General features: G+C 36.0%; 6 protein-coding genes and 1 non-coding gene across 16 annotated transcripts; 5 read left to right on the forward strand and 2 right to left on the reverse strand.

The window, feature by feature from the left end:
• The first annotated feature begins 1,317 nt into the window (after positions 1–1,317).
• LOC106365928 (potassium transporter 9) lies at positions 1,318–6,235 on the forward strand. Of its 2 annotated transcripts, none has more exons than XM_013805447.3 (9): positions 1,318–2,630; positions 2,727–3,038; positions 3,123–3,351; positions 3,419–3,664; positions 3,745–3,795; positions 3,985–4,413; positions 4,493–4,747; positions 4,999–5,521; positions 5,591–6,235. In XM_013805447.3, the coding sequence occupies exons 2-9, from the start codon at positions 2,892–2,894 to the stop codon at positions 6,162–6,164; spliced, it is 2,454 nt and encodes an 817-aa protein (XP_013660901.1). In that variant the 5' UTR covers positions 1,318–2,630; positions 2,727–2,891; the 3' UTR covers positions 6,165–6,235. The 2 variants fall into 2 exon arrangements, with proteins under 2 accessions (XP_013660901.1, XP_048601484.1); XM_048745527.1 differs by having other exon boundaries at positions 2,803–3,038.
• A 6,976-nt stretch (positions 6,236–13,211) lies between these two features.
• Positions 13,212–13,318, forward strand: LOC125580995. The gene has a single exon (XR_007318706.1). It is a non-coding gene; the product is annotated as a small nucleolar RNA R71 (small nucleolar RNA).
• Positions 13,319–17,840: 4,522 nt separating this feature from the next.
• LOC106347286 (uncharacterized protein At4g15970-like) lies at positions 17,841–20,567 on the forward strand. The gene is made up of 4 exons (XM_013786800.3): positions 17,841–17,858; positions 17,937–18,209; positions 18,703–19,080; positions 19,767–20,567. The coding sequence occupies exons 1-4, from the start codon at positions 17,841–17,843 to the stop codon at positions 20,244–20,246; spliced, it is 1,149 nt and encodes a 382-aa protein (XP_013642254.2). The 3' UTR covers positions 20,247–20,567.
• A 12,268-nt stretch (positions 20,568–32,835) lies between these two features.
• On the reverse strand, positions 32,836–33,665 carry LOC106364049. Its single transcript, XM_013803693.3, has one exon. It carries the CDS (start codon positions 33,410–33,412, stop codon positions 33,032–33,034), a length of 381 nt encoding a protein of 126 aa, XP_013659147.1. The 5' UTR covers positions 33,413–33,665; the 3' UTR covers positions 32,836–33,031.
• Positions 33,666–38,835: 5,170 nt separating this feature from the next.
• BNACNNG53710D lies at positions 38,836–40,996 on the reverse strand. 9 transcript variants are annotated; one of them, XR_002655036.2, is made up of 5 exons: positions 40,805–40,996; positions 40,056–40,599; positions 39,864–39,932; positions 39,723–39,764; positions 38,836–39,229 (listed from the first exon to the last, which is right to left on the reverse strand). XR_002655036.2 is itself a non-coding variant. In XM_013805453.3 (5 exons), exons 2-5 carry the CDS (start codon positions 40,560–40,562, stop codon positions 39,148–39,150), a joined length of 690 nt encoding a protein of 229 aa, XP_013660907.1. In that variant the 5' UTR covers positions 40,563–40,599; positions 40,805–40,996; the 3' UTR covers positions 38,836–39,147. The 9 variants fall into 9 exon arrangements, 6 of the variants coding, with proteins under 6 accessions (XP_013660907.1, XP_013660904.1, XP_048601487.1 ...); XR_002655035.2 differs by having other exon boundaries at positions 39,723–39,779; XM_013805453.3 differs by having other exon boundaries at positions 39,864–39,922.
• Positions 40,997–41,021: 25 nt separating this feature from the next.
• Positions 41,022–44,371, forward strand: LOC106365930 (protein FAR1-RELATED SEQUENCE 1). The gene is made up of 6 exons (XM_013805454.3): positions 41,022–41,363; positions 41,607–43,538; positions 43,609–43,716; positions 43,806–43,874; positions 43,945–43,980; positions 44,084–44,371. The coding sequence occupies exons 2-6, from the start codon at positions 41,661–41,663 to the stop codon at positions 44,153–44,155; spliced, it is 2,163 nt and encodes a 720-aa protein (XP_013660908.1). The 5' UTR covers positions 41,022–41,363; positions 41,607–41,660; the 3' UTR covers positions 44,156–44,371.
• A 14,728-nt stretch (positions 44,372–59,099) lies between these two features.
• LOC106373427 lies at positions 59,100–60,273 on the forward strand. The gene has a single exon (XM_048745532.1). The coding sequence runs from the start codon at positions 59,498–59,500 to the stop codon at positions 60,128–60,130; it is 633 nt and encodes a 210-aa protein (XP_048601489.1). The 5' UTR covers positions 59,100–59,497; the 3' UTR covers positions 60,131–60,273.
• The last annotated feature ends 675 nt before the right edge of the window (positions 60,274–60,948 follow it).

A 60,948-nucleotide genomic window follows, 5' to 3' on the forward strand; every position in this document is an offset into this window, starting at 1 on the left:
ATCATCTCTTTCCGGAGACAAAAGCCGGCGAAGACAACGTTGAAAGAACCACCACTTCCCGAATGGGAGCTATAAACCGGAAGAGATCGGTGATCGAAACAAAAAAACTGCCGGCAAATTCTCCTTTTCTGAAAGATACGAAGGAGATAAGAAGAATAGAGTTCGAGAGAAAACTCTCTCTCTAACAAGAGAGAAGCCGACATTTCCAAATTCGGTTAAGACTATTATTTTCCCGTTAATAAAATTAATAATACCCAGAAGAAGAAAAAACTCTATCGGAGGAAATTATTTACCTTGCTTTCTTTCAATGCTAACATACAAAATTTGAGGCTCGCATATTTTAGTCACACGTACGTGCGTGCACAGAAGCTATATGTTTTGAAAATACATAGATATGTGTTTTTTTTTTGTAACATACATAGATATGTGTTCTTTTCAGAGTTTATATTAATATAGGATGCGCCATACATGAAAATGGTATACGTAAGCTTCACGATTGTTATACCAGATAGAATGATTTGATTTCACATTTTATCAGGTGCCGTCTTAACCAATATAATTTTTTTGGACGAAACACAGAATATGAATCATTTTAAAAATATTCTTTATATTTTTTTTTCACTGTATTTTTTTTAACTTGAACTCTAAAACCTGAAACAATTAGAAAAAAATATCCCAAAACTAGCGATGAGAGTACCAAATTCTTATTGTTTTGTCTTTTAATAAGTAAATTAGATTTACTTAATTGTGAATCTATTTTGATAATTAAATAGATTGAAATAGACCTTAAAAAAACACAAAATCATGGATCCATGGCAACACGGAGCCGGCACTGATTTTATCATACTAATTACAAAATCATGGATCCATGGCAACATGGAGCCGGCACTGATTTTATCATACCACTTAATTAGTACCCTGACATCTTTACATATTACTATTGATCTATGAAAACTGAAAAGCTATACATTTTCATATCAAAACCTTAAAATAAACTTACAATAATTGAGATGCTTCATACTTATAATATACTAATTTAATTATATTTAATTATAGATTTTTTTTTTGAAAACGAATATGTAGATTCGCTTTACAATATTCATTTTTATTAAATTCATAACATTGCACCAATAACTAATCTTTGGCCATCCACTAAGTACGTCACAATCCATGAACACTTGCTCAATCAATAGAAATAACTATTTTTTTATAAACAATAGAAATATATACTTGGTCTCTTCTCGATTATAATTGTGTCATATGAAGAGCAAGGAGATATTGTACGTACTACTGTTAATTTTATCAGTTTTTTTTTTTTTTTGATAACTCTGGTATCTGGGCAGCCACATTCCCAACTATCCTCCGTAAGGGGTCCAGCGCCCCGTCGGAAGGGATGTTTAATTTTATCAGTTTTTATAAAAGGAAGAGAAATTATTAGCAGATCCGATCAAGGTGACAGTTTCTTTAACGTGGGTCTTCGACAGACGGTTGCTAAATTAATACTAATACATACTACATATAAAATCCAAACTGATAAAATTAATCTTATTATATCTGCGAGTTTCACATAAAATATGATATATATATATATGTGCGTAATCTCATGCACGTTCTATCTTTGTGGAGAAATGCATATAGATCTAGGTATAATTTAACATATATTCACGTCTTCCATGATAAATATATAATCAATATAGGCTACATAACTATTATGAGTCTTTAGCCTTGCTCTTTTTTAAAACTTATGGTTAAACAAGTAACTAATTAAAACAAAAATCTACCATGGTCATACAATATATATATATCCACTGAATTAGGTAGGACGGAAAGTCAACTTTCAATAAACTAGTTTACTTGGTATTAATCAAAACACCTTACAACATTATTGAATAATTGTAGGTAGAGTGTGAAATGATTTTTTTTAAATCAAAATTATTGAATAGTCAGGTAACATGATATTCAGAATATATATATTTTACATCATTACATGGCATAATAAAGTAGAAAATATTTGTATTCCTAACAATTGTGAATCTGATCATGTAATATTTTTTTGGCATATATATTCTCACCAAAAGGGTTTCCTGGTATATGATTCAAAAAGTTGTGCGGGCCTGCCTTGAGAAAATGAAAGCAAGACAAAATTAAATAAAAACATATCCATCCGGTGTCAAATAAATTATGATTGTTTGACAATAAACATGAGAATAAAATTTTAATTTAATTTGTAGTCTCCTCTATATTTTCTTCCTTGTTTGTGTTTTATCAAAGTTGGATATATCACAAATTCACAATCAAAATCTGAAACTGAAGTATAGGCCAACAATTGAAAAGGAAAGAAAAAGTACATATACCAAAACAGAAAATAAACCAAAAAGAGAGAGAGAAAGAAAGAGAGTTTAACTGCCCGTGTCTCTCTCTGCCACAAGACTTGAGTTTTGTCAGCGTTTTCATAAACTTATAAAGTTTCATCATTCAATCTTTGTCTTCATCTCTCTCTTCTCCTCTTCTTTCTCTCTTTGGTCACTCTCTGTTAATATCCGAAACAAAGAAGAAAAAAAAAACATCTTTCTTTCAAACCGTGTTCTGTTCGCGTAATCATCATAGTTGTTAAAAAAGATTCCTCTTTGGTATATTTATTTTTTTCGTATTATCATATGATTGACTGATTCTGTTTTCTTATTTAATTACTCTGTAATAAACTCAAAGTCGCTTCTTATACTCAGAAAAAAGAAAAAACAGAACAAGAGGTTTCAACTTTGGTCTCATCTCAATTCCTCCGCATGATCATCGATTTTATAGGTCTCCGACCGGTTTGATCTGAAGAATCAGGGCTTGAATCAATTTAGGACAAGCTCTGTTGTTGTTTTCCATATCACCAAAAAAAAAATATGGCGGAAAGGGTAGAAACATCTGTTCCAGAAGGAGAGAACACGATAGAAGAAAGACATGTAGGAGCTATGTGGGAACTAGAGCAGAAGCTTGATCAACCCATGGATGAAGAAGCTACTAAGCTCAACACCACGCACAGAGATAAGGTCAATACTTTCACATATATAGACTTTGAGAAATGAAGAAAGTTTAGTTAAAGAAAAAAAAAACAAATTTGCGTTTTTTTATAGAACAAGTTGTCGATGTTGATGCTACTGAGACTATCATTCCAAAGTCTAGGCATAGTTTACGGAGATTTAGGGACTTCACCACTGTATGTGTTCTACAATACATTCCCTGATGGGATTGAAGATAGTGAAGATGTAATCGGAGCTCTTTCTTTGATCATTTACTCTCTTTTGCTTGTTCCTCTCATCAAGTATGTCTTCATTGTCTGCAAAGCTAATGACAATGGTCAAGGTAAAAGCTTAAACTAACCTTGTTTTAACCAAAACCGGTTTAGTTTATAGTTAATGTTTGTCTGCAGGTGGGACTTTAGCTATATACTCGTTACTTTGTAGACATGCTAAAGTGAGTCTAATCCCGAATCACCAGCGCAGCGATGAGAATCTCACTACTTATAGTCGAACTCTACTCCCTGAAGGGTCTTTCTCTGCTAAAACAAAGAAGTGGTTAGAGGGTAAACATTGGAGGAAGAGAGCTCTTCTTGTCATTGTTCTTCTCGGGACTTGTATGACCATTGGTGATGGTATCTTAACCCCTGCCATCTCCGGTAAAACCACCTTCTTCATCTTTCTTTCTTCAGCTTAACCGAAACTTTTTAACTTGCAAAACCTTTTTTTTTTATTACAGTTCTTTCAGCTACTGGTGGGATCAAAGTCAACAATCCAAAGATGAGCAGCGGTAAAATATCTTATATAAATATAAAATATATAAAATAAATCAATAATTCGTTTAACTCTTAGCCAATAATCCACCTAGTCGGTAATCCTCTGCAAATTATCGATTTTTTGCGCATTGCTTATGTCAACTCAAGTTTCAGACCGGTTTAGTCTTAACTCACTTGCTATGTTCCTTTTTTTTTTTTTGCAGACATCGTTGTCCTTGTGGCTATCGTCATCTTAATAGGACTATTCAGTATGCAACACTACGGTACACACAAAGTAGGCTGGCTCTTTGCACCTATCGTCTTCATTTGGTTCCTCTTCATCGGAGCCACTGGTATATACAACATATGCAAACACGACACAAGCGTTTTAAAAGCGTTTTCACCAACATACATCTACTTGTACTTCAAAAGACGAGGACGTGATGGTTGGATCTCTCTCGGTGGCATTCTCCTCAGCATTACAGGCACAGAGGCACTATACGCAGACATTGCTTTCTTCCCGTTACTAGCGATACAGCTCGCTTTCACATTTTTCGTCTTCCCTTGTCTTCTTCTAGCATACTGTGGACAAGCTGCATATCTTGTGAACAACAAAGATCATTACCAAGATGCTTTCTATGCATCTATCCCTGGTCTGTCCTTTGTGCATGATCTTTTTAGATTTTTTACAGAACACTCAAAAACTCTCTTTTGGTTTTGAAATGTCTACAGATACTGTGTATTGGCCTATGTTTATAGCGGCGACAGGAGCTGCAATCGTTGGGAGCCAAGCTACAATCTCAGGGACTTATTCTATAGTCAAGCAGGCTGTGTCTCATGGTTGTTTTCCACGTGTTAAGATTGTTCACACTTCTAAGAAGTTCTTTGGTCAGATCTATTGCCCCGATATTAACTGGATACTGATGATTGGCTGCATCGCCGTCACCGCTAGTTTCAAGAATCAGAGCCAAATCGGAAATGCATACGGTAAGGTTGTAGTGGTTAACATTTTACCAGAGGTCACTAACTCAACTGGAAAGGACTCTGAACATTGTGTCTGAGGTCTTCAGTTCGATTGACCGCTGAAACAAAACTAATATTACATTGGTTTCGGGCCTTGGGGGTTTACGGGCTTCGGCCCGAACTTCCTTGTATTAAAAAAAGAAAAAAGATGTTAACATTTTGGTAGCATTCCTAACAAAACTGAAACTGTATGTTCATCTGTTTGGTCTTATTAGGAACTGCTGTTGTGCTGGTGATGCTTATGACCACGTTGCTGATGGTGCTGATCATGCTCCTTGTGTGGAGGTGCCACTGGAGCCTTGTCCTTATATTCGCCGTCCTCTCACTGGTAGTGGAGCTTTCTTACTTCTCGGCAGTGATCTTTAAGTTTATTGAAGGAGGATGGGTTCCACTCATCATAGCAGCCATCTCTCTTCTTGTAATGTCTGTTTGGCATTATGCAACGGTCAAGAAGTATGAGTTTGAAGTTCACAGTAAAGTTTCAATGAGTTGGATACTTGGTCTTGGTCCTAGCCTCGGTCTTGTCCGTGTCCCTGGGATAGGATTAGTCTACACGGAGTTAGCTAGAGGTGTCCCTCACATCTTCTCTCATTTCATCACTAACTTGCCTGCGATTCACTCGGTTGTAGTCTTTGTCTGCGTCAAGTACCTTCCTGTTTACACCGTCCCTGAAGAAGAGAGGTTTCTTGTCAAGAGAATCGGACCAAAGACATTCAGAATGTTCCGTTGCGTAGCTAGGTACTATCCTAGTAGTCCTTTAATCTTCTCTGTTCTTTAGACAAGAGTTTTAATAAACTGTTTTAATAGGTATGGTTACAAAGATCTGCATAGGAAAGACGATGATTTCGAAACCAAACTGTTCAATAAGCTCTTATCATTCGTCCATATCGAAACAATGATGGAGCCAGGTGCAAACTCAAGCACGTACAGCAGCGCATACTCAGTCAACCAAACACAAGACGCCACAGATGCATTAGTCCATATCAACAACAACAACAACCACAACAGCAACAACAACAATGAGAACAATGAAAACAACAACATGGATATGTTCTCATCGATGGTGGACTACACGGTATCGACTTTAGACACCATAGTTCCCGTTGATTCGCCGCATAGCAGGATGAGTTTCAGGCATAGCAACACTATAGAAGAAGAAGAGGAGGATGAGTTGGAGTTTTTGAAGACTTGTAAAGAGTCAGGGGTTGTTCATATAATGGGAAACACTGTGGTGAAAGCAAGAAGTGGAGCAGGGCTTCCCAAAAAGATTGCGATTGATTATGTTTATGCGTTTCTTGCTAAGGTTTGTAGAGAGAATAGTGTTATCTTACATGTTCCTCATGAAACCCTTTTGAACGTTGGACAAGTCTTTTATGTTTAGTTTTGTTCTCTTATTTTTTTGTAAGACAGTTTCAGATAAAATGGAATCAAAGGATACCAATTTAAAGGTTATAGTTATACAACAGAATCTGTTATTACTGGCCTTGATCACATAAACTTTCTCTATCAATTTGAATCTGTTACATGTATTAAAAGTCTTGACGCAATGCCAAGAAACAACCATTATAAAGAGATCTGGTCATACTTGGTGTGAAATTCTATAAATGAGGCCATACTGATGTTGATGCAACCTTTTATATTCAATGAGAAAGAGTAACTTTATTGATACAAATTCTATGAAATATATATTAATATTTGATAAATTATAAATTTAAAAAATAGTTATTTAGAGAGCCGGAAACATAAAATATAAGGGGGTTTTAACGCGTGGATCCCACCCGAGAGGCAAAAATCGGTAACAAAAGATATGAAATAAGGATTGATAATCCGTGGGTTATTGATATTAGGAGTTTTCAAGGCTCGTAAGACAAATGTTGTAGTATAAATGATTGTCGAACCAGTTCTGAGGGATATCAAAGCACCGAGAATGCAAGTACACACTTAATCTAAGTGCAACCAATGATTTAGATGAGTTTTAAACTACTACTAATACTAGAAAGCAATTACAGAATGATACTTTCTTGACTAAGGGAAAAGAGAACTCATGGGCATAGGGATTAGACCTTGGGTGATCAAGTTTCGAACTAAGGATGACAAACGATCAATCAAACTATCAACCTTAAGCTTAGACACAATATTAAACAAACTCTATGTCTAGATGAATGTTCATTTACTAACATATCTCAAACATCAAATGTCTTTGGTTGAATAATATGAAAGCAATCATTACTAACAAGTCTATGGGCTATCTTAACACCTTTAACAACAAATGTCTTTGGTAAAGTATGTTAAAAGCTTAGGAGAGTTGTTCTCAGGCGTTTCATCAAACACCTTGTGGGTGGGAAATGCCTAAAGATCAACTTTTGAGTGGCCAACTCAGAAGATGCATTATGAATACTCTACTAGCAAGGAACAAGAATGATCTACACTAAAACATCCTAGAACTAACCTAATCACCCTTGATCTCCCTAACCCATGAATTCAAAAGTGATTACTCACTAATCTCCATGATTCCTCTTAAACCCATGGTGGATTTCAGATTAATCATGTAGAGAAATAGATAAGAAATCAACAAGAACACAAGACGAGAGCAATCAAATCTGAATCAAAAGAGGTTTTTTACTAATTGTTCTTCAGAAAAAGGACATTCTTTTCTGGTGGCTTCCAAAAGTACTTAAAACATAGGTTTTTGAAAAGTAAAAACGTGCATAATGAAATGACCAAAAGGCCCTTGAGAAAACATGAGTTCGGCCAAACAAATAGACGCAGAGCGACCTCGGCACGTCGCTGCGAGAGTTCGCTCCCGGGTCGTTTCTTCGCGAGCGACCTGGCTGTGTCGCTCCAAAGACGTCGCTCCCGGGTCGTTTCTTCGCGAGCGACCTGGCTGTGTCGCTCTGAAGACGTCGCTCCCGGCTTCGTTTTGTGTCGTCTCGCCATGGAGACGCGAGCGACCTCGGAGCGTCGCTCTGGCCAGGTCGCTCCGGGATGTGTGTCACAGCGACTTCACAGCGTCGCTCCGGTGAGGTCGCTCTGGTGCGCTGCTCGTCCGTTGATCGCTTTAAAAACTTCTTTTGAGCTCCAAATGCGTCCAAATGTCTCCAGGAACTCCATGTGGTACTTCAATACCTAATAGAGACATATGTATGCAAAATGCAACCTGGACATGGCTAAACCCTAATCTATACGATGAAAATGCACATGAATAAATGGATAAGACAATGTAAATATGCAAGATATCAACTCCCCCAAACTTATTCTTTTATTGTCCTCAAGTGAACTTTCTAGAACTCATAGGGAGAGAGGTTTGAAGGTGGGAGCTCATAGCCAAAAGAAACACACAAAGCACTCAAATCAACATCTAAATTCAGCATTAGTACACCCTCTCTTATTATACTCTAGCTTCTCTAGGCCTATCTCAACTCTTTTCATCCCTACACTCATCATCATGCATTCACACATGCAAATCAGCCAACTCTCAAGTTCATTAAGCATAACACCAAGTGAATTCTTGCAAATGGTCAATTGGTCCAAATCATTTGGTTGAGTAAGGGAAGGCTTTTATTCAAGTGGGTCAAGAGGTTCAAAATCCATGATCTTTAAAAGAGGTTTACTCTAAAAAAAAGTGATCCATGATCCCCGGCAACGGCGCCAATTTGATGTTAAGAGTTTTCAAGGCTCCTAAGACAAATGTTGTAGTATAATGATTGTCGAACCAGTTCTGAGGGATATCAAAGCACCGAGAATGCAAGTACTCACTTAATCTAAGTGCAACCAATGATTTAGATGGATTTTAAACTACTACTAATACTAGAAAGCAATTACAGAATGATACTTTCTTGACTAAGGGAAAAGAGAACTCATGGGCATAGGGATTAGACCTTGGGTGATCAAGTTTCGAACTAAGGATGACAAACGATCAATCAAACTATCAACCTTAAGCTTAGACACAATCTTAAACAAACTCTATGTCTAGATGAATGTTCATTTACTAACATATCTCAAACATCAAATGTCTTTGGTTGAATAATATGAAAGAAATCATTACTAACAAGTATATGGGCTATCTTAATACCTTTAACAACAAATGTCTTTGGTAAAGTATGTTAAAAGCTTAGGAGAGTTGTTCTCAGGCATTTCATCAAACACCTTGTGGGTGGAAAATGCCTAAAGATCAACTTTTGAGTGGCCAACTCAGAAGATGCATTATGAATACTCTACTAGCAAGGAACAAGAATGATCTACGCTAAAACATCCTAGAACTAACCTAATCACCCTTGATCTCCCTAACCCATGAATTCAAAAGGTGATTACTCACTAATCTCCATGATTCCTCTTAAACCCATGGTGGATTTCAGATTAATCATGTAGAGAAATAGATAATAAATCAACAAGAACACAAGACGAGAGCAATCAAATCTGAATCAAAAGAGGTTTTTTACTAATTGTTCTTCAGAAAAAGGACATTCTTTTCTCGTGGCTTCCAAAAGTACTTAAAACATAGGTTTTTGAAAAGTAAAAACGTGCATAATGAAATGACCAAAAGGCCCTTGAGAAAACATGAGTTCGGCCAAACAAATAGACGCGGAGCGACCTCGACACGTCGCTGCGAGAGGTCGCTCCCGGGTCGTTTCTTCGCGAGCGACCTGGCTGTGTCGCTCCGAAGACGTCGCTCCCAGGTCGTTTCTTCGCGAGCGACCTGGCTGTGTCGCTCCGAAGACGTCGCTCCTGGGTCGTTTCTTCGCGAGCGACCTGACTGTGTCGCTCTGAAGACGTCGCTCCCGGCTTCCTTTTGTGTCGTCTCGCCATGGAGACGCGAGCGACCTCGGAGCGTCGCTCTGGCCAGGTCGCTCCGGGATGTGTGTCACAGCGACTTCACGGCGTCGCTCCGGTGAGGTCGCTCTGGTGCGTTGCTCGTCCGTTGATCGCTTTAAACACTTCTTTTGAGCTCCAAATGCGCCTAAATGTCTCCAGGAACTCCATGTGGTACTCCAATACCTAATAGAGACATATGTATGCAAAATGCAACCTGGACATGGCTAAACCCTAATCTATATGATGAAAATGCACATGAATAAATGGATAAGACAATGTAAATATGCAAGATATCAACTCCCCCAAACTTATTCTTTTACTTATCCTCAAGTGAACTTTCTAGAACTCATAGGGAGAGAGGTTTGAAGGTGGGAGCTCATAGCCAAAAGAAACACACAAAGCACTCAAATCAACATCTAAATTCAGCATTAGTACACCCTCTCTTATTATACTCTAGCTTCTCTAGGCCTATCTCAACTCTTTTCATCCCTACACTCATCATCATGCATTCACACATGCAAATCAGTCAACTCTCAAGTTTATTAAGCATAGCATCAAGTGAATTCTTGCAAATGGTCAATTGGTCCAAATCATTTGGTTGAGTAAGGGAATGCTTTTATTCAAGTGGGTCAAGAGGTTCAAAATCCATGATCTTTTAAAGTGGTTTACTCTCAAAACAAGTAGCCTTGACATTGCACATAATATATCTAAGAAAGGGACCAACTCATGCATACAATGCTCAATCTCCATTGTTCTATCCTTTTCCCAAACATACAGGTTACACAATCACTTCCCAATGTCAAACCCAACTCCCATCTCTCAGCAAAAGATCCCAAGAATACTTTGCACATAAAACTCTTTTTCTTTGAAATCTATAAAGGATTTTCTCAACTTCTAAACAAATCTTAGCTCTAAACAACTTTGCTAGCCCCTTTTTCTTTCTTTTTCTCTTTTTTTTTTTTCGGGGGCCAAGACTTTTCATAAACTCGAGCTAGACATTTATCTATTAATTCCAATAATATTATCCATTTAAACACAAAGAGTCTATTCTTTTCCTTTGAACTTTTCATGCTTTCAAACCATAGTCACCACACTCACCCCCACCTATAGCTAGACAATAGAGTGCCTAATCTAGCAAGAATGAAGACCAAGCATTGTCGTTCCCGATACTCTAAACATTATGCACATGTAAGGCTTTCCGAAAAAGGCCTCACTCATCAAATAATGAAAGCTTAAAAGGAGGAAGGAATTTTGGGAATGGTGTACCACTAGAGTTTGTCAAAAAAAAAAAATTGGCATAAAAGATGTGACAACTCAAGTGTGTATATCCATGATTCAGAACACAAGGGACCATGAGCAAGATGCATTAAGTTCGTTCAGTTCAAATAAGATTGTAGTTGGCTTCAAAGACAGAGTTTCAGCAATCAACAAGTTTCAGGAAGAGTCTTCAAGGCTCGAAGCATACAAGTGTTTTTGAGAGGTGCATAAGCTACTCAGGTGCAAAGTAATGTTCTTTACAAGGCATTTCAAATCATTGCTCCCAATGCAAGTAAATGCAACCTATATGCTCTAGACTCTCCAAGAAATGCAAATGATGCAAACTAAATGAATTTTTTTTTAATGCAAATATATATGTATAATGCAATGCATGAGACTCAAAATCATCAAAGCAAACGTGATCAAATACTTGGTACCTCCCCCAAACTTAAATGACACAGTCTCTGTGTTGTCAAGGAGAGAGAAATACCCAAAAAGAGAAAACTAATATGCAAAAACGAAATGGTATATACAAGGGAAAGTAGTGGGTTACCTTCTATGGGGAATGAGTAGAGGGAGATGCTCCCTCCTCGTCGTCCTCCGGTGGTAACTCTTCAAGGTGCTCATCAGCAAGAGTGCCCATCTCTTCAATGTAGAAGGCTTTCCCGAACACATTTGGTTTCTTCATTTTCTCCTTGATGTCAAAGTGGAGAACATGCTCTTTACCCAAATGGAGATCAATCGTGCCCTCTTTCACCTTAACAATTGCTCCTGCTGTAGCTAAGAATGGCCTTCCAAGAATCAATGGGTCTTGAGCCTCCTCACCCATCTCAAGCACCACAAAATCTGTAGGTATCTCATACCTTCCAATCTTCACAGGTAGGTCCTCTAAGATACCCACAGGGTACTTCACTGAACGATCAGCTAACACCAGAGAGAGTCTACACTTCTTGTACTGAGTGAATCCAAGCTTCTTTGCAACAGACAAAGGCATCACGCTGACACTAGCTCCCAAATCGCAGAGACATTTCTCAAATACCATAGGTCCAAGAGCACAAGGTAGTGTGAAGCATCCTGGATCCTCTAACTTCTCTGGAACATCAAGCCTCTGGATGATGGCACTGCACTCATGGGTAAGAATCATCATGCTTTCCATTTCCTTCTTCTTTGCAGCTACAACATCTTTCAGGAACTTGTTGTATTGAGGAATCAACATGAAAGCATCGATGATGGGCATTGCAACCTGAGCTTCACTCATTTGCTTCTCAAACAAAGCCTTGTACTTCTCTAGCAGCTGCCTCTTGAATCTACCAGGGAATGGTAGTTTGGGTTCATAGGGAGGAGGAACAAAAGAATTCTCACTTGCTGGAGCAAGAACTTCACCATCTTTCACTGTTTTCTTCTCTTCCCCCACCTTTCCTTTACCTTTGGCTTCCACAATCTTCTCCAAGATTTCATCATTGATTTTCTCATCAACAATCACCACTTCATCATCTAAGTTGATGGCCACCTCCTCACCTAGTTTCTCAGCATCCATGGTGAGGGTTGTAGGAGGTAACTGCTTACCACTCCTAAGGGTGATAGCTTTGGCCTCCTTGGGGTTTGGGTCAGATTTTCCAGGTAGAGATCCTTGCTGGCGAGTCTGGTGAGTGTTCATGGAAGCAAACTGATTCTCTAAATTCTTGACTGTAGAAGCAAGATGTGAGAACTTGTTGTTGAGCTCATTGTAGCTCCCATCAATCTTGGAATGAAGGTTCTTCAACTCATAACCAACATGCTTCTCACTTCTAGTCTGAGACTCCAAGATTTGTTTCAGCAGGGTGTCAGTGCTGCTCCCTTGAGGAGCATAGGAACCAGATGAGGGGTTTTGCTGAGGTTGATAGCTGCCTTGCTGGTTGTTTCGAAGCGGATAACCACTCTGTTGGTTGTTGGGATAAGATTTATGTTGGTAGTTGTTGTACTGAAAGTTGGGCTCTTTTTCGTACCAGCTACCATTGTTGTTGATGAAACACAGCTCTTCCTGACCTTCCAAACCCTCAACCTCATGGACAACAGGTGGTGTCTCTTGGCTTAAGTTACCAACAAAGTGCAGCTGCTCTTGTGTGGCTTTATCAGCAAGGAGGATGTCTATCTTATCCTGTAGAGCTTTCAACTCTTCCTCGTCTGCTTATCATCTGTTCGACTGCCTCTGTCGTGGTCTCCACTGTAGACTGCATCACTCTTTACCATGTTGTCAACCAGCTCCTCTGCATCTTCCTCAGTTCTCCCCAAGAAGAACCCATTGCTAGCTGTATCCAGTCTGACCCTGTACTTAGGAAGAGCACCACGGTAGAATGTGCTCAGCAAGCTCTCCTTAGAGAAACCATGGTGTGGGCATTGAGCTTGGTAGCCCTTGAATCTCTCCCAGGCTTCACTGAAGCCTTCCAAGTTCTTCTGTTGAAAGCTGGAAATCTCATTTCTCAGCTTAGCAGTTCTTGAAGTAGAGAAGAAATTCTCCAAGAATGCTCTCTTGCAATCATCCCAAGTGGTGATAGAGTCGCTGGGTAGAGACTTCTCCCACTGACGTGCCTTATCCCCCAAAGAGAAAGGAAATAGCTTGAGCTTTAAGGCATCTTCGGACACACCATTGGTTTTTGACAACCCATAGTAGCTGTCGAATTTGTCCAAGTGATCAAATGGGTCCTCTAGAGCCAAGCCATGATACTTGTTGTTCTCGATCACGTTGAGGAGTCCTGACTTGACCTCAAAGTTGTTGGCTGCCACAGCCGGTGCTCGGATTCCCAGTCTATGACCATGAATGTTGGGCCAGTCATAAGTACCAATGGGTCGAGCTGTCCGTGGTTGGTGTTATGCCCCTTGCGGTTGATCTTCCATATCAATATCGAATCTCTGCAAGTGGGCTTGTTGTTCTTCTTCTCTTCTAGCTCTAGCACACTCCCTCTCAAAAGCTCTGATGTCTGCTACTATTGGAACTAGGTTTGATGGACCCCTGCTCCTCAAGTTCATACACCTGAAAGTGAAAGGTAGGTGAAAAAGAAGAATCAGTAACAAAAGAAAATTAAAATGACTTAGTCTCAAGCAAGTGACTAAATCTCAATGTTTAAATCTACTCAGAATTTGGCAACGACGCCAATTTGATATTAGAAGTTTTCAAGGCTCCTAAGACAAATGTTGTAGTATAAATGATTGTCGAACCAGTTCTGAGGGATATCAAAGCATCGAAAATGCAAGTACTCACTTAATCTAAGTGCAACCAATGATTTAGATGGGTTTTAAACTACTACTAATACTAGAAAGCAATTACAGAATGATACTTTCTTGACTAAGGGAAAAGAGAACTCATGGGCATAGGGATTAGACCTTGGGTGATCAAGTTTCAAACTAAGGATGACAAACGATCAATCAAACTATCAACCTTAAGCTTAGACACAATCTTAAACAAACTCTATGTCTAGATGAATGTTCATTTACTAACATATCTCAAACATCAAATGTCTTTGGTTGAATAATATGAAAGCAATTATTACTAACAAGTCTATGGGCTATCTTAACACCTTTAACAACAAATGTCTTTGGTAAAGTATGTTAAAAGCTTAGGAGAGTTGTTCTCAGGCGTTTCATCAAACACCTTGTGGGTGGGAAATGCCTAAAGATCAACTTTTGAGTGGCCAACTCAGAAGATGCATTATGAATACTCTACTAGCAAGGAACAAGAATGATTTACACTAAAACATCCTAGAACTAACCTAATCACCCTTGATCTCCCTAACCCATGAATTCAAAAGGTGATTACTCACTAATCTCCATGATTCCTCTTAAACCCATGGTGGATTTCAGATTAATCATGTAGAGAAATAGATAATAAATCAACAAGAACACAAGACGAAAGCAATCAAATCTGAATCAAAAGAGGTTTTTTACTAATTGTTCTTCAGAAAAAGGACATTCTTTTCTGGTGGCTTCCAAAAGTACTTAAAACATAGGTTTTTGAAAAGTAAAAACGTGCATAATGAAATGACCAAAAGGCCCTTGAGAAAACATGAGTTCGGCCAAACAAATAGACGCGGAGCGACCTCTGCACGTCGCTGCGAGAGTTCGCTCCCGGGTCGTTTCTTCGCGAGCGACCTGGCTGTGTCGCTCCGAAGACGTCGCTCCCGGGTCGTTTCTTCGCGAGCGACCTGGCTGTGTCGCTCCAAAGACGTCGCTCCCGGGTCGTTTCTTCGCGAGCGACCTGGCTGTGTCGCTCTGAAGACGTCGCTCCCGGCTTCGTTTTGTGTCGTCTCGCCATGGAGACGCGAGCGACCTCGGAGCGTCGCGCTGGCCAGGTCGCTCCGGGATGTGTGTCATAGCGACTTCACGGCGTCGCTCCGGTGAGGTCGCTCTGGTGCGCTGCTCGTCCGTTGATCGCTTTAAACACTTCTTTTGAGCTCCAAATGCGCCCAAATGTCTCCAGGAACTCCATGTGGTACTCCAATACCAAATAGAGACATATGTATGCAAAATGCAACCTGGACATGGCTAAACCCTAATCTGTATGATGAAAATGCACATAAATAAATGGATAAGACAATGTAAATATGCAAGATATCAGTTATTGCGCTTTTCGGAGGCCCCACCGACACGTGGCGGCCTGCGATTGGTTCGTTTTTTAATTTTTTTTAAAAAAAAGAAAAAAAAATCAGATAAGACAACAAAAAAAAAAAATTTAGAAACCTATTTTGGGTTTCACCCGATAAACATGGTCTTAGTAGTAGAGATTGATTTTAACACTATGTCTGACCAGATGTCGACCAATAGAAAACGAGTCTTTATATCCCAAATGCCATTTTATTCAAGGATTTTTTTTAACTAGACGTCGTAGCAACTTATTGACCTATTCAATGCTAAACATGTAATTACTACTTACATCCTTAAGTACTTAAACCGGATGGTTCAAGCTGTAATGATTGACCGATTTGATGCTAAACCGGTGTAACACATTATATTAAATTGGGAACGGAACCAACCCATAACACAAAGCATACATTTGATGGCACACTATCATTTCTGATTTTATTGTGGTATGATTTCTAACTCTAAATGCTTGTAACAAACTTCTCAGTTAAAAGAAAAAAAGAAACTATACCAAGATTGTCACTATATGGGTGAACTAAAACTCTAGGAGTAATTTGAATAATACTTCAACTTAAATTTAAGGCTAAATATTGCTTAATGGTGACATGATAATATGGCTTATAGTTAATTAAGTCATTAATCACCACTTTTCTTCCTCTTTAATTCATCAATAAATATTATAGTTGTATTTTCCTCTCGTTTGTGGGGGGGTTATAAGGGGTTTTAACGCGTGGGTCTCATCCGAGAGGCAAAAATTGGTAACAAAAGATATGAAATAAGGATCGATAATCCGTGGATTATTGCATTTTTCGCGGACTCTACTGACACGTGGCGACCTGCGATTGGCTCGTTTTTTTAATTTTTTAAAAAAAATATATATATCAGATAAGACAAAAAAAAAAAAAGTTTTAGAAACCCGATAAACATGATCTTAGTAGTAGAGATTGATTTTAACACTATGTCTGACCAGAGGTCGACCAATAGAAAACGAGTCTTTATATCCCAAATGCCATTTTATTCAAGGATTTTTTTTTTAACTAGACGTCGTAGCAACTTATTGACCTATTCAACGCTAAACATGTAATCTAAGCATCTCCAATCCCTAACTATTTTCACCTCTATATGCTATAATAGAAGTAAAAGTGCTCCATCTCATCTCTATTTCCACCACTAAAATAGATATATAGAGGAAAAAATAGCATTCCTCTATTGTAAAGTCATACTTTTTTTATTTTCAAAATAGTCCTTTAACTTTCAAATTTTTATATTTGTAACCAAAATAATTATATTTATAGAGAAATACAGATTTTGTAGGAGTATAATAACATTTTTTTATTTACATAATAGTCTTTTAACAAAACTTTAGTTTAAAAAAATTTATAAGTTTATGAAAATATTTTAAAAATTAAAAATAAATAGAGTTAGTTATCAACTTTTATAAACAAAATGTATCTTTGTAAAATTAAAATAGAATCTTTTGAGAATATTCCTTTATAGAAGCAAAAATAGAGAAATACATTAGAGAGAAACTCATCTCTATTTTAGAGATGCTCTATTTTAGAGGTAAAAATAGGGGAATACATTGAAGATGGTCTTACTACTTACATCGTTAAATACTTAAACCGGATGGTTCAAGCTGTAATGATCGACCGATTTGATGCTAAACCGGTGTAACACATTATATTAAATTGGGAACGGAACCAACCCATAACACAGAGCATACATTTGATGGCACACTATCATTTCTGATTTTATTGTGGTATGATTTCTAACTCTAATGCTTGTAACAAACTTCTCAGTTAAAAAAAAAAAGAAACTATACCAAGATTGTCACTATATGGGTGAACTAAAACTCTAGGAGTAATTTGAATAATACTTCAACTTAAATTTATGGCTAAATATTGCTTAATGGTGACATGGTTTATAGTTAATTAAGTCACTAATCACCACTTTTCTTCCTCTTTAATTCATCAATAAATATGATAGTTGTATTTTCCTATCGTTTGTTTTATGTGATTGTCAGAAATCAAAATCATTTACTTATGTCTACGATAGTTTAAACAAATTGGTTCGAATATCTATCTTATTACAACTAATATACAACGTATAGTTATCTAGTTATAGTAATAGTTTTCTTAGTAACCTTGAAGCGCTTAGACTCATTTGGAGACACGATTGAATCGAACCGGTAAAAAGTTATGACCCCGGTTTGGTCATGGTATAAGCATATGATTCAAAGGAAGTTTCCCGTTTGAGAAAGAAAAATATCTTCATAAGTTACTTAACATAATGAATCGTTATAAAAGTCCTCACGAGTAACTTAATTATATTCTTAAATTTAAAAAACTATTCAAAGAAAAGTCAAGACTACTAAATGGAGATATATGGTAAGGCAATATAAAGGAAACATTATAGAATTAACAAAATATACATATAAAGGAAACGAACGAAGACAAGAAACGATTCATAGTCAAAACAATGGAGAGCACGAAAGGGTGACTCTTCTACCTCGGGATACAAGTTCGCCGGAGTTAGCATTGACGAAGGAAAATCTAAGCCGGTGATATCTACCGATGGTTTGTTCGGAAGAAGAGACATGATTAAAGTCGTGTTGTTGGTCACGACCGTGACACTTTCTTGCCTTTTGTTCTATAAATCTGCAAATAATCCCCTCAACATGGTGTCTCTATGGAAGACCGATTGTTATTCTTCAAAAACCATTAACGAGACTTCCTTAGAAACGGTGAGTATATTATTTATGTTCATTGATAATTTAAATACTTCAATATAGTTTGAATATTAATATGAGTTATGAATCCAATGAATACCTGATATTTTATTGTTAGAAGAACTTTATGGAGATATACTTGCACATATTTTGTTTATTGTCATTAGGAAAGATAATATTTACGTAGATTTCTTATTGATAAATGATTAAATGCTCTATATTCATGTTTGTAGCGAACTTGTTAATGATGATTTGCTAAACCGATTTTTAGTATTGAACCATAAACATTTAATGAAAATTACACTACCAGACATTTTTTGTTGTTGATATGTTAATCCTAACCAGTATTTTTTTAAAAAACTGTATAGGCGCCTTGACCCTCATCTATGTGACAAATTGATCATAAGCAAAATAATTTTTTTTTAAACGATTTTATTAAAAACAATCTAGACAGACTTTTATGTACACCTAATGATTCTTGAAACTTTGATCTTAACTATATTCGTAGGTGCAAAAGAGGGAACCGGTATCAGAACTAGAGAGAGTACTGATGAATGCGGCTATGGAGGATAACACGGTGATCATCACGGCGTTAAACGAAGCATGGGTCAAACCAAACTCAACTTTCGACGTGTTTCGAGAGAGTTTCAAAGCCGGTATAGGAACAGAGATACTATTGAAACACGTGATCGCGGTTTGCTTGGATAAACATGCATACGATCGGTGCATAGAGGTTCATCCTCATTGCTACTTGATTAACGTCACAGATTCAGACCAACTCTCCGGTCCAAACCGGTTTATGACGCCTGGTTACTTGAAACTCATTTGGCGGCGAATGGATCTTCTTAAGGAAGTTCTTGGATTAGGATACAACTTCATCTTCACGGTACGTGTAACACTAATTTTTCCCCTTATTTCATATATAATTAGTTTATATATATATATTATATATATTGATCCTTTAAAATATGAAATTTTCTCTATACCAATTAGATATGTTTTCCCACCATCAGCATATTTTCCAAACGATTTTTCATGATATGATTTATACACAAATAAAAGTATTAATAATATAGTAAGAAAAATGATCTGCTTAATGTAAGATATTAGTATTTGGTCGAAGTACGCTGAAGTGAAATGACTTGAAGAAGAATTTAAATAGTTATGATTATAAGAAACATGAATTGTTGATTTATCGGACATTTATGTACCTATGGATATGAATAGGAATATTCCCCCCCCCCCCCCCCCCCCCCCCCTATATTTTCCCTTTGCTAGATTTTACTTCTTTTTTTGGTGAAGGTTTTAGACTTGACTATCGATATTCTTTGTTTTATTTTGAGCCTAACTCTGACTTCCATTTATTACGTTTTTCTTGATATATACTGTTGAACCATTGATTTATTCATAATAGGAGGCGGGTTTTAGACGTTATTTTACATTATTGTAATTGTCATCATATCATAATAAAGGTACCAATAACTAAGTTGTACATATCTTGTTTGATTGCTGGACACTGTATATGATGATTGCGAAGTGTGTAAATGATAAGTTTGTTGTATTTGCATGCAGGATGCAGATATCTTGTGGCTTAGAGACCCATTTCCCCGGTTCTTCCGAGACGCCGACTTTCAGATAACATGCGATGATTACAATGGAAAGCCATCAGACAAGAATAACCACGTGAACTCGGGATTCACATACGTTAAAGCAAACAACAGAACGTTGAGTTTTTACAAGTTCTGGATCAGATCGAGTCGAAAGTTCCCTGGAAAACACGATCAAGATGTGTTCAACCTCATAAAAAACAAACAGTTTGTCTTGAAACTTGGAATCAACATTAGGTTTCTTGACACGGTTTACTTTGGAGGGTTTTGCCAGCCGAGCAGGGACATCAACGTGGTTAACACAATGCATGCTAATTGTTGTATTGGTTTGGACAACAAAGTGAATAATCTGAAGGCTGCTCTTGAAGACTGGAAACGATATGTATCGTTGAATACGACCGTGTCCGAGACTAAATGGAATATTCCACCTAAGTGTGGTTATTAATGGTTGTGAGTGATGGTAGTCGTAGATTACTGTTATTATCTAGTTTCGTGAAGGACATTTCAATGGTCATAACCGGAGTTTATTGCTGTTCTTGATTTTATTTGGAGATTTATGTAATCAAATTAACAAAGAATTCCCCCGCATGTTTTAGTACAAAAAGCCCTTGCTTTGATTTTTATTAAAAAATTATTGCTACTCTTAACTCAGATCGTTGATTTTCAGTGAAAGTAAAATGTGTGAAAAAGAAGTCTGAGGCTCTGAGCGATCACTTTCACATAAAGCCACTCAAAGGCCTAAAATGGTATCGACACATGAATGTTTGAAATGGACGTTTCAAGGGTCCAATAATCAAATCAATATAGTAATTAAAATGCCAATCCATTTCTAAGTATTTTGATGCAAAGAGAATGCATGTTCAAACTTAATCTAAGTGCAATCAAGTGATAAAATGATTTTGAACTAGAATACTACTAAAATACAGTAAAGAACAAAGCTTTCATTTTTTAATGAGATGGAAGAACTCATGGGTTAAGGGAATTGACCTTGAGTGATCAAGTTTCAATCTAAAGGTGGTACCTTTCAATCAATCTGTCTTAGACCTAGACACAATCCTAAACAAACTCGATCTCTAAATGAATGCTCATTCACTAAGATAACTCAAGCATCAAAATTCTTTGGTTGAATATTATCTAAGCAATCATTAATACCAAGTCCATTAGCCATCTTAACACCTTTAACAATAAATTTCTTTGGTAAAGAATGTTAAAAGCTTAGGAAAGTTGGTTCAGACATTTCATCAAACACCTTTCGGGTATGAAATGCATAAAGCTCAACTTTAGAGATGCCAACTCTAAAATTGCAATAAAGCACTCTACTAGCAAGGAACAAGATGGATCTATACTAAAACACCTTAGATCTAGCTTAATCACCCTTAGTTTCCCTAACCCATGAATCCAAAGATGACTACTCACTCATTATCATGGTAAACACTAGATCATTAGTTGATCTAAATCTAAACATGATTAATGATCAAAGTAATCAAACAAAAATAAGAGAAAATGATCAAGATTAGATCTTTCACCCAAAAGTGGCTTTTTGATTAGATAGAAAACAAGATAAGTCCTAAGATTAGGTTTTAAAAGTATTTATAGAGGTTTAAAACTCGAACCGGGTCAACCCGACAAACCCGGGTTTGACCCGAAAAACAAATGGATAGGACAGACTCGGCATCGGCCGCGGACAGGACGAGCCCGCGTTGTATGGCCGCGGTCTGTCGCTTCTGTTCATGATGTCTCAGACCGAAATCCGCGGCTTGTCTCGGCCCGCGCCCGTCGTCCGCGTCGCTTGTCTCGTCCATCACCGCGGACAGCTCCCAGCCGCGTTGCACGGCCGCGGTTCACGCCTCAGAACACGATGTCTCTGGTCGAATTCCGCAGACGGTTTGAGGCCGCGGTACATGCCCGCGCCCCATCAGCTTCACTCCATCTCATCTACTCAACTCCATCAAGTCCATTTTTCTTGTCAAAACCTTCATATCTCCAACTTGAGCCTCACCAAACCTACAATACCACATATGCACATGCTATGTACCTAATTGGACTTTAAATGCATTCTAGAATGATTAAAATGAGCTAAATGAGATGCTAAATACCATTAAAATCATGAGTTATCAATGTTCGGCCCAAAAAGAATTCATTCATTTTGTATTTTCGTAACTTTTAACTAAATACAACTCAGAAATCATAATAACAATTTTGATTAATACTTTAAAATAAACATTTCCCTAATATGCAAATCTTCAATTGGATATTGAAGGCATCAATCAAATACATTTAGATAGTCAACTAAAAACTAGATGAAAAGGGTTTGCTTGAAGCTTTTTTTGTAGGTCTAACAACTGAAATTGGTGATATAGAATTTCAGTATTTTTTTTGGTGTGGTGTAGAGTTTGTAGTAAGAAAGAGTATGAAGAAACTGACTACACATGATCGTTCTGTACCGGTTTATAAATTAAACTACACATGATCGTTCTGCGAGGCCCACTGTTAAATGGCTCGTAAATATTGTGTTCAATTTCGCCCCCGTGCGGTAAATATAGGCCGGCTCCACGGCACAAGAATCAAAATAAATTCAAATACAAGTTTTTCTCTCTAGAAAAGAACTTCAAAACATCAAATTTAAAATTTTAAGAAGTGAAATTCTATATTTGAAGTTTCGCTACTCAAAACTTCAAATTTAATTTTTTTTTTTGTATTTTGGTCCCTACAATTATACATCACATTTATGATTGTTAAATATTTTTTTTGTTTATCATTTTAATCCATATCTCATAAATATTTCGAAATTTTTATATAAATTAAGTTTTACACATATAATTAAATAAAACTTTAAAATAATATGTAAAATATTTTAAAACTTGATTTAGACAACAATAATATACAAAACAAAAGCTTTAAAAATTTCATGAAGACATAACTATTACAAAAATTTAAATATTACAACAACTCTAATGATCAGGTAAATTTGATCCGGAACCTCTAAAATCTTCAAAATATTCAAAATATGGTCCACACAAATTTTGTGTAACAGAAGATGGTTGTTGTTGTTGTTTTTTTGATGTTTTTCATACAATTATTTCTTGTTCAGATCGAATGTATTCACGAGTATTGATATCATCGATAAAAGTTAAGTATTTAGCAATATTTTATTTTTCTCTTTTATTTTTTTGTTTGGATCTAATATATTTACAAGAGTATTAATATTACCCGGTTTAAATAATTTTTAACTCGTAATCTACAAATTAAAAATAAATAGTCATTTTTATCAGCTTTTGCATACAGGAAAGACACCAATTCAGTCTGAATGTTAGGGAAAATCAATAGAAAAGATTCTTGACCTCTGCAAAGAAAAGATCCTTACTTTGATTTTTACTAAAAAGCCAAAGTTGAGAGTCAGATCAATTACTTTCAGATAAAGCCAGTCAAAGGCCTAAAATGGCATATACAGATCACAGATGTATGCTCGGCCCAAAAAGATTTCACCCATTAGGTTTTTCCTTTTAACTTTCAATATTTTGATTATTAATTTTTAAACAAACTTTTCCCTAATATGCAATGCTTTATTTGGATACTGTAGCTGAACCAGCACTTGCAGCTGTAAATTCTGGGCGAGGAGGGGGGGAATCACTTTAGAGATGACTTCCCAAGTAGTTCCCTAGGCAAGTAGTGTATTCCTGGGGTAAGACATCAATCAAATACGTTTAGATAACCAACCAAAAGCTAGATCAGTGATATCTTAATTAATTCTAAGCATTGTATGTATTTAATATTGTCAGTAAATTTTTGATGTGGTGTGGAGCTTGTAGTAAGAGAATGAAGAAACTGTTTTAGTGTTCAGCCAAGGAAAATTGAATAACTAATGAATATGGTTTGTAACAGTCTGTAATTTAAACGGAGTACGCTTGAGTTTATCAAAAGTTAAAGGCTTTGTGGCTAATGAATAATTGAATAACTAATGAATATGGTTTGTAACAGTCTGTAATTTAAACGGAGTACGCTTGAGTTTATCAAAAGTTAAAGGCTTTGTGGCTAATGAATAGAAAACATGTTTTTTTGTTATAAATCAATTGATGGATGTCTATAACCGGCTCATACGCTTAGAGAGAGAGACGGCCCAACCCTAGAGAGAGAGAAAGAGGCGGTTGTGACCTTAGGAGAGAGATAGAGAGGCGGCTTATGCTTTGGAAAAAAGAAAACTCTATTTCCTTTTCCTTATAATTGTTATATTTCCATTATTATGTATTAATAGTTTTCCTAATCCTAGTTGGTTTAGGTTTTGGATACTTTCCTTTTTACTTATCTTGTAATCCTCTATATAAAGGGAACACTTATTCATTAATGAAAGACAAAAACATTCAGTCTCTAAACCGTTTGTTTTACAACACGTTATCAGCACGATAGTCCCTAAACACCCTGAGCCTAAAAATCTAATCGAAAAACTCCTAAACCTAAAAACCTAGCCGGCGACCTTGAACCCTAACCCGACGAACCCTAATCTGTTCTTGCAAGCGTTCCAGCTCGTGTTCATCCGATCAGCCTCAGCCCTAAGGTGTTTCTGATACTAGACGAACACAGCCTCAGCTCCATCCATTCTCAGCTTGCATCCCGGACAGCTATAGCTCGCGTTCCCCGATCAGCCAGCTCGCGACCCTACAACGATCAGCTCGCGCGACTTCAACTCCAGCTCGTTCCAGCTCGCGTCCGTTCGAGGTTCTCTTGGTGGTCCGGTTTCTACAATCTGCAAATAAAAGCTAACCCTAATTCTAAGAACATGAGAATTGAATTTGGATTATTTGTAAAGATTGAAACCCTAAAAACTAATCTCTAAGATCAAACCCAAGGATGATAGATCAAGCCCTAAAAGAGTAAATCGGAGCTCGAATAAGTCCGATCCCCTAAACCCTAAATCGAGATTGATCCATTGATCAATTAAAATCATAACCTTATCATAACCTTAAAGGTTTTGAATCTCAAATCAAATCTCTTTGATCAAAGATCAAAGTTTCGAAATCCCTAAAATCCTAAATTGGAAAATCGGTTTTAATTTTGATTTGAAACTTAATTGTTTGTTTGATCACCTAGAAATATTGATTAGGATTGTTTAAACCTGAATCTGAATTGCTTGACTTGGTTAAAACCCTAATGACCTTGTTTTATCACTTTGAAATCGAATTAGATTGTGGCCGTGTGGCCTTAATACATTCTAGGTTAAATTGTTCTAGATCATCATATGTGGCCATGTGGCCTTGTTGCATCCATATCCGAACCTGATCACTACTGATTGATTGCAATTGAACTTAGATCTAATTCTAGGGATGATGTTGAATTGAACTAAATAGTCGTGTGGCTTGTTCTATTACTTGGCCGATTGGTTTGTTTGTTTGGTTTGATTGAATCATGAACTGATAGAAACTAACCACCTTAGGATTGCAATTACATGTAAAACTATATGCATTAACCCTAAATTGAATCTTGGCCGTGTGGCCTAACCATTCCGATGCATTTTTCATACTCGCGGCCTTGTGCCCTTGATAGATCACATTGTTTGCATCATATGATTGAAAGCCGTGTGGCTTAATGCATCATAACTTGGCCGTGTGGCCTAGAGAGACACCATATCTGAATGGTCGTGTGACCTTGCTTGCATATCTCATGAACCGATCTCTAGGATCGTTATATCACATTACATGGCCGTGTGGCCTAAGCATCACATATAGACCTAGCATTCTCGACTTGTTTCGCACCATGATCGAGTAGTAAAGTGTTTTGGTCGAGAGACTTATGAAATCATATGCACTGATTATTTTGAATCGGTTGCATCATAAATCATGAATTGATTGATAATATGGTTTCAGATGCCGAGATTTGAGCCTTTGAATTATGCCATTCTAAATCCCTCTGGAGAAAATTATCTAGAATGGGCAATGAACACTTCAGTTGTCCTGAAATCAAGAGGACTCAGAAGGAGTATCATTCAGGGTAAATATGCAACTGAAAGTGAAAAGTATAGGGCCATAACAATTATGCGCCATCATCTCACTGAGGATCTAAGAAATCAGTACCTAAATATTGAGAATCCTCGTGACCTTTGGACAAAATTAAAATCTAGATACACAATGGTGTTATTACCAAAGGTCAGGCATGAATGGATGAGTCTCAGATTCCAGGACTTTGAGTCTGTGGATGAATATCATTTTGCTTTGTCCAAAATCGTTTACAAACTGAGATTATGTGGTGAAATGGTAACAGAGGAGGATTTACTGGAAAAGACCTTCCTCACAGCCGATCCAAGAGATCTATTGTTACAACATATCTATAGAGAAAAAGGTTTCACAACCTATAATGATCTGCTCTCATGCCTAACTGAGCAGAGTAATCAGTTGCTAAAAAGAAATAGTGAGATGAGAAATCCTGAAGCAAATAAAACTGATATGGATCAGGATGAATCTAAGGCAGCCATGTCCAATGTAACTGATGGTGTGGCCGGCATGTCTATTGACTAAAGAAAGATCTCGACATGCTAATTGTGTTTTAAGTCTTTGATTTTTGTTTTGCTTTAAACCTAATTGTCATTCACGATTTTATATATAATAATAGAATTGATTTGAGTTCATTACTATTATATCTTGCCAGATCTTACTTGATAATGTGAATGATTGATAAAGAAATCGCCTAAAAGGCATTATGGTATGGCATAGTAGCCTAGTAAGAAATCTAAGGCATTGCCTAAAGGGCATTATATACACCCAAGAATATATGACCCATTGAGTTAATATGGTTTCCAAATAGAAACAATGGGCAAAAGAAAACAAGTTTCTTCAGATTTAAGAAAGAAAGAAAATGCCTAAGACCCTTTTAAGAAAGTGGTCAAAACTATACCTATGTAATCTACTGATCAAAACTATGCTACAGATCAGTATGATAAGAGGCAAGAGCCGTGGTGATCATACTGATATATCCCACGAAAATTATACACTTTATGGCAAGACCGGATTAGCCATTCTAGTCTAAACTTGATGCAAAGATTGATATTGAGAAGGCACAAAGAGTTATCCCATAAGATCTCACGTTGTGAAACATGTACACAAAGGGAAACTCATTAGGCTTTATTGTCCTACATCACGAAATTATAGTATGTTCATGAAGGGGAGAGATGATAAACCCGTGATACATGATCAATACTACAAATTCGTGAACAAATTCGTGAACCATGGTTTATGACCATGATATAAACGGCTTGGCCGTGCAGTCCATTACCTATAAGGATCGGACATCCATCCTAAAGCTTAGGGACATCATGCATTTACATGTATATAAAGTGAAAATATATCAGGCCATATAAGTGAGCATAGATATTCCCATCTCAGATTGAATACGGGTCATAAACCAGACATACACCATCTTAAGAGACTTTGAATAAACCACCACAGACATATGTGCCGTCTAAGATGGAACCTCCGAAGAGGATTGAGAATATATGTTGGATAAGAGTATGACTTTCTCCCACGACTTCTAAGAGACCTTGAGCCAAATATGGGTGATCAGAAAGTGGCCAGGTACACGGATTGCATGATCAGTGAATCCGACTATCCAACATTAAAAGGAGAAAGCTATAAGCTGGTAAAGAGTAAAGAATGATAAGAAATAGAATGGTATCAACCATCATTGTCTTGGCAAAGATCCTCAGATTAGACTAATAGACGTCCAAAGAAAGAAAAGATTATACATAGCTAGCTAATCGAGATGCTAGACACTGACCCGAAAAGAAAAGAAAAGAATGACTAAGTCATAACCAGCTTAGCACCAAACGAAATCTGATGTCCTAGAAAGAGACACAGTCAAGTTGCTACAGAGTCTATACAAGATAGACCAAAGTGTTCCATAAGATAAGGAACCTCGGAAAGAAAAAGAGAAAGGTGCATAGAATACAAATCCGAGGTCATAAGGAAACCAGACCAGACATTGAGAAAAGGCTGCGCAGCTAAACATCTAAGGTACCAAACCATGTAGTTTGGGACGCCAAGCTACTAGGTAACAAAGGTCCTGGATAATGAAATCTCAAATCGATTAGATCATCTCTGGAACACAATGGAACCATATATAAGTGTCGACATATAAAGATATATTTGTACATAAGAGAGTAGCACTTGAACATAAAGATATAAACGAGGATCAGAACCCACGAAAGAGTACTCATAAAGATTAAAGATTAGACTGAAAAGATAAATGTGGGGTTTAAAGTATCTATAAAGAAGAGATAGGCGTATTGGCCATACACACATATACAAAAACGCCATCTGATATAAACCAGTGAAATAGATGGGTCTTGTGAGGGAAAAGAAACCGTGAGATATGGTACATGATCACGACGTCTAAAGGTGTTCATGTTTCCTACTAACAACATACGATCATAGCTTGTTACACAAGGATACTCACAGAGACCATGGAACAGATTATAAGGAGATAAACTCCTATGTGGTGGATGCTGCTAAACAATTTCGAAATTGAGAAAGGTCTGGTCATAAGAAAGAAATTAGATTGACATATAAAGATGTAGTAAGCAGCATATGGATCACTGGATAAAAGACATCATTGTTCCTAAGCTGTTCATGGACTGAAACAAAGCAGCTCATATAGTATGTAATACTAGTAAAGGAGTTCTATAAGAACGATCAAATTCAGTCCATATGTAAACTAATAAAGAAATTTGAATTCCTTGTGTTTATACTAAACCAACCTAAAGAGAGGTTAAAAGGTTTATACAGATCTGTGACACTAGCATGGACCGACTAGATTGTAGTACGGGCTAGTGGAAAAGAAAGATCAGCCCAAAGAAAGGTAATTCGGATTGCCTCAGCTTGCTACCTCGGATAGCATGTTCTCCGGATAGACCAATCCAACATCAGATCCCTTAGATAAGGATCCGGCATAGCAGAACAGTCTGTTGCTGCTGTGAGGCTGAGAGGATACGTTTAATCTATCCTTCTCGATCGGATACCAATAGGTTGCAGTCCATAAAAATGTGTGATCGAAGTCCATGACCTAATATATATTCATTGTGTGATATGATCCACAGCAGCAGAGGTCATGAGACGACATCAATATAAGGATATGACTGCAATGAAAAACGAATATGGCATTGCCTAAAGCAACAGAGATCGATGACCACATGTGAGATTCATGAGTGTATTTGGCCACAGTGCCATAGTTAGATAAGATTGTAAAATTCATTACAACAATGATCATTGATCAAGTCATGATCTTGGACACTCATGAGACAAGTTATGAACATGTATAAAAGAAGTCTATGACTCAACATGGATCGATCAGATTAGTGCATAGTCGATGGTAGTATAGAGAAAACTCATACAGTCTGTTACCTATCAATCAACATTTTAACATCGTCATAGGCGGCTAATAGCCAAAGAGAGTATCCGTGAGGATGTTTTTGGTGAGGACCATAGTCCTACATGTCTGACCAAAGTATAGAGTGGTCGACAACAAAGGTTCACTTCTTGACCATGTACACACGATGTCAGAAGACATGAGAAAAGACCGGAAAGATCAAAATGGTCCAATTACGGTTCAGTAATAAACTTGGCCGATTTGATTACTCCCTTCCTGCACGTCCAGGAAAGATCACGCATCAGATGCGTATACTAAAGAACCTACACTAAGGTTCACATCAGGGGGAGTAGTACGTGTTGTACTCTTTTTCCTTCATCATGGTTTTGTCCCACTGGGTTTTCCTGATAAGGTTTTAATGAGGCAACATTAAGCGTATTACAATCCATGAATGGTTATGGCATCCAAGGGAGAGTGTTATAATAAAATTGATGGATGTCCATAACCGGTCTGGTCCATAACCGGCCCATACACTTAGAGAGAGAGACGACTCAACCCTAGAGAGAGAGAAAGAGGCGGCTGTGACCTTAGGAGAGAGATAGAGAGGCGGCTTATGATTTGGAGAAAAAAAAACTCTATTTTTTTTTCTTTGTAATTGTTATCTTTCCATTATTATGTATTACTAGTTTTTCTAATCCTAATTGGTTTAGGTTTTGGATACTTTTTTTTTTATTTATCTTGTAATCCTCTAAATCGTTTGTTTTAGAACAATTTTCAAATAGTAAGATTGTTTTTTATTTATTTATTTATTTAAGTTTCTCATTTGTCTAGAATGGCTCGCAATTTCATGCAATGTAACATGCGAATATCGTTACCGTCTATTTAAAACTCTTGTGTCAAGTAGTCAAAAAAGGAAACCCTAGAAGACTACTAAGATAGTGTTCGGCGAACTTGTCTCGAGTCACTAACATCGCCTTCCAGTATGGCTTTACACGGTTTCCCATTTTTATGTATTTCTATCAAATTTTACGTTTCGGTTTTATCTTTTTAACTAAGTTCAGTATATTTTACTTAGATATACTTTATTTGTAATTAAGATTATTATTTTATATGATTTATGGTTTGTGTTTTAGTTTTTTATTTGCAAGAAATGTATATGAGATATACTATTTTCTTAATCTAAAATTAACCAAAAAACTAATTTTTACTATTAGTATAATTTTAGTCTCTCTCTCTCTCTCTCTCTATCTCTCTCTATTCACGCTATGAGTGTGTTAGTAAACAAATATACATAAATATATCAGTTAAAGAGTATTTCAAAATGTTTAGCTTACTTAAAATTTAAGGTGATATTAACTTTTATTGTGTATGTTTTGTTATTCTTTTTATAGATCATGATCATCTTAATATTAAAATGTTCATGAATACATAATAGTTTTACATATGTTCTTTGTTTATTCTACTGTAATTATGATAATTTTGATAATAAGTAAAATAATTTTTAATACAAAAATCGTAGATTATATTTTTCTTATGAATATTTTTAAAATTTATGTCTTTGATATATATTATTAATTATGTGCTAAAATATTATTTTAGGTTGATGTCCAATGAAACATTATTTTCATATATATATATATATATATATATTTGAAACTATTTTTTTCATATCGTATTGTGAATTTTCTTTCAAATGTGTCAACGATGTGATTGTTTTTTTTATTAGGCTAGCAGATGTCATTTGTCGAGAAGAGAGTATATATGTTATGGGAAGTGAGTGTTCTATATAAGGCATAAGTTAGTGTTTGGACAAAACTACAACGCTTTAATGTCATGTAAGAACATGTTTAGTATTCCACACTCAGCTCATTCGTCCACCGTCCTCATTTTATTGTGATATATGCAGACTCAAACTTAAAAGTATAATAAGAAAAATGCATTCTATGTATATATCAAAACTCAGCCAATTTTGGAGACACAGAAGCAGCCAAGTTAAATAGAATTCACAGTCCAGTAGTCGGTATGGAAAAAATGTAATTGAAATATATTCACAAATCACAATCATGCATACTCACACAGGATTCTATATCCATAAGTGTCTGCACTAACTGTTGTATCCTTGAGATCAGGGCTAACAACCTTTTAGGGATCCACATTAATGAAAAATCAACACAAAGATGTTGGAAATTATTATGAGCTAAAGATAAATAGATCTTTTAAAAAATGTTCACTAAAAAAAGTTATCTTCCCTCTTCTATTGTCTTCCTCTTTCTCTTATTCTCTGTTTATTCTGTTTCTCATCTCATTTTTTCTGTTTCTTATCACTTTTCTGTCACAATCCGTTAAGTACAACCGTGAGCTTAACAAATTTGTTTCATCACATTTAAGAGAAATGAACTGATGATTTTTTTTGGAAGAAAACCTTTGTATTTATAATGGAGGATTAACACAAAGGAATGAATGAATGGATTCACTGAATGTGAGATCGTGTGAGAAGTAGAGAGTAGGTATTAATGTGAATGTTAATAAAGATACATGAACCAAGTTAATTTTCGTAACGGCGCCAGATTAAAGAAGTCTATTCGGCTTACTGACATTGATCGGAATCGTTCGTCACCGGTGAAACCGTTGAATTTCTATTGACAGTTGACTGAACGGGAATTGTTGCTCGGCGGCCACTTCCCCTAAGTTTCGTATACAGTTTTTTTAGAGAATATGTATTTGGACCGTAGTAAACACATAAACCCCATTAGATTCAAAAATTAATGAAACATTAACTTTTGATTGACCATGATACGTGTCGTCACCACAGACTCCAAATTAGTGACATGAAATCTGATGTGGATGACCTAGGAGTGAAGGAAACCCTTCTTCGTGTATATATATATTCTAATGACGTGCAGTTATATTTAGTATTTAATCTACAACGGTCGTGTTTATCATCTGTATTAATTATTAAGGGTCATATGAATATATGCAAATACTTATAAAAAAAATATGTATGCAAATAAGAACGTAAGTATATGTTTTGAGTAATACGATCATAAAAAAAAAAGAGTAATACGATCATAAAACACTAAAGTTAATTGATTTGCGGAAATCCTTTTCATCTAGCTAGCGATTTATCAGTGGTTAATTAATTTCTACATTATGTATAGATTTCAAATTCCAGTGCAGATTAGTGGGAACTGGGAACATATCAGAAAGTTCGTTAATTGTCATGGTTTAACATGGTACAATTTTTTTTATTGAATTATATGTTGAAACGTTTAATATATAAGTGCTGCAAAAAAGTTACATTCATTTTTTGAAAAAGTTACATTCATTCGTCGTCACAAGATCATCATATGTAATAAGTAATAAATAATAAGTTAAATATATATATATATATATATATATATATCTTAAATGATGTTAAAAACATAAACAATGATTTCAGTTTATGTAAATCAGATCTCTACAAATTTCAGACTTATTGTGCGTTAAAATATTATATGTGTATAATTTATTGGACGGAATTACAATGAAAGTGAGTGGCGCTAACGTGCGACATCTGAATGTGGTATAAGATTGGATCTTTTGAGATTGTTGTGTGCTTTAAGAAAAAATAAGTTCCTCAAGTTGTTTTTGTGAAGGGATTAATAAACACCAACCAGAAAATGTGATATGTATATAAACTTAATCAATAAAAAAATAAACTGATTTAAATATACGAACTAATTAAAATACCAAATACAATGAGCTCTATTTAGCAATCTAAAAACAAGACTATTTATAACACTTCGGACTCCAATAGTTTAATGTAGAGAATAGTAACAAAGAATAATGAGCTCTAACCGCTTTTTTGTTGAAATAGGTCAAACGAGTGAACGACAAATAAGTTTACGCGAATTCATGTGAACTGGTAGAGAGAGTTTCACGAGTAAATGGTGGTCTCGTTTTGGTAATACTAGTAGTAACGTATCTGGAAGAAAACGCATAGAACCGGAAATAATAATCCTCATCATCGGGAAGTTTACTACACGCGCCACCGTCAAAGTTCAGTGAATAGCTCATTGGATCGTACCGCCATTGCAGCGAACTCCCCTGTCTCCGAGCAGCCGTCGCCGACACCAGTAACCTCCCCTTTCTCTTCAGTTTTCTGATGAGTTTCGTAAGGCACGTGAAGCAGCAGTTTGGCCGCGGAGTAGGAACATCGGACTTCTTAGTCACGGTAGTTGAGGCAGCGATCTTGCCGTCGGTTATTTGCCGGGAAAAAGCCATTTATGTGAGTTGTCGGAAAGTGGAGAGGTAGTGAGAGTATTATGATGAAGAGAATCTGTGATATATAATCTGACAAGCGTATGTGTATGTCTATATATAATTGTATGTAATATATATACAACCTACTTGATGTATATATAAAACACTATATGATTTATATATTTAAGAGAAAGACAGTATACTCTTTTTTGGCCCAAACAAAAGAAAATCTCAATGCTTCTTGTAAGTGTGAATGGGAAACCCGAAAACATGTAGCATTATTTTATACAGTTCCTCTATAGTTTGTTTCTAGTTCAATTAGTTTTAAAATACCCTAGATTTATAGTTAGGTCTTAGAGGAAATTCACATCTTTTCAAGTCTTATTTAATTTGTTTTTATATTCTTGCTTTTTAGATCAATATAATGAGATTTAAAATATTTTCGTACCTGACTACTATTATAACAAATAAAAAGGAATTACTAATAAAAAAAATTATTTGAATACCATGATCCATGTTCTTTTACTTTAGTTTAATCAATTTTTAGTACTTAGTGAACGTCTCATATTGCAAAAAGAAGAGTAATTTTTCACAAATTTTGGAAACTAGTTGGGGGTTCAGATTGAAATTCTCCCAATCAGCATAAAGAAACATAAAAACTGCTAGAAATAATAGTAAGCACAAGCCGATGTTTTCTCTATATATATAGACAAAACCTAGATGTAAATTTTTTTCGTAGTTCATTTTGTTTGTAACTATAATCTATCGACTTGGCAGACTACCAATACTAAATTGTTGCTTAATTAATCTTCACTCCCATATTCTACCAATATATACAAGTACTTACATGTATATGCTATATGTTCAAAATACGTTTTGAGTGTATATACTGCTATTGATTAGTCAATAAATAATGGTAGGTATGCAGTGCACATGGCTAGGAATCAAACACATGAAGATGAGTCAAGATTTCGCTTTCTTCTCCTTTCTCCTCCTATGTCTCGTTTTCTATTTATCAATTGCATTGGCCCATTGTTTTTGATGGTTGGTTTAATAATTAATCAATTTCAATTTTCATCACGGTTTATGCACAAGTGGAAATTTCAGGTTTTTAAAAGAAATAAAAAAGAAAAGAAAAGAAACCGGCCCATGTGACAACGGTACACATATCATAATATTTATATGTGTGATTATAGGCTTGCATAGAAATATGCGCCCATTTTGTGTTAAAAAAATAGTTTTTTTCTTCGACAAAGAAAAATGTCAGTAGTTTTTTATGTTCTTTGATAACATGTTAGTAGTTCATACTTTATAGTGACTTTGTCGATCTAATCCATTGTGGATCTGTAGATACAGGTGGTGCAATAAAGATAACTACAAGTACATTCCTTGAAATCTATTAGAGATAAAGTTTAGATCTTGATAAATAAATAAAATAACAACAACCCCTTTGTAGTTATGTTCAAGATCTAATATATGGTTTTGAGCAAAAAAAAAGAAGAAGAAACTGTGTGGTGCTCATGTATAAAGTATAACGAGGTTGGTCCAAAATATTTTGAAAAAATAACTTAGATATATTTGGAGCAAAAGGTAAATAAAGTAAATATAAAGTATAGTCATCAATCCTCATCAAGACATTATTAACAAATAATATATTCATAGACTTCGTGTATAAAGCACGTGACCAGCAGTTTAGCATCACATCATTTGAACCATAAACCATGTTAATAAAAGATTATGATGTTAAGAGAATTCTCATAACTTTGTATATGATAGTTTCTTGTACTACTCGAAGAGACCTTATTTTAAAATATAACTAGATAATGATCCGCGAATTATTTTAAGCACTAATAATTTAACAAATAGTTTGTTAATTTGTAAGAATTTTATAAATTTAAAATATTTTTGCATTTAAATCAGTATTTTTAAATTCAACCCGAACATGTGGTCAAATCGGTTAATCCGGTCATCCGATAATTTGATTTAGGTTTTTTAACCGATTTAATTTATATCATTATAGTTTCATAATTTTCACCTTTTAATTTAAATTTTTATAGTTCATTGTTTTGTAATTTTATGAAATTATAAAGTCTCTACAAAATTTTGATAGAGAAAATGATAGATATAAGATAATTAACAACTATAAATATGTCTTGATCATATTACTCCCTTTTATATTGTATAATTAATTTTATTATAATTATGTTGTGTAATTTATCTTGTTAATAATTTATATTATAATCGGTTTAAATTTCTTGTTGAGCATTTTTATTTAGATAACATATATTTTGAACATTTTTCATAATTACTTTTGTTATTAGATTTATTGTGCAATGTATAACGTTTATATATATATAATGGCTATTATTGAATTATTAAGTTACTTAAATAAATGATATAACTATTATTTAGTAATATAAATAAGATAATCTGTTAATTTAATTAATTTATTATTGATTAAAATGTTTTTGTAGTATTTAAACCTGTTAAAATAAATTCAATTTATTTTCATTATTTTATAAATTATTTAAAATTTTCAGTTATTTAATTTATCTAAATGATTTGAAAGAAAATTGTTAGAAATTCTTAAAAAGATGAGTTCTAATGTTTTATATAGTTTGGATACAAGATTAGTTTTAACGTTGTTTGGAAACATGACTAATAGTATAAAGAAAAAAATATATTGTTTGGAAGCTTGATAGTAGTATAAAAAAATTAAATTAGTGATTTAACGTAGGTTTAACTATAAAGTAGAAAGATGTATTTAATTTAAAAACTTACAAAATAAAAGTTAAGTCCAATCCAATGTTCTGTTTTAATAATATAGAAGAATATCCGTTGGAAAAGAAGAATTTAACAGAAATCTCAAATCTCTGATCATAATTAACTTCTTGGTGATTTTCTTTGCAATAACTTGCCTTCCAAGAGCAGAAAATCATCTTATTATTTCGAACACTGTAACATTTTTTCCCTTTTTTTAAGTGAAAATTATACGTATGAGAAGCTGAAAAAGTTGTTGACAGAAAAAACAGAGAGCGAAAAGTCAACAACACATGTGTAGTATACTCGTGGATGCATTTATTATCGAATCAAACAGACATTCTTATTTTTTTGGGTAGTAACATACTTTTTTTTCTCTTTTGATCAAAGGGTAGTAACATACTCTTAAGACATCTTTTGTTGGCATGCATTCAATAATTCATCACTTTCTTTAGATTGTTGATTTGTTTCTGCATATTTCCTCAAAAGGGGAAACAACATCTCAACATACATAAGTTACAAAAGAGAATTGGAATTCAATAAAAGATGTTGCAACTTGTTATATGACCTAACCTGAAAATATTTTCCAAAAAAAAGACTTGGTAAAAAGATGCCTTTTTATCTCTTTATAAATTAAATTTTGAAATATAGTATTAATGATACAGTAAAACCTTTAGTAATGTTAACATTATGATAACTTGTTAATTTATAGAGTTATTAATTTTAAAAACATTTTATTTCAGATTATATTTCTATAATATTTTATTTTAATTTTTAAAAGAAGGAAATTTGATTTAAAGGTATTATATACTCGCTCTGTTTCATTATAAGTGTCGTTTTAGGTTTTGGCACACGGATTAAGGAAACAATTAATTTTGTACATTTCCTATAAAAAAATACTATTACCTATACACCTAACCATATTTTAACCAATAGAAAAATAAATTTTGCATAAAATTAATAAATTTTGCATAAAATTAATAAATTTTGCATAAAATTAATAAATTTTGCATAAAATTAATAAATTTTGCATTGAAAATCGAAAACGACATTTATTTTATAACGAAAAAAATTCTCTAAAACGACACTTAATATGAAACGGAGGGAGTACTAATTAAATTTTGTAGATTCACATGCGTATTTATTACTTGATATTGGAATCACATATCCTAAAATATATGGCATTTTTTTTTGTAATTTGATAAATTAACACTAAAATATTTGAAAAAGTGAGAGATGAATTTTGTTTTGAAAAAAAAAAATGTAATGTCTTGTCTATATTGATATAAGCTTTGAAAAACAAACAAACAAAACAATGTTTTTATGTTTATATGAAGTTTAAACAAGCTTTATATATATTTATAATTTATAGTGTTAGTAGGACCATGTATAAACTTAAGAGTTTTTAAAAATTATTATCTTATTATTTTAGTTTACATTGACATGACTCAAGACTGGAAATTTTTTGAAAAACTTGTTGAAATGCACTAAGTTGGACACCATTTTTAAAAATTTCTCAAATCAAAATTATTCTAAATATTTATGATTAGGATTTAGTTATTATTGTTTAGTGTTTAATATTTAGATGATGGAGTTAGATTTAACTATTAAACATTTATTTATAAATGATTTAAAAGAATTAATTTTATTTTTTCATTATAAACTTAAAGTATTTATAAAAATGAGAAATTTTATGTTAACCCTAGGGATATAAGTGTCTTTTACCTTTCATTAAACCCTACTCCACTCTCAACTTTAAACCCTAAGTCTAGATTAGTTAACCCTAGGGATATAAGTGTCTTTTACCTTTCATTAAAAGTAAGGATAAAAGTGATTAGTGTAAATATGAAAAGTGGTACTATGAATGTAGTATTTATGGCAATTTTTCATATAAAAAATGATTATCATTTAAAGATTAATTGAAAAATGGTATAAAATTTAAGCTGAAGTCAAAATTTTCAGCAAAATTTATTAATTTATATGTTTATTGGGAAATTGACACAAATATCACATTCATAATACCACTTTTCATATATACACTAATCATTTTTACTTTCACTTTTAATGAAGGGTAAAAGATATTTACACCAATATGATTAACAAATCTAGATTTAGGGTTTAGAGTTGAGGGGTGGGATAGGGTTTTTGGAATGTGAAATTTATGATTCTAATAAATATATAAATAATACTTAAAAAAGATAAAAAAAAATTTAAAAATAGTTTCAAACATAATTTTCGATTTTCAAAAAGAAATTTTTTAAAAAAAAAGTTTGAAGAAAAAAATTATTAAAAAAATTTGTAAGAAATTTGAATTTGAAAAAGTATAATTTGAAAACATAAATTTTTTTTATTTATTGTTTAAATAATGATTTATTATATATATATATAGAAAACAAGGGTATAAGAGCTTTTTGCCACTTAATGAAGAAGATATTTTTGAAAATGTCCATTTAGTGGTGTTAAAGATGAAAAGTGGTAGCACGAAAGTAGTAAATACAAAATTTCTCCATGTTTATTAATACATCAAGTATTAAATTATATAGTTTCTATTGTATATTACTAGGAGTTCCTTTGAGTAAACTATTTATTGAAGTCATTGGAGTACTTTGCAAGTCGCAAAGATAACTTTGAAAGTTATCTATTTCTTCTAGTTAGTAAAATTTAGTATTTATTAACGAAAAACATATAGAAACAGTACGATTTTGACAAAATAGTTTGTATCCAATTGATATGTACATTTCCACCTCTCGAAACAGAGTAATAATAGCCCGAATCTAACTTATATTCGTTGCTTTACACGACAAGAGAGAAGTGAAAAAAGAGTTGTCACAAGACATCAAATCCAAAAATGCAAAAAGAAGACACTGAATCTTTGGCTTTTTTTTCTCTGATCATCACAGAGAGAAAGAGATTCATAAAGATTTTTGTCTAAAGATCATTCAACTTGCTTTGACCTGTAGTTTTAAAAGATCCAACGGCCTTCTTCTAGCTTCAGATTAGGCCTCCAAGCTCTTCGTGAACATCATCGTTGTGGAACCCATTCTGTCATCTGCAAACCCACAGGCTTTGAAGAATGGCCTAACACAAAAAGTTCATTTGTCATCAATAGACATGCATAACTACTCTCCACTAACATTTAGATTCAATCTGATAATAACAAATATTAACAATCCCATTCATACTCAAGATATCATCACTAACATCACCAAAACATTGGTCAGCATAGATCACACAATATAAATCTTTCGATCCAAAAAAAAAACTAGCGATGAAAGGATCACACAGAACTCACAAGCTACTAATAAGAGCAACCTTATTGCAGAGGTTTTAAAGATTATCATAATTTTTTTTTAATTTAATTTGATTTAGGTAATTAAATATAAATGACAGAAATAGAGATTATTCCACTTACACAGAGATACTTTTCATAGTATCTAGTAAGGTTCTTAAATAAGAACTTTGGAGAACCCCTACTCACACTTTTCCTAACTTCTTAATGTTTAATCATCTCCTCAATGGAGATGCTCTAATTAAGGATGGGTCTTACTTATGCCAGCGGCAAAGACAGTACCTTTCATGCTCGAAGCAGAGAGCTGCTATGTCGTAGATGTCTCTGCTTGTGAGAAGCCTATTAGAACCCTTTTTTTCAATGAACGAGACAATTTGATATTTCAAAGTAAAGCAAGATCATAGTAGAAAAGTCTCATCAAACCTGGTGATTCTGTTAACAATCAGTTTACCAATCCCCATTCGTTGTAGTGAAGGTAAAACCTGGAAGACACTGAAACCAAGTTACACCTCTTAGCACCAAAACACAAGGTACTACATCTCAAAGTAGACCTGGTAATGAAAGCAAAATTCAACTAAACAATCTTTGAAACTTGTGAATATAGATAAAAAGTACCATTAGATCGTGAACAGAAGCGGTCAAGCCATAATCAGAATAGGCACGACCAAACCCAACAAGCTGGCCATTTGTAGGATTGAGAGGCAGCACGTCCTGAAACATATCTCCCAGAGAACTCTCATCCTTGTTTTGTTTCCTTGAATCTGAAGACAAACTTTCTTCTTCAGCATCATCATCATTAACACTGGCGCTCTCTTCAACAAGAACAGCGTGATGAGGTTTGCAAAACACAGAGACAACAACATCGCTGCGGGAGATAGCTGTACGCAGCTTCTTCATGTCAACGATGCCACTACCATTCTTGGAGAAACGGTGGCAAGAGTGGTCACAACGTGAATACAAATGCCTCAGCTCCTCTAGATTTACGTCTTTCTTCAAGGTAGAGATAAAAATTGGTATCGAACGAGGCAATGCAGATGCAGCATCATCACATTTGCTTCTTCTTACCCACCTCAGTTCCATAGATACAAGAGATGCATTACCAACACAAACCGCAAAAACCATTTCTTTAATCAATCTTGATCACACAACGTTCCACCATCTAATACATGAAAAAAAAAAAAATCAAATCTTTCAGCACCGGAGTTCTATATCTCTATCAGAATTGGCTCTAAAGCATTCTATAAACGAAAATGAGCTAAATCAACATTCAAAGTCGCATACTTTCCTGAGAAAACTAACTACCAGAAGCGTAAAGTTCGAAACTTTGATCTTAGATTCTAATGAAAATCGATAAAAGATGAAACCTTTGTGAATCTGCAGAGAGGTGAACTAAGATAAACGAGACTCCCAACTGTGTGGCTCAAGATTTTTCTTGGCGTTACAAAACAATCCGGTTATCAACAATTAGAATCCGGTTTAGTATGTCAATAACCGGAGAAGTGGTGAGAATAAGCCAATCAAAGGCCTAACATAACCACCAGTATAAAAAAGGCGAGTACGACGGAAGAGACGACTGTTTTTTTTTTTTTTTGATAAATCTTATCGGCTGATCCGGTCGGTCCCGGGACTAGCCCGAAAGCGTACCACACTGCCTGATCCGAGTTTGAAATATCTTCCGACTAATGCCAGGGATAGACCAATCATCTGTTACGGCCCACCATGTAAACCATGTAAACTGATAATTTAGTTCCCAGTGGGAATCGAATCCAGTAGTGGGTACACACCAAACCCCAAGAGATTGCCGCCAGGTACCGCAGCTTGGTTGAGACGACTGTTCTTCGCCCTAAAGATCAAAACTTTGCTGAAACGAAGATCGACTCTGTACTCGCCACCAGTCATCACTCTCTTCTTTCCTCCTCTCATGTAACTGTTTTCCCCTGTTTTGTACCGTAGTTAGTGCGCATCGATCTGTGTTGCTTACGTGTCGTTTCTTGTGTTTTGTTTTGATTGTTTTGTCTTAAATCTATTAACTATTTGGTTTTGAGCTGATTGTGGATATTAAAGGTTTTGACTTTAGGATTCGTTTCCATATCTGAAGCTGTTCTGCTTTACATTGATGACGTAAAGCTTCCAACTTTGGATGACTAACCAACTCTGTGTTCACAGGTTTAGTTTGATTCTAGAGACTTAGTTTAAAGGGTGAAGCAAAGCTTCATTTTAATGGAGATTGATCTCGAAATGTCATCAGAAGAATGTGATGATGATCAAAGGATCAATAAAGGTCTAGAGTTTGAATCCAAAGAGGAAGCCTTTGAGTTCTACAAAGAATACGCTAAATCTATCGGTTTCAACACCATTATAAAAGCTAGCCGTCGTTCAAGAATGTCTGGGAAGTTCATCGACGCCAAGTTCGTCTGTACACGCTACGGAACCAAGAAAACAGATGAAGAAGAAGAAGAAGACATAAACATCCCTCAAGCGAGAAAACGCGGTAGAAGAATCAACCATTCTTCCTCCAAAACTGATTGTAAAGCGTGCTTACACGTCAAGAAAAGACAAGATGGGAGGTGGGTGATTCGGGCTTTGGTCAAGGAGCATAACCACGAGACCTTCCCCCCTGGTCAAGTTAGTTCCATAAGAGATTCTTATGGGCGGGAAAGAGAGATGAAGAAGAGCAGAAAGTTTCAAGCTTTGGAGGGTGGAGACGTTGAGAGACTCCTAAGCTTCTTTACGGATATGCAAGCTGAGAATCCTTTCTTCTTCTACTCCGTTGATCAGTGTCTAAGAAGCGTCTTTTGGGTTGACGCAAAGGGGAGACTGGACTACGCTTGTTTCTCTGATGTTGTGTCTGTAGACACTACGTTCGTTAAGAACGAGTATAAGCTTCCTCTTGTGGCTTTTATTGGAGTTAACCACCACGGACAGTTCTTGTTGCTTGGTTGTGGACTGTTATTAGACGATGAGTCTACTAAATCTGGATTCGTTTGGCTTTTTGGGGCATGGTTAAAGGCGATGAACGGACGTCAACCTAGAGTTATACTCACCAAACACGACCAGACCCTCAAAGAAGCTGTTTCAGAAGCTTTGCCAGCGTCTAGACATTGTTTTAACACGTGGGATACTCTTGGTCAGATGTCTGAGAAGGTTGGTCAAGGCTTTGTAGATGAGATAAACGAAGTTATCTACGGTTCTTGCAAGGGAGATGAGTTTGAAGAGAGATGGTGTGAGGTGGTTGATAGGTTTGATGTGAGGGACAATGTTTGGATTCAATCTCTGTATGAAGATAGAGAACATTGGGTTCCTGTGTATATGCAAGATGTTTCTCTAGCGGGGATGTGTAGTGCAGATTCTGTTTTGGATAAGTACATTCAAAGGAAGACCACTTTGAGAGCGTTTCTTGATCAGTACAAGAGGATGGTACAAGAGAGGGTTGAAGAGGAAGAGAAGGCTGAGATCGAGACGTTGTGTAAACAGCCTGGTTTGAAGTCTCCTTCACCGTTTGGGAAGCAGATGGCTGAGCTGTACACGCGTGAGATGTTCAAGAGGTTTCAGGTTGAGGTGTTGGGAGGCGTTGCTTGTCATCCGAAGATAGAAAGCGATGATGGTAACAACAAGAAGATGACTTTCAGGGTTCAAGACTATGAGCAGAACCGTGGGTTCGTTGTGGTGTGGAGATCTGAATCATCTGAAGTTGTCTGTTCGTGTAGGTTGTTTGAGTTCAAAGGGTTTCTTTGTAGACACGCGATGATTGTTCTGCAGATGTCTGGAGAACTTAGTGTTCCTTCTCGGTATGTGTTGAATCGTTGGAGAAAAGATGCGAGAAGGAGAGAAGCGGTTGTGTCTGATCTGATCGGTGGTGGTTCAAGTAAGGCTCAGCGGTATACGGATCTTTGTCTCCGGTCTTTGAAGTTGAGTGAGGAAGCATCTTTATCTGAAGAGAGCTATAACACTGTGATGAATGTGCTGAATGAAGCTTTTAGAAAGTGTGAGATCACAAGTAATGTGATCCACAGTGTTGAAGAGTCAGACTCTGATGCAGCTCATGAAGAACATAACAACAACAACTCATTTAATGAGAATGTGGCTGACACAGGACAGGTTAATCTCATGATCATTGTCTTCAAAAGACCAAGGTTTTGGGCTAACGTGGCTTTCTCTTTGTCTAAAGGAACATTCATTACAAGAAGCCTGGAAAGAAACTGATTTGCAAGAACAAAGACACCGGTACTCGATTCTTGACGACTACCTCAGCGCTCAACAAGTGTCACATGAAATGGTACACTAGAAAAGTCCTTTACAGCTATATAATATAAGAAAGTGTCAAACTGCAAACTAACATTGTTAGCTCTTCTCTGTGATCAACAGGGACAAATCAGCATGATGGCCTCAAACCGAAATGGATATTCTACTTCCCATCAAAACATACACTCACTGGTATGTATGTAACTGCTTATATTCTATGGTGTTTAAACTGCTGAAGATCCTTTATTATCTCTCATTGCAGGGACAATCCATAACACAGCAAAGGCTTTATGAAACTGTACGTTGTTCACTGAATCAAGTCTGCATAACCTCAAATATTTATTTCATAGGTGAGCTTTTGAGCTGGTTTAATTAAAATTTAATGTTGAAAATTATGGCAGGATCAATTAAGTTTCAGACCAGATCAAGTTATGTATGAAAGACTTCAGGACATGGTAAAAGACTTGAACTAGACCTTTTGAAGCTAACATTTTTAATATATTTGATTTAAGTTTTGATGGAAAAGAAATGAATGTTTGTGTATAGACAAGTGGTAATGCTAAAAAACTTGTTAGTGGTGGTAAAATGTTTCCTTGTCTATCATGGCTACAAGTTATGCGTTTGCAGAATCTGAGGGTTCTCTACATGTAGCTTTTGAGTCAAGATTATATTAAACAATCCTCCTGATCCTTAACACACACATACATATATATATATATATATATATTACAAAAGAAAATCATGTGAGCATCGGTTAAGACCCAGAGATATCTGAAACTAGTAAGATGCATAGATCTCCTCCTGATCTTTTCGTCACTGCCAAAAAGACTATCTTCGTTTTTGAGACCTCTTCTTGAAAGAAAAAAAATTATCTTTAGATCACCAAAATGATATATTAGTAATTGAATGATTTCATATCCAAAAACTGGCTAAAGAGTGGAAGATTGCCACGCATTTCATTAGTTCACAAGTCTTTCAAATCTCAATATGAGATATATATGATATGTCCCTTCACATCCAGCATTAGATATCGAAAATGTGAAGTTTGTGGGATTAGACTGCCACGGATAGACAAACCACAATCGAAAGAAATTGAAATCTTAAAATCTTATATTATATCAATATAAGCATAATTCACAGAGCTATGCTGAGAATTCGAAACATTGGGTTAGGACATAATTTTATATAGGACATATTTACAAACATTTTCTTCAAAATTTTTAGTAATTTGAACACATATAATATTAAAATATTAATTCATTGATGTCTCCCTTATTATTATTATTATTATTATTATTATTATTATTATTATTTCTTCTTCTTTTTTGTGAAGGAAAACATATACATATTGTTCTTGAACATATCACTATTAATATCACTAGGATTAGTTTCTCTTAATCTGTTATTATTCATTCTAAAAATGCAAAAATAAGCTTTTAGATTGAAAAATTATAATAAATATTATCTTCACTAAAGGCTATATTTGTATGTTACAGTTTTGTTTTCCAAATTAAATATAAAATAATAAAATTCCTTTTGGTAATTATTTTGTCAAAATTCTGTTACACAAGTTTTTTGTTACTTCATTATAGAAAAATTTAGTAAGTAAATAAAGAATATTATTACTTTATTTTACATACGGTATCAGAAAACCTTAGAGCAACATTATTGATTGTCCTTAGTTTTGAGTCCCTAGCTTATTTAAATAGTTTTTGGTTGGTAAGAGACAAAGTTAAGGACAATCCCAAAAGAGTTGTTTATTGGTAGGACTTTTGGTTGTCTCTTAGTAATTTAATTATTTATTTTAATAAGAAATGACATATAAAAGATAAGTTTAAAATAAAACATATAACATTAAAATTGAAACATAAGCAAGTGTGAGTTATAACTTCATCGGGAGTGTCTTCGATCCTGATACAAATAGGATACAAACAGACTCATGTGTCTCTTTATGAATTTAGTGGCATTTGCTAGCTGATACATTGCCTTTGGTTTCAATATATGACAAGAAATAACCAATAAAGAAAACTACAAATTACAAAACGCATGAACAAATAAATATATATATCAAATAGGAAAATACAAGGTGACCATTTTTCTACTACACACACTATAAATTGAGTTATCTACCATGTGACACAATACACCAAATGCACAGAGAGATCATATAGCCAATGGTAACTCCTTATAGCAGCTGAGCTGAGAGATTAAAGCTTATATATGCGGTAAGGTCTGGTTTACATTGATGTGGGAAGGATGAGGTATAAAACCACACTTACTTTATAGCTGATATACACAGTTGTTGTGAGCAAGAAGTCCATCAAGAAAGATATATCACTTGTTTGGTTCTTGGCCAAAGATCCCATACAAGAGCTAAGAGCTTAAGTGTTCTGAACCTTCCTCTGCAACATCAGACTATATCAAGGTTAGATTACATATGTTTCAGTGTGTGTAATATACGTCTCAGAAAGCACAAAAATCCTCATTCTAATCACCGGAATGCTTAAAGAAGTAACACACAACAACATCGAATATTTCTAACAAGCATGAAAGTTATGATAAATTTAACACTTACAGAAGGTTCGAAATCAGGATTTGACATATTCACTGTGAGGTTTCTCATCAATAGCAATACCTGCCACGCATACAGCGATTAGTCAAGGGTACTATATCAAGAACAATCAACTGGCAGCTACGTATATGCACCAGGAAACTTAAACAAGAAAATACTGAACCAAGGTTGTTTATTTGGCCAACATCTCCACAGAATCATGGTACCATACTACCAAGCAAACTTTGTTTACAGAATCATGGTAAAACAGCTAGATTATTCACCTTCGAATCGCGGAAAAAGCTGTGGATGAAACAACAGATCCTCTGGACTGCGATCGAAATCAACGAGAGGAGAACCGTCGAGAGAGAAGCGCTGTCGAGAGAGATGCGGCGAGAGAGAACCGCCGTCGAGAGAGCCGCTCGAATCGTCGCCGCTTGAATCGCCGTCGAGAGAGAACCAATTTGTTTTCGAAGTGAATCTCGGACACAACTCGTTTTTCTCCTACTAAAAATCATCGCCCATTCGCAAACCTACACGTGGCTCATAAGGACGACACCGAAAATTTCTTAATAAAGGGGCGTCCTTATTCTTATTGGCTATTTTTCATTTAATTATGAGTGTTTAATTGCTAAGATATCCCCCTAAGGACGCCGATAATCTTGCCCTTAGCATGACTCTGATAACTTACGCCCAAAATCTAGATTAAAATGGAAGATTACCACAGTGTTAAAAAAAAATGGAAGATTACCATACAATTATATATTAGCCCACAAGCCTTTCAAGTCTCAATGTGAGATATTTGATAGGATAGACTGAGAGATCACGAACATTTTTGGTATGATCACGAACATGTCCTGAAGTTTCTCTTGAATCATTTACTCGGGTTGACATGGACTGAGAGATCACGTTATGTCGGGTTTGAACTCGGGTTGTGTCACATAATTAAGAAATGTTTTGTGTATCAAAAGTATAATAGTTTCTCTAATTTGTTTTTGTATAAACGCAAACACATATTGTGTCAAAACAAATTTAAACCGTACTTTTGTTTAAGATATTAGCATATAGAAAGTATATATAATTAGCCGTTAGTATTCCTGTAATTACTCTGTGGTAACTATCGTATATCTCCTTCCATCTTTGTATATTCTCTGTATATATAAACAGAGCTCCTCTTCTTAATGGATTATTCAGTTCTCCAAAGCCAATATGGTATCAGAGCCCCATAGGTTCTAAACCTAATTTTATTTTATTTTTCTGCTTCTTCTTTCTCTTTCTTGCCGTCTAACATACTCTCTCTCTCTGTTTTTCACGACACCATGACCACTGAATCAACAGCAGAAAGAACTTCTGTGTTCAATAATCAAGATCCACAAGCCACACTTCTGTCTGTAAACATGTCTAGCGTGACAAAACTCACGCATCAAAACTATCTCATGTGGGGAAGACAAGTTCGTGCCTTACTTGAAGGACATGAACTCCAACAGTTCATCGATGGATCTGGTGATGGTGTGCCCTCTCCTACAATTCAAGTGAACGCCGTCTCAAGTCCTAATCCAGCGTATGCTCCATGGAGACGTCAAGATCGGCTGTTGTATAGCGCAATCATTGGTGCCATAACGCTACCGCTTCAAACGATAGTCTCCACTGCCAATACCACAAAAGAAGTATGGGATACGCTTGCTGAAACGTTTGGCAATCCCACTCGAGGCCACATCCGTCAGCTGAAGAACCAGATCAACAAGGGTTTGAAAGGTACGAAGACTATTAGTGAGTACATGCGTGGCATCAAATCTAAAGCCGACGAGCTAGCACTCCTTGGCAAACCAATGGATCCAGAAGATCTTACTGAAAACATTTTAGGAGGCCTCAGTGAAGAATACAAGTCAGAAATCGATGCTGTCAATGGGCGTGACAAACCCATCTCGTTCAATGAACTTTATGAAAGGTTACTTAATAGAGAGGCAATGATCTTGTGCACTGAAACCTCAGCCGTTGCTCCTATTGTTGCACATGCTGCAGACAGTCGCCCACGCTACAATTCACGCACTCCACATCAACAACAAAACCGGTTTCCACACCAGACCTCGCAGCACAACAACCAGTATCACCAGCATCAGAACCGTTTCTCCAAACCATACCTTGGTCGTTGTCAAGCCTGTGGTGCGCACGGACACAGTGCGAAGTACTGCCCAGAATATCGGATCGTCAAAGGAAATGGCTCTGCATCACAGTGGCCATCTTCACACTCAGCTCCTCCACAATGGCAGCAACAACAACAAACTCCTCAGTCCCATCAGTCATGGCAGCCTCGTGCAAATCCAGCCTTGATGTCAGACTCTTCCACATGGCTTCTTGACTCCGGCGCGTCTCATCACATGACCTCTGACCTGGCTAATCTTTCGATGCATACTCCTTACCATGGAGGTGATGACGTCCTCTTAGGTGATGGCTCTGCGTTGCAGATTTCACACTCTGGTTCTAGCTCTCTTCCTTCTTATACTAAACCCTTTTTCATTAATAATATTTTGTGTGTTCCTTCTCTAGACAAAAATCTCATATCAGTTTTTCAATTGTGTAAAGCTAATGATGCGGCTGTTATTTTTACTCCCACTTATTTCCAGGTGAGAGATTTACAAACCGGGGTCCTTCGGGTACAAGGAACACCTAAACATGGCACCTATGAATGGCCAAAAGCTCTCAGCTCCACTCCACCTTCTCTTGCTTTTGCATCTTTAGTGAAAACTACTCTTACCGATTGGCATTCTCGCTTAGGTCATCCGGCTTTATCAATTCTTCAAAAAGTTATTTCTAAGTTTCAGTTACCTCTTGTTTCCAATGTTCTGTTAGCTAAACCTTGCTCCGCTTGTTCTATTAATAAAATGCATAAGTTGCCTTTTTCATCTTCATCTCTAAGATCGTCTCACCCATTAGACATTGTTTTCTCTGATGTTTGGACCTCTCCGATTCACTCGATTGATGGTTTTAAATATTATGTGCTTTTTGTAGATCATTACACTAGGTACACATGGCTTTACCCTTTAAAACAAAAATCTCAGGTTTATGAAGTATTCATTAAGTTCAAAAGTTTAGTTGAAAATCGATTTCAACATAAATTAAGAACTCTATACTCTGATAATGGGGGTGAATACATTGGCCTTGCTGCATTTCTTTCATCGCAGGGCATATCACATATGACAAGCCCTCCTCATACTCCTGAGCATAATGGCATTGCCGAGCGCCGTCATAGACATATAGTCGAAACAGGTCTTGCTCTCATGTCACATGCCTCGATGCCAAAAGGATATTGGTCTTATGCATTTGTCACAGCTGTTTATTTAATCAATAGAATGCCTACTCAAAACTTAGACTTTCAAACACCTTTCGAAAAATTGCATAGACATTCCCCGAATTATCATAAGCTTCGTATTTTTGGTTGTTTATGTTTTCCATGGCTGAAACCTTATGCTACCCATAAGCTTGATGATAGATCAAAACCTTGTGTTTTCTTAGGATATTCATTAACTCAAAGTGCATATCTATGTTTAGACAGATCAACAGGGCGGGTTTACACTTCTCGTCATGTTATCTTTCATGAATCAGTGTTTCCATTTACAACATCTTCTCCAGTGATTGCACAAGTTGATGACTCTGATTTGCATTCTTCTTCTAACGCACCTGTTTCTGTTATTAGTTCGATCTCTAACTTGCAGGTACCAACTCAAACTGTAGTTCCACCTCCACCTCCATCACTGTCCACTCCCCCTACTACAACTGCACCAACCGCCAGTGTTTCAACAGAACCGGTGAATGAAACCAGCGCATCAACTGAGCCATCAGTACCAGTCGCCACTGCATCAAACCCGCCTCTTCCTGCTCCAACAAGGACCAGCAATAGACAACGAAAGCCAGTTCAAAAATTAAATCTCCACACACATGTTGACAGTCCACCAACTACCATCCCTCGCTCTGTTGCAGAAGCCCTAAAATGTCCCTATTGGAGGAAAGCCATGAGCGAAGAGATGGACTCTCAACTTAAAGAAAGAACATGGGATCTTACTGATGCTGCTCAAGCTGCAAATGTGGTAGGATGCAGATGGATATTCACCATTAAAAGAAAACCGGATGGCTCCATTGATAGGTACAAAGCCCGCTTGGTCGCAAAGGGGTTTACACAGAGACCGGGCATAGATTTCCATGATACCTTTAGCCCAGTAGTCAAACCAGCTACAATCCGGATTGTCCTAAGCACAGCCACCAACAAGAACTGGCCATTACGTCAACTAGATGTCAACACGGCGTTTCTGCAAGGACACTTAGAGGAAGAAGTTTTTATGGCTCAGCCTCCTGGGTTCGTTGATAAAGACAACCCCACAGCAGTCTGTAAGCTACGCAAGGCTATATATGGACTAAAACAAGCTCCTAGAGCTTGGTACAATGAGCTACGTAACTTCCTGCTACACTCTGGGTTCATCAACTCTCTTGCCGACGCCTCTCTCTTTATCTACAAGAACAATGGCGTTTACCTCTACATGTTGGTTTATGTCGATGACATAATCATCACCGGAAGCAGTCCATCCCACATAAACCGGTTTATCGATTCCCTTTCTCATCGTTTCTCTATTAAGGACTTAGGTCCTTTATCTTATTTTCTTGGGATTGAAGTATTAAGCTCATCTCAAGGTTTACATTTGTGTCAAAATAGGTACATCACGGATTTATTACAGAGAATGCAGATGTCCAACACAAAGACAGTCTCTACACCGATGTGTCCCAATACATCTCTTTCACTTAATTCCGGTTCAACATTAGATGATCCTACACAATATCGAATGGCGGTAGGCAGCTTGCAATATCTATCGCTCACACGACCAGACATCTCTTTTGCCGTCAACAAACTATCACAGTTCATGCACCAGCCAACGACGGAACACTGGACAGCTGTAAAAAGAGTTCTCCGGTACCTCTCTGGCACAAGATCACATGGGATCTTCTTCTCCAGTCAAAACAGTCCGACATTACATGCCTTTACCGACGCAGATTGGGCTGGGAACTGAGATGACTACACATCAACCGGTGCTTATATTGTCTATCTTGGTAGTCATCCAGTTGCGTGGTCTTCGAAGAAACAGACAGGAGTTGCAAGATCATCGACTGAAGCAGAGTATCGATCAGTTGCAGCGACAGCAGCTGAGCTATGTTGGACCACTTCACTCATAAAGGAACTCGGTCTACCTATATCACAGACACCAGCTATCTACTGTGACAACATGGGAGCCACATACTTAGCCGCAAACCCGGTATTTCATTCTCGCATGAAACATTTAGCTCTAGACTACCACTTTGTTCGGCATCAAGTGCAGAATGGTATAGTCCGGGTCTCTCATGTGTCTACTCATGACCAGTTGGCAGATGCATTAACCAAGCCACTCTCTCGACCTCGATTTGAAGGCCTGTGCATCAAGATTGGACTCTCCTCTGGTGGTCCATCTTGAGGGGGTGTATTAGCATATAGAAAGTATATATAATTAGCCGTTAGTATTCCTGTAATTACTCTGTGGTAACTATCGTATATCTCTTTCCATCTTTGTATATTCTCTGTATATATAAACAGAGCTCCTCTTTTTAATGGATTATTCAGTTCTCCAAAGCCAATATAAGAAGTAGTTAGACTAATCATATATATAATTACTCATAATTTTTTGATGTCCAAAAGCAAATATGAGAAGTAGAAGAAATTTTCCACAAGTTTGAATTCAAACGAAGAATTATCTTTGAGGTTTTCCTTGTAGAAAGATAATATAACTCACATGTCAACTACTTAAATCATAGTCCCTTGAACTTGGTGAGCACTAAGAATTGTGATTTTTGGTCAAGATGTTTGACGCCAACTTACTATTGACTTATTGAACGCATCTTTTATTGGCTGCATATACAGTTTTTGCGTGTTTGACTCCTTTTTCGTACTTATATAGTGGAAATTTTTGGTATTTGGATTGGGTTTTCAAGTGTTTGAAGTATTTTACAATTACTTGAAAGCCTAATATTCAATTCAAGATAAGTAAATTTTAATGTTAAAGTTATTTGAGTAACTTAAATTGATTTTAAAAAATAGTATTGAAATCTTATTGGTGATTTTTTTTTGTCAACATACTATTGGTGATTTCTTAATGAAAACTTCAAGTCTCTGGTCCATCGGATGTGTACATTCTTTTGTACATATTACATAGTCCTTGGATTTGTGTATTTCAATAAGGCGTTAGAAAGCTCCATCAAATAAACCCACCGCCTAATCGACGAACTAGTGACAGCTGGTTAACGGTAATTACATCTATTTTGGGTTATTGAAATGACAATACTTATGCGTAAATTTTCTTACAATAAAATAGTCACGTTGGTATAATTAAGTTTATATTATATTCTTTAACTTGTTACTTGTAACGCGTTATCAGCTTGGGACGATAATAAAATAGTCATTGCTCACGTCATATATAGACGATCGTTAATTAATAACAAATTTTTCTAGATTGGGAAATTTATTTTGTTTGCTACAGTTTTTATTATCGAACACAAATTACAAATATAATACAATTATACAGTTAAAGAAAATGAAGCTAATAAAATAAATTTTAGTGATATATGAAATATATGTTTTCAGATGTAGAAAACCACCGACTTGGATTTTGTTGCCTTAAATCTCTCTAGAGATAATTACTTGTAATGGGCACTTGATACTAAGATCATCTTGAAATCCAAGGGACTCGATGAGTATATCACCGATGGCAATAATGCAAGTGAGAAAGATAGATACAGTGCGATATTAGTTATACGCCATCATCTTATTGAGAGTCTCAAAGATCAATATTTGACTATTGAGAATCCTCTATACCTTTGGACAGAGTTGAAAACGAGATATGACCACCAGAGCACGGTGTTATTACCAAATGCTACATATGATTGGAAGAATCTCAGAATCCAGGACTTTAAGTCCGTGGACGAGTATAACTCGGCCCTGTTTAAAATAGTTGCGAAATTGAAACTGTGTGGTGAGGATATAACATATAAGGATATGCTTGAGAAAACCATTTCCACCTTCCACACAGGCAATGTATTGTTACAACAACAGTACCGTGAGAAAGGCTTTTCTACTTATGCTAATCTGATCTCTTGTTTATTGCTTGCGGAGCAAAACAATGAGTTGTTGATGAGGAACAGTGAATTGAGACCTCCTGGATCAAACCCATTACCTGAGGCACATGCGACCGTAGAGGCTAAGAAAGAGTCGAATCATGTCCAAAGTGATAGCCAACACAACCGTGGTCGTGGAAAATGGCATGGACGTGGTGGTCGAGACCGAAACTCGTTTGGTCGAGGTCAAGGCAACTCATATGGTTGTGGCTCCTATGGAGGCCGTAGACATGGCCGAGGCCGTGGTACATCTTTCAAGCCACAAAACTGACCAAATCCGTGTGCCATAGATGTGGTATGGATAATCATTGGGCTAAGACATGTAGGACTCCCAAACATCTCGTTGACCTCTACCAAGAGAGTTTGAAAGGGAAGAATCCTGAAGCTCATATGACTTATCAAGATGGTGAAGATGATTTCAATCATGAACGAGACGATGTTATGGATTATGAAACTTCATATTGTTTAAAAGAATGAAGTTGAATTCGACATCTATGTTTTGTGTTCTTTGCTTTGTGTTTTCCATGTTTTGATTGCTTTGAACTTATTTTATTAATGAATAAAAGTTTTTATATGAAGTCTCTAAAGTATCATTCCGGGTATAGCCAGTCTCATAGAGGGCTACGGTCAGGCTAACATCATGGTGCCTAAGGGTACGCATCTAGAGATATCTAATGCATTGTATTCACCCAGATCTAAGAGAAGCCTATTGAGCTAAAGACATTCGAATGAATGATTTTCATATTGAGACTAAGGGCAAAAGAAACAAAGAGTTCCTTCAGATCATAGAAATCGGCCAAGGACATAAGAAAGTCCTAGAGTCTATACCTACACTCTCTACTGGCCTTTATTACGCCAAGGTCAGTAAGATGGAGGCCAATGCCACATTTAATAAAGTGGCCACCGAGAATTTTACTCTCTGGCACGACCGGTTTTTGAATACAAACGACCATCCCTTTTTTTTAAAGACTATACGTCTTGATAATGCTGGTGAGTTCACGTCCCAAGTGTTTAATGATTACTGTATGTCCATGGGGGTAAGTGTGGAACACTCCGTGGCACATGTACATACACAGAACAGCTTGGTCGAATCATTCATAAAACGAATTCAGCTAATACGTAGACCATTGCTTATGAGGTCTAAGCTTCCGGCCACAGCTTGGGGACACGCGGTCTTGCACGCGGCCGAACTGATTCGTATAAGACCGTCTAGTGAACATAAATATTCTCCATCACAATTGCTTACGGGTCATAAGCCAGACATATCCCATCTTAAGACATTTGGTTGTGCCGTGTATGTACCAATTGCTCCACCACAGAGAACAAAGATGGGACCTCAAAGGAGGATGGAGATATATGTTGGATATGATTCCCCCACAATTATAAAATACCTTGAGCCAACTACAAGTGATTTAAGGCCAGGTATGCGGATTGTGACTTTGATAAATCCGAACATCCAACATTAGGGGAGAGAATAATAAGCTAGTAAAAGAAATTACATGGAATCAAACATCCTTATCTTGGCAAGATCCTTGGACTCAGGAATGTGATTTAGAAGTCCAAAAGATTATACATTTACAAAAGCTAGCTAATCAATTGCCAGATTCCTTTGCTGACCCGAAAAGAGTGACTAAATTATATATACCAGCTGCTAATGCACCAATCAGAATTTATGTTCAAGAGGGACACAATCAAGTTGCTACAGAGTCTAGACAATGTTTGAAACGTGGTAGACCAATAGGTTTCAAAGATAAGAACCCTCAGAAAACTAAGAAAGGTGCAGAGAATGAAACCGAGGTTGTTGAAACCCTAGACACGACCGCAGCTGTTCTTAAATCCCGGGACTTAACCGCGGCCGATCCCAAAACCCTAATAGCGATCGCGGCGGATCATGATTGCTTAGATGCGGCCGGCCCTGATGTATCTAATACTGATTCTTGGGACGCCAAGATTCAAGGTACTGAAGGTCCTGAATGAGATCTCAATAAACTATGTCTTGTCTGAGATACAATGGAACATAAAGAATGTCGACATTGATGATATATTTGCATGCAATGTAGCACTTGAAATCATGGATGATAATGAGGATCATGAACCCACGTCTATTTATGAGTGCACTCAACGATCAGATTGGATCAAATGGAAATAAGCTATAAACGTGGAGTTAAACTCTTTAAAGAAGAGAGATGTCTTTGGACCAATAGTCCGAACACCATATGATGTTAAACCAGTCGGCTATAAGTGGGTCTTTGTGAGGAAAAGAAATGAACACGGCAAGGTCGTGAGATATAAAGCACGGCTTGTTGCACAAGGATTCTCACAGAGACCAGGGATCGATTATGACGAGACATACTCCCATGTGGTGGATGCTACAACTTTTAGATTCCTGATAAGTCTGGCTATAAGAGAGAAATTAGACTTGCGGTTAATGGATGTTGTAATTGCATACTTATATGGGCCACTGGATAATGAGATTTATATGAAAGTACCAGAGGGTATAGAGTTGAAAAAAAAATTGAGTGCTCGAGAACAACACTGTATAAAGTTGAATAAGTCACTTTATGGATTGAAACAATCGGGCCGAATGTGGTACAATATGTTAAGTGAGTACCTAGAGAGAGAATGATACAAGAATGATACAAGAATGATCTGATCAGCCCTTGTATCTTTATAAAGAAATTCGGCCAGGGCTTTGTGTTTATAGCAGTGTATGTTGATGATTTGAATATCCTCGGAACCTCTGGAGAGATCTTCCAAACAGTTGAATAACTTAAGAAAGAATTCGAGATGAAAGATCTTGGAAAAACAAAGTTTTGTTTGGGATTACAGCTTGAGTACATAAGAGATGGAATCCTTGTGCATCAAATGGCATATACAGAAAAGTACTCAAGAGATTCAACATGGTCGAGTCTCACCCATTATCTATCCCCATGGTCGTGAGGTCCCTGGGCCTGGACACTGATCTGTTCCATCCTAAGATGGACGATAAAGATGTCATTGGTCCCGAAGTGCCACATCTCAGTGCTATAAGAGCTTTGATGTATCTGGCTAGTCACACGACCATATATATGTTTTGCCGTGAATCTATTGTCTAGATTAAGCTCTTGTCCAACCCAAAGACACTGGAACGAGATTAAACATGTTCTTCATTACCTGCAAGGAACGAAAGATTTGGGTTTATTTTATACTAACCAAAACAAAGAAGGTTTAGTTGATTTTGCTGATGCAGGTTATCTTTCGGATCCACACAATGCTCGATCACAGATAGGCTATGTTTTCACACATGGTGGAACGGCCATATCATGGCGTTCCATGAAGCAGACGATCGCGGCCACATCTTCAAACCATTAGGAGATATTGGCTATACATGAGGCCAGCCGCGAGTGTGTTTGGTTGAGTTCAATGACCCAACATGTACGAGTTGATTGTGGGATGTCCGAAGGCAAGGACGCACCAACCATGATGTATGAGGACAATGCAGCATGCATTGCTCAGCTTAAGGACGGCTACATCAAATGAGACAGGACGAAGCACATCTTGCCTAAGTTCTTCTTCACGCATGAACTACAAAAAAAAACGGTGAGGTCCAAGTGGTCCAAGTGCGTTCCAGTGACAACTCAGCGGATCTATTTACCAAGTCACTTCCTACCTCGACGTTCAGGAAGCTCACGCATCAGATAGGGATGCGTAGACTGAAAGACCTTTAGTGATGTTCAGAACAGGGGGAGTAATACGTGTTGTACTCTTTTTCCTTCACCATGGTTTTGTCCCCTTGGGTTTTCCTGGTAAAAATTTAATGAGGCAACATCTAAAGTGTATTACAAACTCTGTATGGTTATGACATCCAAGGGGTAGTGTTATAAATCATATTGTGGATGTCCATAACCGGCCCGGTCCATAACCGGCCCGGTCCATAACCGGCCCATACATGAGAGAGAGAGAGACGGCGCCTAGAGAGAAAGTCGGTCAACTCTACTTTCCTTTTCCTTATTGGTTTATGATTTGTACTATTTCCATATTTGTATTTCCTTTTCTCTAGTCTTCAATTATTCTATGACAGTGTAATTTCCTACATATAAAGGGCTCCTTACGTTTATGAATATTACAGAAACATACAGATTCTATTCTCTAGTTTCACAACACCAAGCCAATTATTCTAACAACATTTACATTTAGGGTATGAATGGTGACTAATGAACGACGAGAAACAAATGCATTCCCTAACATTCCTTAAAAAAAATCACCTTTCATAAGGAATAATTTTTTCTTTTCATTCCCTACTATTCTTTTTTTTTGTAGAAAAATAAAAAACAAATTAATTCCTTGTTAAATAAGGGATGAAACAACCATTCATTTTCATTCCTGCAATTTTGTTTCTCTACTTTTCTTTTGTATTTCATCTTGTTTCCAGAATGGTTCCAGTCGGATCCTTTATTTTAAAAGTTGGAGTCCTTTAGAAAGAAAGAATGAATTAGTCCTAGTCCTCGTTTTCGATCAAGAAAAATTCTCAGCACTAGCAAAACTAATTTATATCGATTATGAGCAATCCTCAGAGATTATCACACAATCCGACCGCAAAAGTTTTACATATGCAACTATATATATATATATATATATATATATATATATATTCTAAATAGTTGGTCAAATACGAAAAAAAAAACTGATTTTGAAGTTTTTGTTCACTATGCAACTATCCTAAATGCATTCTAAATAAATTAATGATGAATTTTATAAATTACCAAACTACTTGGTAGAATGTGAGTCTAAATGGGGAGGTTACTTTTCTTTCATCATACAAGTTTAATATCGTAATTTTGTTTATAAAGTAATTAGTTTCCAAACCAATAGTACGTATATAAAAAGATGGATTGACCAGTAAACGATCGAGAGAACCGAAGAGACAGGAAATCATCAAAGTCAAGTCTTTCTTCTGTATCATGCTTCATGTTATCACCATTCGTCGTTTCCTATAAAATTATTTTCCTGATCTCTCCATCTCCATCCACCTAAAATATTAATATTGGTGTACAATGTACATTATACATATAAGCTAACGATCTTTTGAAATGTAATTCTGAAACTTAACACATTAATACGATAAAAATTCTGATAAAATAAATATACATATATATATACGGTAAAACTAAAAATATAATCAACTGATAATAGTTTTCGATATGATCATGTTTGGATATATTTTCTTTATTTCTTTGTGATAAAGATATATTTTCTTCTTCACTATTAAAAATAAATGGAAGCGATTGCATGCAAAAGAAAAAATGTTAAATTTTACTTATCCCGGGTGATGATTAGTTGGTTAAATACAGTTGCTTTAGAGATGTCAAGTATTTTGTTTATTAGAAAATAATATATAAAATATTTTCCAGTCTAAAAATGAAACGATCAGAAATTTTAAACATAAGAAAATTAAGAAAATTTATATTTGAAATGAAAAATTAACGGATCAACCTACAGCTTAAGAAAAACTACCATTAACCTAATCAAACGAAGCAAATGTTTCTATATAAATTTTGGGTCAATTTTTTTTTTTTTGGGTCAATTTTTTTTTTTGTAACTTAATTTTGGGTCAATTTTTTTTTTTGTAACTTAATTTTGGGTCAATTTCGATGCAAAGAATAATGAAAATCCCTGAAAGGCTGAACATCCTATAATTTAACCATAGCTGAACGATGATAGTAGTGGTCACCTACTGAATCACCATAACTTGTTTAAATCAATAAAACATTACGCGAATATTTTCATTCAAAAAACATTATACGAATACTTAAATTAAAATACTAGTTTATACAGTTACTTCCTGGACACTCATAATGATTTACACACTGCCCAAATTATTTGATTGAGTTATTAAACTACAAAACATATTAAAAACTGAAGGTACAAGTCAACGACCATCAATAGTTTTTTTTATACTTTAGGGTTAGTACGACCAGGTTACATCTACTTCGCATATATAGAGCAACCTTAACCTTAATCCTAAAGCATATGCAATGAATACACGGTATACCAAAGAAAAAAATAAAATAAATAGAGAAAACAAAAAAAAGGTCCAATGAACAACAACTCGTCGAGAGCAGGCCAGTGGATACAACACTCTGGACAACACCAAATTCAAGAGCTTAGTCCATGCTTCGATGACATTAACATGATGTCAACATCCGTATCTTCCCTCGGAGAACACGGTGGTATTGTTGCGGCGCATGAAACGGCCGGAAGAAGATCTAGGGCTTCGAGGAGAGCCGTACCAACGACTCTCCTGAACGCAAACCCTAGCAACTTCCGAGCTCTTGTGCAGAAATTCACCGGACGCTCTTCTGGTGGTGAAGCCAACCGTAGAAGGGGTCCGGTGACTCTGGATTTCGGTTCTCCAACTACAATCTCTAAAGAAGCTATCTTCCCGGTGTCCGGAGATCGAAAGAGATATGATCATGATCACGTGCTTAACCAGCACGTGAGTAACGAGCCGCGTCACGTGACTTGGTTAGGTACGGAACCAACGACGACGTATCAGCTGGGTGAAGAAAGTAACTCCGTGTTTGATCAACAAGATCATGATCTTTTGAGGGAATATTCAGGGAACAGTAGTTATGATGATGGCTTGGATCATGTGGATTATTATTATCACGATTTTCACCAAGGGACGGAGACGTTGGAGGAGTTTATGATGAGCGATCTTGATTTATAATATAGCTTCTTTTTAGTAATTAGATGAAGATGAAAATAATGATTACCATGATGTTACTACTCAAGGGGATTTTCTTTTTTTTTTTTTTGGGGCCGATTATCATGATGTTACTACTCAAGGGGATTTTCTTTTTTTTTTTTTTTTGGGGGGGGGGGGGGGGGGGGGGGGGGGGGGGGGGGGGGGGTGGGGATATTGCTTTACAAATTACAAGGCCATTGATTAAGCATTTCTAAAAATATGTGTGATAAATCTTTTGTTTTCTGTTCCTATAGATGATGAAGATTTTGTACGTCGATTATCTTACTCTATTTTCTTGAAATGTGGATTTAATATATAGTTCGAAACTTGACATAAGATTAAAAAAAGGGGTGATTTTGTTTTACATTTGTAGGAATGTAAGTACATACGAAAACATTTTTCTTGTACCTATAGAAAAGTATATTGGTGATATAGCAGGACTAATATATTGATGATAAAAACATGTTATGTCAAGTTTCGAACTATATATTAAATCCACATGTTATAAGAAAATCACTTCAAATACTTTGATATGTTTTTTTTTTGTAAACAAATACTTTGATATGTTTCATTAAAATGTACTGGATCATATACATCACAGTTAAACAACGACCAAGATATAAGGTAGTACTTTATACATCTTTTTTGTTGTTGTTGTGTTATTACTCTATACGTTCTTGTTGTGTACGATTGATCGAGTTAGGCCTTGGCACAAAATCCGGAACTCGAAATCCGAACCGAACCCGAACCGAAAAATCCGACCCGTTATCCGACCCGAAACGTAAAAATACCCGAACGGA

Source organism: Brassica napus, chromosome C1, assembly GCF_020379485.1.
Source record: "Brassica napus cultivar Da-Ae chromosome C1, Da-Ae, whole genome shotgun sequence".
Classification (NCBI taxonomy): Eukaryota; Viridiplantae; Streptophyta; class Magnoliopsida; order Brassicales; family Brassicaceae; genus Brassica; species Brassica napus.

Bases quoted from the DNA above. Each gene is read 5' to 3' on its own strand.
- LOC106365928 (XM_013805447.3), top strand. From the start codon at position 2,892: ATGGCGGAAAGGGTAGAAACATCTGTTCCAGAAGGAGAGAACACGATA. The intron at 3,352-3,418 runs GTAAAAGCTTAA...GTTTGTCTGCAG, and splicing joins AGCTAATGACAATGGTCAAG to GTGGGACTTTAGCTATATAC. The intron at 3,796-3,984 runs GTAAAATATCTT...TTTTTTTTGCAG, and splicing joins CAATCCAAAGATGAGCAGCG to ACATCGTTGTCCTTGTGGCT.
- BNACNNG53710D (XM_013805450.3), bottom strand. From the start codon at position 40,562: ATGGTTTTTGCGGTTTGTGTTGGTAATGCATCTCTTGTATCTATGGAA. The intron at 39,923-40,055 runs GTACTTTTTATC...AGTGTCTTCCAG, and splicing joins CTTCTGTTCACGATCTAATG to GTTTTACCTTCACTACAACG. The intron at 39,780-39,863 runs GTTTGATGAGAC...GGGTTCTAATAG, and splicing joins ATTGTTAACAGAATCACCAG to GCTTCTCACAAGCAGAGACA.
- LOC106365930 (XM_013805454.3), top strand. From the start codon at position 41,661: ATGGAGATTGATCTCGAAATGTCATCAGAAGAATGTGATGATGATCAA. The intron at 43,539-43,608 runs GTTAATCTCATG...CTTTGTCTAAAG, and splicing joins ATGTGGCTGACACAGGACAG to GAACATTCATTACAAGAAGC. The intron at 43,717-43,805 runs GTACACTAGAAA...TGTGATCAACAG, and splicing joins AACAAGTGTCACATGAAATG to GGACAAATCAGCATGATGGC.
- LOC106373427 (XM_048745532.1), top strand. From the start codon at position 59,498: ATGAACAACAACTCGTCGAGAGCAGGCCAGTGGATACAACACTCTGGA.
- LOC106364049 (XM_013803693.3), bottom strand. From the start codon at position 33,412: ATGGCTTTTTCCCGGCAAATAACCGACGGCAAGATCGCTGCCTCAACT.
- LOC106347286 (XM_013786800.3), top strand. The intron at 18,210-18,702 runs GTGAGTATATTA...CTATATTCGTAG, and splicing joins ACGAGACTTCCTTAGAAACG to GTGCAAAAGAGGGAACCGGT. The intron at 19,081-19,766 runs GTACGTGTAACA...ATTTGCATGCAG, and splicing joins GATACAACTTCATCTTCACG to GATGCAGATATCTTGTGGCT.